The sequence below is a fragment of the Strix uralensis genome, chromosome 1 (genome assembly GCF_047716275.1).
Source record: "Strix uralensis isolate ZFMK-TIS-50842 chromosome 1, bStrUra1, whole genome shotgun sequence".
NCBI classification, from domain to species: domain Eukaryota; kingdom Metazoa; phylum Chordata; class Aves; order Strigiformes; family Strigidae; genus Strix; species Strix uralensis.
Window position 1 is genome coordinate 24,982,381 of NC_133972.1, and position 64,524 is coordinate 25,046,904.

Below are 64,524 nucleotides of genomic sequence, written 5' to 3' on the forward strand. Positions count from 1 at the left end.
CTGCAGCCTCTCGCCATTTGTCCCCCCCGCCCTGGGGAAGCAAGGAAGGACTTGCTGCTGTTGCTATGTCAAGTTTTTAGAAGCCTCACCCATCTCACAAGGCAACTGAGAGCCTCCAGCAAGCGAACAGAAACCATCTCCTGTGAGTGAATTCGGAGTCCCCAAGTGCAGTGGGCAGCTCCTGACCTGGTCTCTGTTTTCCTCTGGCATGATCCTGCCATTTTGTTTCTACCTACTAAAGCAACAGTCAAGTAAGTCCTTCATGCACAGCTGCAACTTTTTGCTGCTAAGATTATTTGTTCCATCAGTTGAAAACCGAGCAGCCTCTGCAGGGACCTCTCCTTCCTCACGGCGCACCCATCCCTCGCTGCTTTGGCCTGGCTCTGACACCTTTGCTCCCGACTGCGGCCATTTGTAGAGTTTTGCAATAGGCCCTTGTTTCTCTCTGCCAGACCAAGGCAAGGGAATGGAGCGAAGCTGCAGGGCAGCAGGTGTGGGTCTCCCGCTGCCTTTCGGCATCAGTGCTGCTCCCACAGCATGGGTTGGAGGGATCGGGAGGCTGCGCTGGCTGCGGTTGAAGGGCAAAGTCTGCGCGGCCTTACACCACTCTGCACGTCTTAAACTAGGCTCTGACAGCTGGAGATGCAGGGCTGACACCCAGACTAAACCAGGCTCAGAAAAGCATCCTGGCAGCACATGCCCAGAGCGGGACAGCATGGCCCGTCAGCGGGGTGCTCTCGGGGCAGCAGTGAGCGCGCACAGCTTGCGCCACCCAAACGCAAGTGTTGCACCTCAAGCAACCCCAGCCCCCAGCAGCAGGTGGATGCGCAGCGAGTTCCTGCAGTCAGTGTGGCAGGGGGGGCCTACGGGGGCACAGCAGGGCAGCAGCGTGTGTGTCCCCCAGCCACTGTCGCGGGTTCCCTCGCTGCCACTAACTGGGTTGGTGCCCGCTGCTGGGAAGGTCCCCCGTGGCCAGCGGCGGCCGTGCGCGACCTTCTCCAGCTGTGGCAGCTCCTCGCTCATCTGCGGCCAGGCTTCATCAGGCTGTCACGGTCCAGTCTCCATCTAGCCAAGTGTCTGCTCAACAGGGCTCCAGCAAAGCTAAAGCACTTGCAGGCAGCTTGTCCAAGTTCTTTAAAAAGCTGTTTATTATCACAGTGGGCAAGTGGAAAAAACATAACGCCGCATACAGAGAATGCCTTAGCAAATTACAAACAAGTCTTAAAAAAGTTAGTTGTCTCCAAATTCGAGTAAACAAGGCTCTCACTGTGAGCTGTAAATGTGTTTCTCCAATGCACTCTACAAATACTCCAGTAAGCCTACAACGAAAGAACTGCAGCCTGAAATGCTATGCCAACAAACAAGGAAACCCCAGCTGCTCCCACTGCAGCAACCAGTTTCCCCAGCATGATTCCCGAAGCTGTGGGGTGCTGTGTGAAGCAGACCCTCTGCCCTGGGTGAGCTGGAAGCAGGACACTCTGAAACATCCTTCAGTCCAGCCCAAATGAGAACTTGCAGCCTGAAATTGCCTCTGAAATGAGCAGCTATGACTGGCACAGTCACTGGTACCATAATTGGTGCCAAACTCTGTCCTATGTGGAGCTGGGCTTGCTCCTGCCACCACTCTGAGGCCGTGTTTGGCTGCTGCAGCCCCAGAGATGCTCCTGTCCCTGAAAAAACTGCCCTGGATGCCTGGCTTGTAACAGCCGGGCATCGAACAGGATTTGCAACACGGTTGAGGATGTTGTCACGCTACAAATAGCTCCAAATGCTGCTCTAAACCAAAAAGGGGCAGAAGTGTCTCCACTGGAAAGCTTGGAGGGAGCCATCAGGGACACTTTGTGCTGCTTTAGTCAATCAGTGAAATGAGGACAGGAACTGGAGTTTTTAACTGTATTTTCTACCTGGTAAATGAGCAAATAATTTGGCAACTAGAGCAAACTGCGAGCATACTTCCCTCCAACAGAGACAATTGACATCTCTGCTGAAGGCCCTTCTTGCACCACTGTCTCCTCCTCTCCATAAGGGCAGGCTGGCAAAACAGGAACATTTTGACAAGGTGCATGGGTGTCCAATTTGTTAAAGTCGCTGAGAAGTCTTTAAAGGCCTTGCTTTGGCAGATGTTTTTGCAATTGAAATCCAGCTCATCTGTAACTCTGCGCCCTTTTGCTTCAGTAAAAACATGGCTCAGGTGCAGAAATCATTCAAGTTAGCTGACTCTCCTCGGCACGGTCGTCTGTCTCCCTGTGAAAAATCAGCACTGATATCACAGACAGGGAGGAAAAGCCACTGAAAAATAACAAACACTAAGTTGTTTTTCTTTTTTTTTTTTTTTAAACTGATGGTTTTGTGGAAAGCTTTAGGAGTATTTTAAAATGGGTTAGTGAGCTGAAGTGAGTAGACTTGGGGACTGGGAAAGGTCTGCTACCATGTAGGAAACAGAGAAACTCTGACCTAAAAGCCAGCCTTTTTTTGATGTTTTGCTTTATGGGGCAGATTTGGGAAATGGGAAGGTGAGGGTTCATTGGTTTGGGATTTTAACTGGAGATTCTTCTTCCAGCCTACCAAGGTTTTGTGGGTTAGTCAGCAACTGCAGAATCATTTCTCAAAGTTTTGGGGGAGTAACATGGGAGAAGGAGGGAAAATGGATCATGCTTTTCCATTTTAGGTTCCTTGTGCACACTGTGGGGTAGACTTTGACTTTACCTTTACAAAGCATGCCTAATTTGCACACACACACAAAAAATCAAATACCCCACTCCTTTGCAAACTGGTTTCTTTTATGGGCATCTAAAGTTACACTCCCTAAACACTAAGTATTTTGGGGGAGATAATGTCTTCTTGCTGGTCCTTGTAATTGCTACCTGCCCCTTTCCTAGCACTTTCCACTAATTCAAGCATAGAATAAAAAGCTTTCCAAGCAAATCTCAGTCCTTCTCTGTGGTTACATGTTGCCAGGAGAAGGGATTTCTACTTGACGCAATTGATTTTCAATCATCCTTTCTCCCCACTGAAGCTAGGCAACTTAATATTGGTGTATTGCCACCAGCACAGTGTCTAGGCCAAGAGCCAAGGCAATGAGCAGCCTGCTAATTAATTTTTCACATTTATCTCCAGACCCCCTCCCCAGAACAAACACTGTGGAAACAGGAGGTGGCAGTTTCTATGCAGCCCTCAGGAAATTTGAAGAAAAAGTGTTTTACTGCCAGTTTTATGCTTTTACAATGATGGCAGTAAGGACTTCTGCTTGTATAAAAGAAAATGCGTTGGCTTCAATATGAAAAAAAAGATTATTGAAAGTAATCTGAGCCTGATGTATCCATTTCTCAAAAAAAAAAAAAAAAAAAAAGGCAGTGTCTACAATGCTGCCTGTAGCCAGAAGAAAGGTATTCACATTGAAAACACTGGTACCATGCAACTATCATAGACAGATTATGTTTCCAGTAAAGCTATGTATGTTCATTTTCAGTTACTGTGAGCTTGTGGAGTTTGTGCATCGTGCACCCTTTCTTGCGTGTATATGTATATGTGTGTGTGTATGTTTATGTATATAAATAAGTTAGAGATTATTTACATCAGTGTACAGAATAAATCTAAACACAGTTATCAAAATGCACACACATGCCAGTGGATTTGGTCTGTTAACACTTTGCATTTCATCTTCAAAGCACCATACAAACATTATTTACCCAGGCAACTTCCCACTCACCAAAAGGATTAAGAGTAACAGGCAGGGTAAGGGATGGAGCTGAGGGAGCGCAGCACGTTCGTAAGAAGGCAGCTAATCATGCATCTCTCTCCTGCCATGAGCAGTGCAGATTCACGCCTTTATGAGCTCTGCAGTCCAAGTGTAGGAGTAACCTTTGTAACACAAAGCTTGTCAAAATGGGAAAGTCCTCATTCAAAAGCAAATGATCCGTTCTTCATTTTCAAAAGCTTTGGCCTCTTCTTGGCTTATCAGGTTCCCGTTCAAACTGGAGGTGAAAAATAAAAGGGATGTGAAAGTAAGGTAGTGGCTGTTGCCCCTCTCCTACTTTTCCAAGGTTCTGGAGCAGAGATCACAGCTCTGCAATGCCGTGTGAGCTGCATGCTTCTCAGGGGCACACAGCGGGGAACCGGCCTCAGACAGGCAGGCCACAGCACTGCTGTTCCCACTGCACGTACAAGGAACAAGGCTACTTCTTCAGAAATAAAAACCGAACCTAAACTTCACTGAACTAAGATCAGTGTTGAATACCCAGCTGTTTGCATTTCACCAAGCAGCATATAGCTGACCACAGTTCTTATCATGCAGTGGGCTAGTTTAAAAGAAATTTAAATAGTCTTCAGGGCATTTTGTGTCTTCCATGAAAACATGGGAAGAAAACTCTATTAAGTACTCAGGCATTATTAATGTGAAATGATTTACGGCAAAATTTTCACGTCTGGCTACACAAAGTTAATCTACATGTATATTTACACCCCTGAAAATGAGCAGCCTGGTAAATGAAGCTTTCAGAAATGTTGACATCTATTAAACCATTTAGATTTATGAAATTATTGGGGTTAATGCACACCTCTGAAAATTCAGGCAAGAATCAAAAGACAGATTTTGGTCTGAAGAATCAGAATGATGCGAGTGGGAATTGATGCCTCATCTGTAAGACAAAGCTGACAGTGGCCTTTGAAAAAAGCATCCCTTCCACAACTCCAGGGAGCCCACTAGTCAGATAGTGAGTCACTGTCTTTCTAAACAAGAATCCATTGTCCTTTCACTAAAACAAATATATGTATTTAAAAATAAATTTCATGTTCAATAATAAAGCAGCGGTGCTAAAACCAGCACAGTTCTATTGACTCCTGAGCTCCCTGAGGTGAGGGAAGGAATGCGGTATTTGGCTTTGCGCCTTACAATGCTCACGTGTGATCTGTGATGCCTACCTAATCTAAAACAAGCAAATCTTACAAAAAGTTAATCTTGTAGCTTAGCACTTCCAGGGTGTTTGGAGTATCGCCCAAAGAAAAACCAAGCACAAATTCTATAAACCAAATTAGTAGTGCTAATTAAATGTAACCATCCCCTGCTTGTTGAAATTTAGCTCCTGAAAAGCATGAACATTTTCAAAAGTTTAAAAATAAATCAGGACAAGCAAAATTTGGTCTATAAATTTAGGCCCCAGTTCTGCAAACACACACATTCTGCAAATCAGTGGTACAGACAGATGTGAACTTAGAAAACTGTTTGGCATTCGTAACAGACAGGGAAGTGTTTCAATGACAGAGGCTTTTTACCTGTTTGAAACTCGCAGCTGGAACTACAACCCCTGCCTCACATAAACTTGCTCTGAATTTTTTAGGCTGGAAAGTAGTAATGCCAGAAGTGTTTTTAAAGGAGAAGAAAGTTTACAAAGTGAGCCTTTGAGGAAGAGATCGTTACCAGACTTCTTTAATAGCTGTGTTCTCCTTGAGAGCTTCGCTGATGTACTTCACCCCTTTGGCTGTAATTTGATTCTGGATAAGCCTAAAAAGCAAGCACTTCATGTCAAAATAACATGCAAACTAATTTACAGCACATGCACAACCTACGCTCAGCTTGACGTCAAGAAGCAAAGCTGTCTGTTTGCCACAAGAAGACAGTTGTGATTTCTATCTGTGAGGATGGTACACAGTACTGGTCAAATGCCCCGCATGCACTTTCAGAAACAGAGCCCAGAATATTAGTCTTTTCCTTTTAATCTTGCACATGGCTGCATTCTGGAGATACTGAGCTTAATTACATAACTGACAAATTTCTGCTAAGAACAGTTTACTACTGCTAGGGGATTGTGATATTTAGACTCTTTGAGACAGACTAACCTCTTGGCTCTGTTTTCTTATTAAGAACACTGTGAGACATTTTTAAGTGATGTACAGAAAATTCTGAGTACAGAACCTGTGCGGGCCTAGTGTTTTAGCAGTTAGAGGTTGCCAAATCCTCCTGTCTTGTTTATCAGACCAGCAAGATCTTTGAAAAATAAGACATTGAATTTGAGCAGGTGTGAGTCCCAGGGAAGCCACCTTAGCAGCTATAAAGTATGTCTCATCTGAGCTGAGGGAAAAAAATGATACAAAAGATCCTCAAGTAGCACAACAGATGAAGTAGTAGGTAATTCTTAATAACCACTGTAGACCATCCCCTTAGCTAAAAATGAATAAAGTCCCCTCAGCTGCATAAGTATAAAAATACTCATCAGCCTAGCCTAATTCAATAGTTACCTTTCAGTCTACATAGTGTGCCCCATAGCTGTAGCAATCCATGTGACTGGCTGCATGAATCCCACAGGGTTCAGGATGAGGCTGAAAACTGGAATGAATTGAATGACCTCTTAGGGAGGGAGGCAAGGAAGGAAGGAAGCAGGGAGGCATTCCCATTAAAGGACTTCCAGCACTTGGTAAATAAATCAAAATGCAAAGGGAGCCAGTAGATTCTTTCAGCTACTGGGTAAACACTTCAATTCTGTCTCAAGTTCAACCATCTATGCAGGGCACTACCTTTTGGAGGTATCCACTGGTATAACCAACAAATCAGGATATAAATTTGTCTGCTGGCAGAAACCCCTGGACAACACTGAGCCATGGTAAAGACATCCATCTAGATTACTATGACTGCTTTGGATGGGGAAAGTTTTATTATGAATTCAAACCAAACTGCTCAGTGAAGCATATCTGCAGCTGTGCACAAAGAAATCAAGCCCTCCCCCCTCTCTTTATTTTCAGGGTGATAGGCACCAGAGCTTCGACTGCTTTCAAAAGAGGCTACAAGTACTTGGCACCTCTGACAAGCGGCACGCTTCCTAAGGGGCGGGAACTAGAATTAATACAGGGAATGCTAGAGTGTGGTTAGCAAAGTCTTTGTAAAGCTTGTCAAGGGACTCCATTTATTATGTTATCTTGATCACTTGGAATGAATGGATGGCTATTTATGTTGCACAGCCCACACCTGCCCAAGCCCATCCATGGACAAATTCTTGTGAACCTCTGGATTAGAACAGCTAATGCTGTGTTTTCTTAGAAGTTTAACAAGTCTCTTTGTGATTCCTAGAAATAATCCCTAGTTTCCTGGGGATTTACGTCTTATAGATGAGTGTCTTGCATGAGTGAAAGTGCTAGCCCTAGAAGAAAACATCAGGCAAATGGGACATGTATTTAAGTGTCTGTCATGTAGGTTCTTGGTTGAAGAGTAAGTGTTGAGCTTGCTACTTTCATGGTACAATGATACAGTAAGAATCATAGTAAGGTTATTCTATTCTAGCTGTCTGCTTGTATTTTTTTTAAAACTTTTGAGTTTAGGCCAGTACTGTTCCCCTAAGGAGAGTTTAAATCAATTAGTATTTGAAAGTTACTAGGACACACAAGCAGCCTAAACTTTTCCCTGTACGAAAGCAGGTTCAAAGTGCTAGACAGCAGCTTTATTAACTTCCATTAGAACGGTCTACAACCAGTCAGCTGCATCCAGACCATGCACAGAAAGCTTACTTTGACCTACATAGACTTGGAAGGTGAAGCTTTAATGCAGTGACTGCCAAAGAGCCTGTGCCTCTGTGGAATGTAACTCACCATAAATGCACCAGTTTCTTGTTGACCTTCAGCATCTCTGCAAAACTCATTGCTGCCTCATCATCCAGGTCATTTTTAGTCAACCTAAGTGGGAGAGAAAATGTTCATTTAGGATGTTATCATTATTTTTCAGCCCCCTGTTTTTCCAGCTTGTCTGTGACTTAGCTTTAGACAGCCAAAGGGGGATGTGCTGTTCCTGCCCTGAGTGATTTATAAAGGCTGGACACAAAGAGATACTGAAGAGAAGTCCTGGAGGTAAAAGAGACAAGAGTATCAGATCTTTATTTCTCAGAGCAATGTTCTAATGATACTTTCTTATAATGTTTTAGTGTCTAAAAGGTGAATGAGGTGTAGTGGAAAAAGGTAGACACAACACTGAAGAGGTGCAAAAACTGAAGACAAAGAACTTGACTTCAGATGATGGAAGTGAGAGAAGATGGGGAAAGCAAGATGGAGGGAGCAGAGCAAAGCATGACACTGGGATACTGGAATATGTCCCTAAAGGACATGTGCTGCTGATCCATTACTCATGTTCACGTTCTTCCAAAGGGGTATATCTTATAGCTTGCTGGTTGTGAAACCATAGGGGATGAGGGGAGGGGCAGAAGGAGGAGGAAAGAGTACGAGGAGGTGATGGGATTGGAGGAAATAAAATTAGGCTGCAACTTTCTCTGGAGAAAGAAGAGGAGGAAAAGTAGTCCACGCTGTCAATTACCAGAATATTTTCACAGAGTCGTTGTGTTGCATAGCTTCAGCAATACTTTTGCCTCCCTCTGTCGTGATGCCATTGAATGCGAGACTGTGAAGTAAAGATACAAATGTGTAAGAAATAGCCAGCATCACTTGGGCCTCCCACTGCCAATTACTAGTGAATATCCTGGATGATCTGCTTCCCAGTTGTACAGTTCAGCATTTGAGTGTTTTGAAGGCTCACATACTTTGCAAACCATAAGTCCTTATGACTTTTACAAGTGAGAACAGTTCACAAGCTGCAGCCTGAGTGCAGGTCTGTCATACAAGCCGTAAGGTTTGCTGTTGGCGAGTTGTACTCTTGGGACTGACAGCAGAGTTGCACCCAGTGATTTTGAGAGTCAAGGCTTTTAACAAGGACAAAGAGTTGTGCTTCACAGTACACAGGTTTTTACATGCATTTGCCATCCCAAATCCCTGTACAAGCTGGCACTTTGTCCTTTAAGTCCTTCAGACACCTGAATACCTCATTCTTCTTCCAAACACAACACCTTCTGTTGTATATAGAGAGATGAGCTTGTAACTGCATGCTTTCCATTACAAACCACAAGCACTTCTTAGTCTGCCCTTCATTCTTTGAAAAGACATTGGCAAAATCATCCAGTTAAAGTTATGCTCCAGGCTTTGAGAGTTCAAAAAGCATTTACCCCCTCAAATGCCAGGCCAGAACCTAAAAATAATGCAAGGTCTGAAAAAAAGGTAGAAAGGGGGATCAAGTAGGGCAATGGCACAAATACGTGTTAGCACGAGTCCCTCCTAGCTTCAGATAAAACTAGATATTCTCAGCCCATTGTGACTGGGCCTAAAAATGGCAAATATGCCCAAGTAAACTGATGTTGTAGGGATTGTCTTCCCTTAGTCTTCACATAAAGCTACTACTGATGCTAACTATTAATCAAATCATGAAGCAAGATTAACCACTGGAAGGTAAGAAATGAACCCAAGTGCAAGTGCACTACAGAGCAGAAGATTCACCCTCCACAGGTGCCAGCAAAACTTAGCTTTAGCTAGCACAGTTACTACTCCTTATTTTTGCATGCACATTCATCAGCACATTTGTTCCAGTCTGAGAATCCCTCAGCTCTGATTCAGGTTCAAAATGTTTTCTTTCAAGTCTGATGCATCTGGATGGATTCTGCAATTATGAAAAGATGGCTATTTCAGATAGCTTTTAAGTTTAAATATATCTAGGTCACTGCACCTGTTCAGCTTTTAATTTTTAAGCCCTGCTATCTGCTCACAGAAAGGAGGACAAGGCACCAGCTCTGAAATCCCTTGATCTGAAGTGGCAGCAATAAGCTCTCCAGAGATCCCCAAACTCCCCGAGTACGTATTTCTAAAGAAACTAGTGCCATGTGCCACCTCGTGGTGAAACCAAAGAGCCTTGTCTGCTCCCTCATCGTGGAGGTCAGTGAAACTGGAAGACAAATCGAAAGGATCACAGTGAACCCAGTGCTCCAGCTGTGTGGAGGGACTCCAGAACAGCAGCAGCTGCCACAACATGCATCTTTAAATCCCTAGCCAGCATCTGAAAGTCTGGCAGGAGATGGGCTGTTTTACGCTGCTGGCTTCCCCCTGTGCTGTGCTCCCAACTTTACCCCTCTCCTAGGGCTTCCAGAAGGCTAGTTTCAGATGAATCACTGAACTCTGGTGAGAACTACATCTCATTAGCACTGAATGTGTGGTGTCCTAGCTCCACTGGAGTACAGGATGAGCCCGAATTTAAGAATGCCTCAGTCCCTACCCAAACAGTTTATTACCTAAAAATTACTTTGGTAAAAGCTGCTGTACCTTTACAACTGAAACTGTTAACACCGAGCTCACTGAGAGCCTGATTCTGTGACAGCTGGTGCATCGTTCTGCTAATGCTCCCGGATCAAAATGGCACCCACTGACCATGTGCTTTCACAAATGCCAGTAACTCTGTGCAGCATGAGGGGAGGAGGTGCAGATAGAGGGAAGGATGCCAGCCCTGCAATATCTTTAACTTGCTTAATGGCTGCACAGGGCTTTTTGATTCAATATGGCCTTTTGCTTGCACCAGGAGCCTGTTGGTTACACAGAGAAGGCTGCAATATCAGATGGCGTTCCAAGCGCTTGGAGGAAGAGTCATCGCTTCAAAGCACGATGGGAAAGCCAGCACTACGCTGAGCTGCCTGGCTCGGCTGGTGTTTTACCTTACGTTCGTTAACCTGGGGTGGTTCCTTAGTGCCTCTGCAAATGCCTTTGCTCCTTCGTCTCCAACTTGATTACCCCACATCCTGGTGAAGAGAGGAAACCAGGAGATTGTCAGTGTGCTGCCTTACTGCCCCTCAGCATTACAGTCTCCCTTTTTTTCTCTTCCCTCCCCTCTCCCTGATTACTTCACAGTCTTGTGAGAAACCTGGCAGGTACCCTCCCCGCTGAGACAGGCATGTTCCACTCCCTGCACACCACACCACCAGCCTCTGCTGACTCAACAGTACCCTAAGGCCACAGCATAGAAGCAGCTCTAGGAGACAGCCTGCTGCAGCAGGAATACTTTTGGGATCACCTTGCTGCGCTGGGCAAACCCTCTCCAGCCCCATACCCTTATGGGGTAAAGAAAGGATTCTTGTGGTCCAGTACAGTGAGCTGTGGTGAGAAATACACTAAGTCCTAAATCCTGTCATTTCCCTGCTCAGAATTTCCTCCCCATCCCCCTGCTGCGATTTTCCTGTTACCTGTTAGGCACAGACTGGCCTTTACACAGTGCAAAGTCCAGGTCTTGGGAAAGACACCCCAGACGCACAACTGTGTGGGGACCCACAGCCAAATGGGTGACTTTCTGAAGTGAACTGCTCTACAAGCTCCCCCAAGCAAAACGGCTGCAGTTCCTTCAGCATTATACCCAAGTGGTATCTCCTCTCTTGCCAGCTGCCAAGAGAAAGATCAAAATCTCCCAGGGACAGTATGACCCTGGGATCTTCCACCCATCTGTAAGGAATAGTATTTCCAATGGCAAAACAATCCTTGGTAACACAAAGGGTTAAGAGAAGGTAATGTGGTAAAAACTGGATCATGGCTTGATGACTCAGAGCCACACTCAGCTTGATGGGTAATTAGTTGGCAGCTCTTTTAAAATCAATTGAGCTTTGTGGTATCTGAACACATCCACTTCCAGTAAGTTCCCCAGAATTTCCTTGTCCTTCAGACCCAGTGCAGTTTGTTATGTAAATGTTGAATATATCTGTTTAAACATTTCTGTCCAAGCTATCCTAAATCCATTTGGAGGGATTATTTCCTCCACAGGAGAAAACCAGAGTCCTTCAGTGAAACTGCAGCAAGTACAGCACAGCAGACCCAGCTATATGACAACGGAAATGTGCACGCTGTTGACTGTGCTTGTGAAATGTTGTAGTACCACAAAATTAAAGGACAAAAATCTGATTGTTCAAATCGGATTTTCATATTTAAGGGTTATTCAGATATTCAGAATGGCCAAACAGAGTTTTAATTCCATGTATTCGAGTATTGGACTCTGAGGAAAATGTTCTCCTGTGGAGTGGAAAAAAAAAAAAAATCAAACCCTCAAGTCTAGCACCTCTCCTTAGAAAGAGGACAGACACTAAAGATTTAGAGTACATTCAGTCCTCTCTCCAATAATAGCAGACTCTTCAGTTAGGGAAGGACTAGAGAGAAGAATGATGGGAATTACTTTTTATTCTCCCAGTTCGCAACTTTATTAGGACTTGATGCAGAAGGTTTGACAGTTATAACAATGAGACTCAATAACTAGGTACACTGCCAACAGTCATAAAACCACCCAGACTTAAAAATGACCAAATATCTCTAGAACAGCTGTGCTGCCATACGGAAAGTGGCTATCTTTACATACTGTCCTCTCACTAGTTTGTCTCTCCTTTAAGGTTCTGTCAGAACAGGGAAAAAAAAACCCAAACCCAAAACAAACATTGTGTGAACTGGCAAACAACAAAGCAGCCCTCGTTTTCCCTCTGAGAGAAAAATGTAGCTCTGCTTCTGCACCAGTTTGTTCTAATGCCGATGATGGGGAGGTGGGGAAGGAATAGCAGAAGTAGAGAAGGTAAGAATGAAAAAAGGAATCCTAAGGGATTTACAGATGTCTTGCCAAGATCAAGCCCTGAGCTCTGCTCCTTAGCGCTGAACTTACCCAATTTCAAACATTGTCTTGCTCTTCTGGATGGCCTGGGCAAGGCACTTCCCTCCTTCACTAGTTATTTTGTTTGCTCCTATTCTGCACAAAATACATGAATCGATGAGGTACATCACTTACAACTGTACAGCTATTAGAACACCAGCTCAGAAAGCAATACAAGCAGTATTTAAGGCTAATTAAGTCTGGAGGCTAGCTACAGTTATCAAAGATTAACCTAGAGTAAAAAAATACTGCAGGTATTTGACCTTTGATTAAGACATCATTTTGTCTTTCACATATTTTGAATGTCAGCCCTCCAAATCAGAAGTATTACTTCTGATAAGGGTGTGGTGCTCAGTATGTCAGAAATGAGCTTTAGGAACTGATCCTCAAGGCAAGGACCCCTGCCTAGTTTTTAATATAGTTCATAATATCAGCAGTTGCTACAGAGTACATGAATTACATGCAGCATGTTTCACGATGCCACGGAGAATAGAATACTTCTTGATTGTGTGGCTCCAGAGGAGACTGCAGCTGATAAGCACGGATTGTAATAATTTCAAGTCTGTCTGTTCTGAGCACAGGCTATAGGCAGTGGCATGGGTGAGCACAGCAATGAGTGTCTCTGACTGGCACTCTACAGAAGACCTTTTCTTTTTTTGGCCTATGTGGTGATATCAGATGGCTGGAGTTCAAGGAAGAGATAAGTCTCAGTTGCATATACATTGGTGTAAAGAACAAATCAAAACTAAAAACTCCTCAGCTCACTACATTTACATAAAGTAAAGCTGGCTTTGACTGACTTCAGGCACATGAATAAACACTCGATGTCAAAATAATCCGTGGGGTTACTACACAGCCTGCAAGTAACCAGGCTCTTTTATGAAAGATAGATTAAATAAGCAAAGCACTGTGTCAAAGCAGTGAAAGAACCAAAGTGTTCTTGGATTTCAAAAGTCTGCAAATATTTCAAGTGGGAAGGATGTGGCTAGTGTGGGGTTTCAGAACAAGTTAGTGGTAGAACAAGGACTAGAACCCAAGAGTCCCTGGCTGCTCGTTGCTACATTCATACCAACCAGCTGACATTGCTGTAGTTACCTCTATTTTCTGCTATGGTCACAATTAAACCACTGGTTAATGATCTACCTTTATGTCAAACCAGTGTTATGCATGGTCAGACACTCTTATCTGGGGAAGTTCCAGGACTTAAAGGGAACAACTCATCAAGTGAATGTGGGGAATTACAGAGTTGAGGTATGACACCAGCACAGCCTGACTCCAATGGCCCATAAAAGACGAGATACAAAGAAGCTTGGTCCTAAACTGAAGTGAATTCGCCTACTGCAAGGGCCAGCAAGGTTCATGCACTACTTAAGCCTCACTCAGGTGCTCAGACTGGATTTAAGTAAAGAACAGGTCTCATGCTCTCCTTTTACTTACTACTATATTCCAGTAAATACTATGGATTCAAGAGTTTCACCTGCTGCTATTCACTGCTAGACTACTGTAGAAGAACATACAACTGCAACCTAAATTACATTTTATTTGAAAGATAATTCTTGTCTTTTTTCCAATCTCTCTCCTGTTTCAAGTTGCTTTACCTTAATTAGAATAATGTAGAAAGGAAAAAAAAAATCCCAACATACTTAACGTATTCAAGGCTTGAACACTCTTCAATTAGTTTTGCAACATATTTGGCTCCAACGTCAGTGATCTGATTGTTGTATAAGCTTAAAGAAAAACCACATTGGAAAAATAGGTTATTCCTGCTGTTACTTTAATATTTACAACCTGAATTTTTTATAAAGCAGACATAGCATCTGTCTTTTTTGTATGGCTTTGGACACATTCACATGTGCTTGTATTTCTATTTTGATATACAATTCATATGGTGAAAGGCTAGATATAAAATACAAGGAGACCAGACTGTAAATCATGGGAAAATATTTATATAATTTTTTAAATAAATGGTCTCCCCAAGCAAGCAAAGCTTCCCTTTATTCCTGTGTTAGTACAGAAATAATATTGCCAGAAGAGAAGTCACTAGAAGAACGTATTTTTGTCTTTTTTAAAAGTCATAAAATCTCCTTGCAAATATTACTGAAGATCAGATACCTGAACAGATGTACTTATATTACGGCACTGGAGGAAGGAGGCAACTCTTGGCATCCATGTTCACTTCTCAGAAAGTCATTTTTATGTAGCTACTTAGCCAAGAGCAGGAAGTCAGAGCTAACATGCCTTCCAGCTTCAACTTGATTAAGAACTAATGAAGGTCTTAAAAGAAATTGCTACCATGAACATGACACTTGAAACTCTGTGTTCCTGATACTGGTCTCTACCAAGCTGTATTTGCTCTGCATAGTTGAAATAAATCAGTTTACAGCAGAGAAAACAGCAGCTCTAGCTATAAAGCACACACTCTCTTCCTCGTGCTTTCTCCCCTCTACAGCTAGCAGAAGGCTTTAGGTATAACACTAGCAAGCCCACACAGTTCAGTAACCTGGCCGTGGTCCACACTGTGTTATGGAAGGACTTGATGTCGGCAGAGGCCATTCTGTGAGGCAGTGCAACGGGAGAGGAAGCTGTGGTCCCTTTCCCAGTGCACTGTTACAGGACGGCAGCTGAATCGTTTCTGACACAAAATGCTGCACTGCTTATATTCAGTAAATGAGGAGGTAACTGTGGTTTCCAGCCCACCTTTGCTGTGTCAGTAGTGTCAGCACTGCAGTTTTATTTTCTAATATCAGTATCTAGCGTTTTGCTCCCGGTTGGTACATACCCCAAGAAAGTCACAATTTGGTACTTCGAGAGTTCTTCATACAAGATCCTTACACCGTGATCTGTTACCTGATTTACACTGAGCCTGGAATGAAGGGAACAAAAAGAAAGTTTGAATCAATACAGATTACAAGTGTTCATCATCCATGAGTTAACGAACGACTGGAGGTCTGTGCATTTTCCTCTGATATTTTAACAGGTATATATATATTTTAACAGGTATATATACATTTTAACAAATATGCCATTTATTAAAAACCATTAAGGGAAATGTGAGCTCAGTTTCATATGACTCACTTCAAAATCAACAGAAAACAAAAAGCCCCCATCTCCACGGTAATGCTCTGGAACCTGTTCCCATAGAACTGAAAACAATAACATGTAGTAAGTCAGAAACCAGAGACAAACACCTCATTCTCCTCTTGCGTTTACTGTGATTGCAGGAAGAAATTCTGCTTGACACCCTAGCAAAAGGAAGCTTTCCAAACTACTCTTCTTGCAACCTTCTCTCTGAGTACCTAGCGAAAGCCAGGCATCTTGAAAGTCACAACACATTCAGGCTTCACTGAACAAAGGTTGTGAAAAGCCCTGGCCAGGAAACTGCAGTCCCATAGGTGTGCTAGATGTTTCTAATTTTATTGTCCCAACTAGACACAAAGCAAATCAATGCCAGTCATTCACAGAATAAAAATACTTCTTTTCACGGTTGTTTTGGGTATTTTGAGGTTTTTCTTAAACCTCTCAAGTTTTTTCACCTTGCCTAAACAGACAGGTTCCTGTGAAGCATTCCAATTCTGATGAATCACATTTTCTGGGTAAAGCTGTCCCTGCAAAAACATTTTGACCAGCTTTAGTTTCTACACAAACTCAGAAGCTGAACATTCACTGCCAAGAGTCCCTTACCACCAACAGCTTCCCCAGCTCTTGCTAGTTAGTAACTTGGTCACTTTGGAATGCACTAGCACATAGGAGAAATCAGAGCCAATTTCTACAGATCAGAACAATCTGCTTCTTTGAAAGGGATGGTTAAGCTGTTAGAAACAACATTTCCTGACCTGCAGAAATTGGTCATTAGAAAGTCCTAACATCAGAAGAGCCATCAAGACAAAAAAGCAACCTAACAGACTGGTTTGGTGCTGGGGATGGTGTTAAGATCGTACTGTGCACGGCATGATCATATGATAGGGACAAATAATGAAAGTCTGTCCTTCTCTTCATTTTGTCTTACATACTTATGCATTTTCCCCCCAAGTTTCCTTATTGCTTTCTCTTGGGAGGTCAGCTGATTTGCAACTAACTGGAAAAAAACAAGTGTCACCTGCTTTGATTTAGTCCTAGAGGAAAACAAGGCAGAGCACAGCCAACCATGAGGAATAAATCTATTTATAAAAAAAAAAAATCTCATAAGGCTGCAGGAGATTTAAAAAATATATATATTTGAAGTTCCTGGTTTCCTGCATCTAAATGTTTGGACAAATAAGGTATAGCTACATGGCACAACCTCAGAAGACTGGAGGTGGAACAATCTGGCCTGTGATGTTAGAGGTGGAGTTAGTTTCCCCTGATCACACTAAGCCATGTGTCCTCCCTCCACATCACCTCAGGGAAACACCACATCTAAAGACTTCAACTCCATCCTTTCATGGAGTACTACAGTGTCAGCTTTTGTTCTGTGAAAGCAAGACATCTCAGCAAGATGTAAAAGCAAGAAATTCAGAGCTTTTGATCAAGGGTTATCGTGAGTAGTAGATCCTCTCTTACCCCATATGACCGAGGGCAGAGATAGGCTCAGGCAATCTTCAGATAATGGAGGAAGCACTTGTTTCCTTTCTTTTCACTTAAGCACTTTCTCCTATAAAAATCCTCTTTTGAGACAAAACAATTTGAGATGGAGCTAACTAAACCTACAGGTTTAAACAGTCCTGGCTTCTAAGGACTTCTTATGACCCCTTCCATTTGGGTTGCCGAATTCACAGCTGGTCTCTGGTTCTGTGACTGGCTGAACAAAGATTTCAGAAGATCTGAAACTTTAATTTCCAGGAGCCATAAAAACCCTCATCTTTCTCCACTTTCGAGAACATTTCCTCCAGCTCAGCAGTTTGTGGAATAAACCAAGGATAAGCAAGGACCTGCCTGCACAGACTCCTACCTGATCACTGCAAGCTTGCTGAAACAAGGTAGCAGCTGTTTTACTCCATAGTCATTGATGTTGTTGTTGTCCAAATCCAGAGCGAGGCGCTTTTGAAAGTGATGCACGACAAAGGAAATAGCACTGCAGTCAGCAGAGTAGGCATTGCAGTATGTGAGCTTGATGTAATTGGCACGCATGCGTTTGGCAGCCAACTTCCCCACCTTCTCGCTCTGAGTCTCATAAAGGCACCTCAGCATCCAAATAAAGTTGGGCTGGACCTGGATCTGATTGTAGTTTGGAAGCCTGGATCGAGTGATGCCTTTCAGGTGGGATTTCATGCTCTCCCCAAGGTATGTGATGAGTGTCTTTCTCTTCCTCTTAATGACTGCAGGCGAAACTAAATGTCTGAAGAGCTTCTGCCTGGATCTAGAAAGCAGGCCACAAAGAAACAGGTTGGTAAAATGAAAGTGTTCATTATTTCGGAAAGGATCCTCCCCTGCTAGTTGTTTCTTCAACCAAGGAATACGAAAGCAAGTAGGCTGGGCAGTCTCAGTGGAAGAACATTCATTGAAAAACTGAAGTAACTCCTTGGCACTCACTTTCTCTTCAATAACCAGGAACAAAGCTGTGAAAAAAGACTGAAGGGTTAAGTGCAAGAACTCATAAGTGGTCTGATTGTCACAGCCACTGTAACCTTTAACTATCCTGAGAAAGCCCAATTGCAAATCCCCTTCAGAGATGTTCACTGATGAGACCTCCTCCTGCTCAAAGATAAAGAAAGAGTTCTCCATCCCTTTATATGCCATTTTACCCAAAGCTAGAAGAGTTTCCTTCCTTGATTTGAACATCTCTGCTTGGCTCCTGGTAGTGTTCTTCAGCAAACTTGTTTTCAGAGATCGGTTCAGATGGACTTCAATCATGAGCAAAAATACATCTGTCAATGTAACAGAACAGTCTGGAAGCTCGTGGCTGTCAAACATGGAATGGAAGTGTTCATAGCATTTAAAGATAATCCAGCAAAACAAAGGCACTGAACACAAACTGCAGAGATTGGGGTTAGCTTCCAACTGGTTCAATACCAGTGTTCGTTGCCCCTCATCTTTGAAAAACGTAGCAGTGTATTCTTTCAGGTTATTGCTGGAGAAACCACGGAGCAACACTTTCTTTCTAATGATGTTTCTCTGGATCTCGGTTCCTGTCCTCGCTGTAAGAATTTTCTTGGATCCCTTAAGAAGCTTTCCTTTGAGAAGGCTTACCAGCAGCACCAGGGGGTGGATGGGTTCATTGGGTGAACACATCTCAGGCACACTACTGAGATCAAAGTTGGAATAGATCTCATCGAAGCCATCAAATGTGAAAAGAACTGTATGAGGGAATTGCAAGATATAATGGAACACCTCTGTGGGGTCCTGGTCTGGGTAGCAATTATATTTGAAGAGCAGGTCTTTCAAACATATGGCTTCATCTTCCTTAAAGCAACTGAACATCCTACATCGGAAACGGAAGAAAAATTTGGCCCCTATGTCCAATTCTCTTCTAGCCCAAAGGCTTTGTATCTTTTGCAGCAAGATGGATTTTCCAATTCCTGCATCACCAAAGACATAAATAGTCTCTCCATCTTCATTAATTAGCCCAGCTGCATCATCAAAAAGGGCTTCTAACTGACACACTTCTCCTAGACTCTCATTGGTAAAACTGAGCAGCTGCATAGTACTGTTAGAGTAGATTTCTTCAAGCAGCATCTCTTCCCTCTGAGCATATGACATAACAAACTTGGAGTCCCGTCCCAGTTCATATCTGAGTTTCTGGCAGTACCTGCTAACTAAAAAGACAATGAACTATTATTAAAAAGTATATGTATACAATGACCCACTTCTCTGGGAACAGAGAGGGGCTAATAAGCAAAAGTAATTCTAACATAAAATTGGTTCTTTGGCAGATTACTTTTATTTCTGCTACCATGATCACTCTCTTGGGAAATTCAGGTGCTAATGAAAGGTGACTGTGAGCCACCATTTCCTGAAAGCCAGTACTGTCACTGCATTGGTTTAAGGGGCTGTTACCTTTCAGCTGAGACTCAAAGCCAAGACCCTGACACTTTGTTAAAGGCTGTTTTACTCTCTGCAAAGGCTTGTTGGGGTTATTGGTCACTGATTAATTTTGGCATCTGCCTTTTCACTATATTTATATTCTACCTGCGATTTTTATCAGGTAGGTGGTTCTTTCCTAACTTGTTTGTTATTTTTTATTATTGTAAATAGAAGGCATGCGTCTTAGAAAGCAGGTGCCAGGCACCTCAAAAGATCCTTTTTAAGATGACAAAAAAAGAGAGTCTCAGTTATTGTGCAATGTTGGCTTCTGGTTTTATTGCAACAGAAACTTTGCTTCAGATGGGGGCAAAGTAACTCTTGTATTTCTATAGTATGAAAAAGCCTCTCAAGAGGAAAACATTTATTTCTGCAATACTTTGACTTTTGGTATAACTCATCATCTAGGATGACAGAATAATTCAGGTTGGAAGGGACTTCAGAAGGTCTCTAGTCCCACCTCCTGCTCAGAACACGATCATTTATGAGATCAGATGAGGTTACTAGTTGGATCTTGAAAACCTCCAAGTATGGAGACTGCACAGCCTCTCTGGGCAACCTGCCTCATTGCTTGACTGTCCTCATCATGAAACACTGGCTATTCCATTGCCAAAACATCACAGTGTTGCTAAAAAATTGTAGTAGAGGCCTAGAAAATACTATAGATGGCACAAGGTGGTTATGCCATTACGCCACATAGCCACGAACAAACGCAGAAAGAGCTTGACTTTAGCAAAACAGGATGTAAAATATCAACATGACTGTTGTGTTATAGCATGCCTTTTAATTACTTGGCTACCACTGCTAGCAAGCACAGCATGTGCACAATTATCTTCCCTGCCTGTGCCTGCCTAGACTCTCTTATTCTCATGTCACCCCGTTAGAGCTTCTTACATAGCTGGGTAGTTCTAAAGGAGGGGATATAGATGCATGGCCTTACCTGGATCTGTATTTACCACAGGTTTACTACAAATATTCTCTGAAGGCTCGTAACCTATTTCATCCAGCCAAGGCTGAAGTTCATAGTAAGCATCAGCGACTTTCTGCAGGACACAGATGAAATATTCTGAAACTTCTTCTCCCTTGCTTTGAACCAAGTCTAGAATTTTGCGAACCTGAAGAAACACCACATGAAAGATCACTGATACTTAACATTTTATCACAGTTACACTTGTAGACTGCTTTAGGATCCTTTTTGGACTGGAACAGGGGACCAAAATCAAAACTGGTGCTTCAAAAACTTGAATCCAAAATCTAGCTCTGAATTTGAATCATCACAAAACTCACTTGCTGTTTGTATTTGGATGTTGCAAGAGAGTTGGCTCTGCAAATTAAGGTCTGAACTTGCAGCTAGATCATATGCTAACCAGAAACAAAATGGATAAATACCACTCCTCAAGGGGGAACCCAAAGGATTTCCTCAGCCTGGCTAGACAGTGTATTTTAAATCTCATGCTGGTTAAAATAAAAAAAGGGGTGATTTCTCAGTGCCCTAAATTCACCTTCTGGTTTGTAAATACTCCAGTCACATTCAGATTTACTTCAGGATCCAGCCAGATCCAGAGCAGGGTAGGCAGAATCTCTCTCTGGATCTTAATGTAGATCCAAAAACCTACAACTCTTCCTTTTAACACAGCAACTCAGTTCTGCAGGCTCTCTCTGTACAACGGACTAGCTGCCTGCAACCGCTACTAAAACTAATGGCTACCAGGCAGTGACTAGAGCAGTTCAAGACTAAGCGCTACCTCTAAAGGCAAGGCAGAGTCTGATGCCTGTGCAACCAGTACAGGGCAACCCCAGTACAAAACCCTCTGTGAGACAGAGCAATCATCTAGGGGCCCATTTTGAACGTCTGGATCTTCTTGCTAGAAATGAATGAAGTTCTAAACCAGCCAAAAGGTTTCTAGAGACTGTGGTCTCTTGTGAGCTTAAAGCAGGGTGAGGTACATGCAGCACAGCAAAAACATGGTGTTTTTTGACAATTTGTATGCTCTAAAAAGCAATTTTGTGCCTTCCAGAGAAGCTCCCACAGAGTCCACTTCACTTACACTATTGTGGCCTGCTCTGTGTTGCTGTTTGGATTCCTGATGCATGGCCTCCCCCTCAGCTTTGTTACAACAAGCATGTATATTATGCTGAACAATAAGAAATGGAGATGATCATACAGTGTGCATTTATTCCACTTTGACCCTACACACAGAGTGAGCACTGTGTTACCATTTCAACTTGCCAGCAAGAATGATTATTTTATGAAAATCTGCACTGTTAGTGAAGTCTCTGAATTTTTTATGGTTTGCCTGCCTCTAACTGTGACACTATTCTGAAGCTGCATGACTGGTTGGTCAGAGAAACAAATGTAGAGTTTGTTTTAAGTCATGATGCAAAAAGCAACTGTGTACACATGATAATTTTCTCCTATCAAAAGACTAGGAAATAATTTTTGCTACCGATGTCCAAAGATGAATCAAAACCCCAAATGTGCCAGGATATATCAATTTTCCATAGAAACATTTACAATGTACATAGGTCTTTAAAGAGAAGGGAAGGTGCGCACATGGACAACACACAATCATTAACTTCTAAAATAATATTTCATTTCTGTCTCTCCTCCTCTAAAGCAGGATGATCTGTCCCACAGCATCCTCAAGTAGATTTTCCTTACAATACTCTACACAATAATGAAGGCTTGCTGTAGCAAGCTGCACTCTAACAGCCACTGTGGTCACCTCCTTACCAGAGCACAAAGCTGCAGCTGGGGGAACAGAACAGCAATTATCACCCTGCTTGTTCTTACAGCTGCCAACGGGCATTACAAGCAGTGCCATCCATGCTGGAAAGAGATGTGCTGGGTAGGGAAACTCCAAAATAACAAAGACAGACAGTAGACATAAAATTGTCAGATAAGGCCATAAACCCCAGTGGTAAATTGAAAGTAATAAGAAGCTCATGCTGGCTAGTGAAATAAAAAGAATACCTTATCTGCTTGAGTTGGAAACTGGACAACAATGTCTGCATCTTCAGGGGAGAAGTAGTCATTCTCAATCAAGTTGTCAATCAAACACTGCGTGTTTCGGATTCTACGGACCAGAAGTTCTCGGTATACCTTCAGCAAAGCAATGAAGGATGGAGGACTTGCTCCTGGAGGCTTTTCCACAGAAATCTCCAAGTTAGCACAAAGTTGGCCTTCCATAGTTGAGATAGCAAGAAGCTGCTCCACCTAGCCTCATCTTTGACAAACTGTCCATTCGCAGTGAGAAGTCAGCTTGGAGTTAACTTTGGGGAAAGAGGCAATCTGTCCTTCACACTACCGAGCCTGTAAAAAGCAATTGTACAAAACCTCAATTTAAACCTTATCCTATGCAGATACATCCTTTAGTTATCCACCAAAGAATACTTCCAACCTCTGCATAGTATCACGGCCAACTTTATTAAAGCTTCTTCCTCAGGTACTTCCATTTATTCGTTCGGGTTTTAGGAAAAAAAAATATCTACAGCAGGCCGTCTCTCTTCTATACCAGTAGTTTACTGTAGCTTGCGTCAAACAACAACAATGGCATCTGCTTTATTAACTGCCTGTTCTTAGCACATAATTTAATATTTTTTATTAGCTTTTCATGTTTCAGTAGACAAAGCAGAGCATCTGTCTAAACATATCTGGACAAGGAAATAAGGGGAATAAAATTATATTTCATAGCAATTAATTTTGTAGGAGGAATTAATTTATAGTAGCAATTCACTTTGCTTTTTCTTTGTTACAACAGACCCTGCGTGAAGCGTTGCCAATATGATAACTGTCCCTGTAAGCAAGGTCTTGTGAACTATGAGTCAGTTTTAACTAAACCAGAAAAAAGCGTTTTGCTTTAGGGCACCAGGTTTGAAAGGCAGTAGTGAGACTGTGGGAAAACCACTGATCAGATGTTTCTGTTAAGAAAGCCAAGAGTAAAATGATGGTAACAGTGAAAATGCTGCTGAAGATTTCAGAGTTAATCCACCACTTAGGGGCACAGAGCACTTCACGCCTCCTAAAGCTATTGGTTCAGACAGTGTGTAAAACAGGGAAAATATCACTGCATTGGTTTAATTTGGTTAATCTTATCAAATTCGGGTTAGTAACCATAAAAGTTAAAAATACATTTTTTCAGAATCTGAAAAGTGACAATGCTACAGAAAGGACTGAAATAAGTGATTGTAAATATACAAGATCCTGTCTCTTATGATTCACACAAAAAAAATCTGGGCCTCTCCTTGAGCAGGAATTGCACAGAAAAACTAAATTCACAGACTCTTTCCCCATATGATGAACTAGGCCTGGAAGATGGCATCACAATTCATATTCACTACTGGATGAGGCATCCAACCCACCTCCACCTTCATAAAGGGAAGAGATTGCACGCAATACAGCTTGTAATGAAGATACCAATTTAAAGCCTGGGCAAACACTTAGGCTTGGATGCCTGACCTCAGCCCCTGTAGGTACACCTAGAGACACAAAGAGATCATTAGCTCAGACAGCTACGGGCTCAGGAAACCCTTTCATTGCTGTAGAGATGTTGTTTAGAAACTGTACTCTTCAGCATGAATGCTCTCTCCTTGTCTACAAATACATATGCTGTGTATGACCTCATTCTCTATACCAGCTCTTTTTAGATGGCCATTTATTCCCATTTTTCTTTAGAAGGCATAAAGCAGTAGGAATCAGGATCAGACTGCTCTCTGTTGTATTACTAAAGGGGTTTTTTTTGAATTGTAGTTAATATACCATATAGCAGGCATGGTTATATTGTAATTACAATTCAACAATAGATTCATTTAGGTATGAACCTTGTACACACGATTTCCCATGCAAAAAGCAGATTTTTTGCAAGATCACAACGAAATCACCTCCACATAGACAATGAGAATTTGCATGACCAACACAAATTACGGGCACCCTCCAGTAACAGGTAAAATGTACTGTTGCTTCAGCAGGTCATGGGATATTTTGAAGAATGTTCTTAGATTCTGATTCCAGTCATATTAATAAAAACAAAACACAAAGCCCTTCTTTAACAATTCTGTAAAGGTGCCAGCTCTGCTGCTACAAAATTCTCACAATTCCCCAAGGTGTTTACAGTGCTGGCAAACTTTCCAAATACTCTCCCCGCGCTCCCCTGACAAGCTGTAACTGAGCCCTGCCAGCTCACAGATTCTTCTAGGTGACCTGCTACTGGAACAACCTAATTGCTATGGGTTTTCCATACCAGAAGCTGCAGTCTGCATCAGTGTAGCTTTTCCCGCTTGATGCTGGAGAAACACACAGTTTACTTCATTTTAGTGATACTACCTACCTACACTTAAAACCACAGGGCAAACCAGCTTAGCTCCTCCAATTTCAGAGGACCAGTAGGTCCTAACTTACAGTCACTGACCTGCACAGATGCAGGTAACTGCATTAAGAGTTAAGCTCTCCAAAGGCTGAGACCAGGCAAATCCCCAGCACAACTGTTTTGGATCACAGCCAACTCCAAAACTGCAAAACTCTTTCAACCAAAAGGAATGTAACCAAGTGATCTGACTTTCTTACCACATGAGTAAGTGAGTGCATCTACTCAGACAAATCAACCTTTCATTACACCATTCACATGACCCACCAGATGAAGTGGCTGATTTCTGAGTCACTCAGCTTCCTAGAAGCCACAGTGGCACATCTCTTTGTTCAGGAAAGCTCATTCCATAAATGAACTCTATCATGGTGACCAAACAATGTTGAAAATATCATTTACTTTGAAGCTTTTGCAAGCTTTTAGTTAAAGAGATAGAGTCACCTTAAAACACATGCAATAGAAATATTAATCCTTTTCTTTCAAGATACTGCATCTACCCAACATTCCCTGGTCGCTTTGGTTATTCTAGGACCACATTATCCTAATGTATTTTCTTTCTTCCTACTTTGTGAAAAGAACTGAGACAAACATCCAGGAAACCGTAATAACGAACCAAAGTGCTGTCGTGTACAAAACAAATAGTATTTTCTTCAAACAAAAGCGTATTTTCTTCACTCTTTCAGATCCACCTACAAAGAGGATCAAAAAAGAAAGAAGAAATACAGCAAAAGGACAAGAACATGGAAAATATGGGAAGATTGGAAGGTCTCAAAGACACCTGCCCTGCATCTAAGTCCAAGTCAGTACAGAACGTGACTGCTAGTGGAAGGGATGTGCATGCATATGGTGCAGGAGAAGGCATGTTGCCTTTCACACAGGGTGATCTGCAAGAGAGTGGAGAAACAAAAGAGCAATCAAAAAAGAATATAAAGTGAAGCTAAGCATCAGGGGAGAAAAGAAGAAAGAGCAAAAATGCCAAGCTGGGAAGTCAGAGCTGGCGATACGAAATCTGTGCATGATGATATTTTTGAATATATCAGTGAATATATTCATTTTATGAAAATATCAGTGATATTTTCAGTGACAGTATTAACTTTAAGGCAAAAAAATCACCACCACCAGTACTGGAGAAAACAGTAATTTTCATCAGTCTCTTTTAATAAGAAAAAATGGAAATTTCCACCATCCATAGACTAAGAAAATGCCACATCAGATGAGCAGCTGAACACCTTAAACAGTGCTGGAACAGAAAGACTTCCTGACACATTTAGTTAAGAGCAAGGCAGGTATGTGCACGTTTGTAGCAAAGTGTATCATCTATATTGAAGAAACTTCAGGTCCCACTCACACTAAAATTTTCTACAGTAGCAGTTCTAGTGCAACTGCACCTAAAAGTCCTGATCAGCATGAGAAATGTGCTTGTTCTCTTAGAGAAACACACTGCCACACTGCCCATAAGATTCTGACATACACAACTGATTCTGCTTTGCTAGGGCGTTTTTTTGTTGGTTTGTTGTCGGGCTTTTTTTAAACACGAGGCCACTGTGTTGACATCATGAGGTCTCCAACTTACCTGCAAGTCCAACACCTCTCTTTCTGGAAAGAGTCACAGCTTCCATAGTGCTTTAATATGAGTCTTCTCAAGGGATCTCAAAGGTACAAAATACTAAGTCTCTTGTTAAAGGATCTGTTAGTTTTACAATGCTAGGTTACACATCTGGTACGTCTAAAGGTAAATGCTTATGCAGCTTATAAATAAGCGTTGAAAGCACTTCCTTGCTTGAGTGCATATTGTGTTCTTTGCCTTATCTTGGGCACTCCAGATGCTGGATTCAACTCCAGTGCAATTCTTGCGACTGATGTGGCATCAGTCAGTGGGGCACTGGTAGAAAAGACCAAGACATACATTACCGTGAGACACCTCAGTGCACTGACCAAGGTCTAAAACCATCCAGTGTTGAGAACTACTGCCTCATTTCTGGAACGGTTCCATTTCTGAAAGGGCTAATGAATAAAACTATTTTTCTGAAGGCCAACTTGAGACTTTTACAATCCTTTGTAAAACATCACCAAGATATGATAAAGAGAGACCACCTGTTCTAACAGCAACAGCCTGTGAATACATCTATTTAGAGAAATGAACATTAGCATTGAAGTTTATACAGAGAAAGGTATGTATATGGGCAAAAGGGGAAAGACTTTTCAAGCCTGATACAGTAGCTGAAACAGCAGAACACCTAAATAGGAATGGAGAAAGATCGCAGAGATGATACCTGGGCAAAGCAGGAGTCTAGTATGGGAGACAACAGGAGAGATGCTTATAGGGAAATGCTTCCTATCTGGAAACAGAATGGGCTTCTTGTTCCTGAAAGGAAAAATAAAAACCAATGATTTATTCAAGAAGCTGCCAACGATGTTGGCGAGAAAATTCAGTTAGCCATTTTGAGGACAGCAGCTTCAGTCAAGTGAGGAAGACAGAAAACAGACTACCAGGAATTAAAAAGAACCAGAGAGCAGAGCACTCACCCACACGTTGCAAAGGCAAAGAAGAGAAGACAGGCCTTGGCCAAATGAAGTGTCAACAGGGACTCAAGGGATGTGAGAAGCAACAGCAAGTCTGGCAAGAGATGCGTATCATATGCCTGCATAACTGAGAATAACAAAGAGGAAGCAAGATGGGGATCAGTCCAGGGATAAGGAGGGAAATGAAAAAGGGAAATTAAATTTGTCATAGTAAGAGTTACGGTAAAAGTATCAGTGCTTACAGCAAGGTTTTGTATAACCCATGTCAATAAGCTGCAGTGGCGCTGATGGCCTCCTGCATGAAGACACTGGCACTTTTATCTAGTGGTTCTTCTGACTTCCCTCTATTCCCAGCATTGAGCAACCATATATACATTTATATCTTTCCTGGCCCTGCCCTTCTCACATCCTCTTTTCACTAAGATCTCCCTGCTCTTCTAACAAAACTGCTATGCCTGTTCAACTTCCAGCACTGCAAGCCCTCTGGCAGTGAAAAATAGGCTGGTTTATCACAACAATGTCTTATTAAATATAAATGCTGTAGATAAAGGGGCTGAAGGATCTTAAAGAATAGCTCAAAAACATTTCCATTTTTGTGTGAACTAGGGAATTCACTCCTCATTGAGCTGGCTGCTCTCAAGGAGGCTCCATAGGATGAAGCAATAAAGGCAATACAAGGAGCAAATTACTTAACATTGTCCCTTAAAGCAGCTGATTTAAGACCAAACTAGACTATTTCTGAAGAGCTGAAAACTCAGTCAATGCTACTTCTTCTGTAGTCTTGCTATTTTGACAAAAACTGTTCCTCTAAATTGCCTGTGAAAAAAAGTCCTATGCCACATAACTATCCACAGCCAGTAGCTGGAATATTTTCAGGATTTTCACAGCACCTAGAAGCCAGCTCTGGCAGGACAACAGGGAAGCACACACACGCCCCTCAGCGCCAGCCCAGGGCTAGTGGAGTTCCTGCTCGCATAGCCTTCAGACCGCAGTATTCAAAATGCAATTAGTCTTCAAGAGGTGGCTCCATTTCACATGAAAATCTGTGCCCTTTGTGTCTCCAAGTCTGATTTGTTTCCCGAGAAAAGCTATTTTATAGGCCCAGCCACCCCCCTGCAGAGTCATCTACAGCAAGAGGAGAACTGGAGATTTTGACATGCTTTTATAATATAATAATATTATTCTATAATAGAATAATATTTTAATATTTTTAATTATTTTAATATAATATTAATTTATAATAATGGCAATCTAGACTCAGTCAGGCCAGTCTAAACTCAACTTTTTGCTATCACTGGGGGACACAGAAAAGAGACTAATTTTCCACATCTTATTTCATGTGTGCTACAACAAATGAATAAGACAATGTATTTCCACACAGCAGCTCTCACTTTTAAAAGAGCTGCAACTATTTTACATAGTTCAAAACTGGTAAAAAATGTGTAGAGATTAAAAGCAAATGGGCACATACACTACACAGAAAGTCTGCATGTTTTGATGAGAAGTGATGCAATGTATTCCCCAGAGGTACTAAAAAATAGCCTTTTATTTTTATAGCAGAAATGGTGCATTGTAGAGTCCCTGTACTGACCTTAAAAGATACTCTGTATCCACCAGTTAAAACACGCTCATCATACCCCGGCTTACAATCTCTGTGTAACAATCATCATAGATTCTACAAATATCAATAAACGCCCTGGGAGCCCGATGTTAACATCACGCTAGTGTAATTCCATTACAACTTGTGATTTTGCATTGCTCTGGGGTCACTGAGATCAGCATCTCTCAGTGGTTCCCATGTCCTCTCTCCTCTTTGACTGTAGCATAACTTTTGCAGCCACCCCTAGTTGTTTGGAGAGCAACAGATATAAGAGAACACAGAAGAAAATATTTCTGCCTCCATCTGGTAAACTGACAAGCTTTTGTTAAAAAGCACAGGCTTTTACAGAAATATTCATACACCTCATAGGTTTTGCTGCTACATTTCCTAACAGCTTACTTTTAAAGAAACAGAACTTTATGTACAATGTTTGGATGAATTAACAAGCCCTTTTCAAAATGATTTTATGTGGCTTCCTGATAATTCCTTTCTGGTGGGAAAAGTTCAATAAATAAGAAGGAACCACTGCTAAAAAGCAACGAAATTTTCTTCAATCAGAGAAATCTTGAGGATTTTTTTTTTAAGAGATGGAGGAGGAAGGGAACAACTCACCAGTATATCTAAAAAATGGAACTGCATTTCTACTCTTATTTTACGATTTTCACATTCAACCTGCAGTGAATTCTGCAATTAAAGTTTGCAATTGATGGAATCGCATATTCACAGCTCTCCTAATGCTATCCCCCAAGCTTTGTTCTGGTCATTCAGACAACCTAATTAGTCACAGCCACGCACCCGCCCACCGCTGGGCTCTGCCTGCCCCTCCACCGCCCCAGCAAAACGGGGTCCGCGGGGGGAACTGCCCAGGCATCACGGTGACAGAGTTAACTGCCGGTGCCAGCAGCACCACGGTCCCGCCACGCCGTGCCACGGCCTCCCCACGGCCACGGGGCACCAACTCTGCCCAGGCAAACCGCTCCCGCCTCCCCCTCGTCCAGCTTCTTTCGCGTTAAGCGAGCGAAGCGCCGAGGCCTCAACGACTCCCGCCTGAGTCAGCGCACGGATACGGATCTTCAGGCAGGTTTACGGCGAGTACATGGCGCTTTTTTTTGTTGTTTTGTTTTATCCGTCGCTCAGGGGAAAGGCGAGGCGGGCGCGAGCTCCACGGCAGGTAAGCGATGCCTCCCGCCCGGCTGCGGGGCGCTCCCTCCCACCTCCTCCTCCTTTCAGGACCCCGCCACCCTCGGCCTTCAGGAAAATTACATCACCGGCCAGCATCTGTAACAGTATTTATTCCTGGCAGCGTTGCTGGGTTCGGTATGACGGCGCCGCTCCCCTGGCCGAGGCGCTGCGGGGCCACTGCTGCCTGGCCGGGCCGGCCCCGCTCCCCGCCTCACACCGCCTGCCCACGGCGACCTCCTCCCCTGAGGAAGAAGCACGAACAAGTCCCAAAGTTTTCAATTCAGGAGCGCCAGAAGTGTACCAAGAGGCGGGAGCCGCCGGGGCGCTGCCTTCCCCCTTCCACCTCGCAGCCTTTTCACAGGGTAACAAACTCTGATTTATAAAAAGCAGAAACTTTGATTTACACGCTCCAACCCGGCGCCAGCCGCTGACCTGCTGCCGAACGCCTCCGCTTCCCGCCTGCCCCGAGCCCCCGTCCCTCCGCGCCGCCCACCCCTCACGACATGGCGGCCGCCCCCCCTCCCCGCAACAGGCGCATAAGCTGCCGCCGGTCGCGACCGGCTAGCGAGGCGGGCAGCGCCCCGGCGACCCTCCTCCGCCCCTGGCCCTTCCCCTGCACTCACCGCGGCGGCGAAGGGACGGAGGCGAGGGGAGGAGCGGGGCGGCGGCCGACCCACGGGTGCTCCACCCCACCCCCGGCCCGCCGGGAAGGAGCTCCCGCCCCACACGCGGGCTCTCATCCCCGGCGGGAAGCGGCTCCCCCCCACGCAGGCATGGCGGGAGGCCTCTTATTCACGACCACCACCTTTGTCTCCCCACACCGGCACGGCGGAAAGCCTCCCCCCTGCCGGGAGAGGTGCCGGAGGTCCCGCCGCAGGGGAGGAGGCCTTTCCCCGACCCTCAGAGTTCCCACCCTTTTCTTCAACAGGAGGCATCAAGTACTTTCCCTCACCTCCCCCCCCAGGAGGCTGTCATGATATTTTGTGTTTTCTTCTTGCAAGAGTAAAATAACCATTTAAAAGTTCAAAAGCCCAAAGGAGCATGGTAAGGGTAAAGCAGAAGTAGTGCTGATGTTGAGGAGCATGTTCATGCATAGTTTTGCACTCCATACTGAAATCATACCCATTAAAAAACATAAAAAGCTAATGGAAGTTCCAGTTACCTTTCCACCTTGTGCTTACATAAGCAAAATATATTCTCGAAGCATGCATTGAACAGATGGGAGAGGTTTGGTAATCACAATTTTATTTACTTAGTTTCAGACTAGGCAGTGCTAATACAGAAAGTACCATGTTTTACTGTAGTCACTGTGCCCTACTCTGGAAATGGGCATATGACATCAAGACAGCACCTATACATCCCTGGCAGAAGTTTACAGAACAAATTTATGCACAGAAGATGTGGTAAATCTGTTACTTTGTCATTTGTTTATCTAAGCAGTCACACAGTGACACCAATTATATCTTGCATCCCTCTGTACATCAAGAAAAAAAAACACTGTACAGAAGATAACTCAAAGTTCAGTTGTTTGAAATATTCCAGGTTGTCCGTTTTTCCTTGTCCCCCCCAGACTAACTACAGGGGTTGCCAAATACCATGAAGATAAGTATTCCAAACCTCACAAGAGCTTCCAGTTTTGCAGGAGATTGTCAAAGCTGGGGGGGGGGGGGGCGGGGAAGAGGCCAAGTCTGTTCTTCTGGGGTTTGACAGAAACAAGACCATGAAACAAATCCACTCACAGGAGACTTCCTGATTTCACTGGACATGGCCAAGATAAGCAACAAGCCAGTCAAAAAGGTCATTTAAAAAAAACTTGGAATTATCTAACTAAAACGAATTCTTTAAAATCTGTTGGTTATACCTAACCAGTTCACCTATGACAGTTACTAGACATAGAAAGGAGGAGGCCATTATGCTTTGAATGAGATCCTTTGCTGAATGTTGTCTTCAGGCCTAGGTTGCCTTTTGGACTAACACTTAAAAACATGGAGATAGTTAAAAAATTATTACTTTTCTTTCTTTGTTAATTACATAAACAAACAGGAACTCCATTGCTTCAGATAGGTTGGGCTTTAAACCATTAAGAGAAGCAGCAGAGGAAAAAGTTGAGTCTTAGAGTTTTGTCTCTACTTTGCATCTAACAAATCTCTGAAATTCTTGATAATTGTGTATACAACCTTGAAGAACAAAGGGCCTGATCCTAGAGCCCTTATTCCTCAGAAGGCAACAGATGCCAGTACTCATCAAGATGGCCTTTTTCTTTTAAAAAGGTCAGTAAACAGAACGCGAAGCACAAGTTTGCATGCAGCACTGCATGACAATTACAGAAAGATAATTTCTAAATCTGCAAAAACTTCAGCATGTACTCAAGCTATACATCCAAAGCGAAGGAGTTACCAATGTCAGTGTGTCTTCAGAATGCACATTATGTCTAATGGCTTACTGTAGGTACACAGCAAACTCAAATTTTCTTGATAAAGAAACAAACTGCTGATCAGCACAGTGAGGAGAGGTATCCAGATCAAGGTGAATGGCCAAGCAAGTGCAGAGGTATTCTATGCAGAATTTATTTTCTTTGCTTTAACAGCAGCTTCAATCTCTTCCATGATCGGCACCGGCCCTGCATAGTTATTAGTTTCAATAGCTTCTAATTTCTTCTGATAGTCAGCTGGCAAGCCATTCTGTTTTGCACCCATGCAGATAACCTAGAATCAAAAGGGAGAAAGAAAAAAAGCCTTCATTAATGGCGTTAGGAGGGACAGACCCCTCCAAACATCTACTTGTGCAGGAAAAACCACTTAAGGTAACAAAAGAATTAATCCCAAATAATGCTATTTGTACCTGTGGTGGTTTAGCCCCCGCCGGGGTCTGAGACCATGCGGCCGCTGCCCCTCCCCCACAAAGGGAGTGAAATACAAAGCCCCAACACTGAAATAAGGAAAGGTTTAATACAACAATGCAATAGCAACACAACAAACAACAACAATAACAGTAATAGTGATAGCAATGAACAGAGCAAAATAGCTACCAAATACAGCAGTTTGAAGCACGATGTACAAAACCATGAGTGCACCGCGCTCCGCGCCAGGAAATGTGACCTGCCAGGATGTGACGTCCGCATGGTATCTGAATAACCCGGCTAGAGCTCCCCCCCACTGCTGGGGAAACTTAACCCTATCCTGGTTAAACCAGGACAGTACCTAAAGATAGCCAAAGGCTTCAGGAAGACCACTGAAAAACCTTAACAGCGTCAACAAAATTACTCTGAAAAGACTTGTAACTACTAAGGCATACCCCTAAGATTCTGAAATGTAGCCAACTTGCATGAGACTGTACAATTAAGCTGTTATTCAGATATTCCCTTCTTTCTTCCAGTGAGGATGACTTTATGACTTTATCCAGCTTTACTATCACATCTGAGTGAGAAGCTGTGTATATTATTGAAATTATTTTTCAAAACGAAGCTGTTCAAGTGGAAAGCACAACTGTGAGTACCTGGACAGGTTATAGGAGTAACAGATGTTTAGTTAAAAATCATGGATTCCTTAGAGTCTGTTACTGCAGCTTTTCTACATACAAAATAAGTATTGGTGCAAGAGAAAAGAAGTGACAGTGAGAGGAAGAGAAGAGGCTGTAGGAGCCAAGGCTTTAAAGGGCCACAGCAAGCTCCCATACAGAAATGGATAGATAGGCAGATTTTAAAAGCTGACACTATTATAAATATTCTTTCATGCATTCAACATCTAGCAAATTCAAGGATGAGGAATCTAGAAGGAATGAACTTTGCCACAAAAAGTGCACAACAGCAGATGGATGTAGATCACTGTGTGACAATGTACTAAATTTTTAGCCCTCCTGCCTGGTTAACTGAAATAAAAGCTGGGGGCAGGGGGGGAAGATGAGGACTAACAACTGACCCTGACAACAGCAGGAAGGAATGTTTAGCTAGATAAAGTTGCCAGTATTGGAGGTTTGCTCTTACAGCATACTAGTGAGAGCTTGCACACAGCAACAGACTGTGTATTAACTCCCTGAAAAGCCCTGAAGATCCGTCTTGACAGGAAGTGGGTTGGCAGGGAGGAGGTTTGCGAAGCAGCAGAGCCTGCCTTCTAAGCGAGCTTTCTCTTCAGAAGTCCTGCAGCAGCTGGCCTTAGCTATGCTCCTAGAAGCTGATTCATAGGAGCAAGTTCCTCAGTTAAGAGAAGGCAGCACACCTTGGGATTTAACAAGCTCGAGACCTGTTTCTTTGCTTTCGGTAGAAAAAGGCAACATGTTACAGTGATGCCTATCTGCAACTGCCAATAGCTGCACAATTCCAGACATGCAGTCATGCCACCCGAGGCTAGGCCTGCATCAGATCTCACAAGCTAAGCAGGTCAGGCCTGCTGCATAACTGGATCATGTGTCTCTATAGAGTCAGTGCGTTGCAGAAGTGTTGAAACACTTCTGCCTCACCAGCCATCAAGTGGGAACCCTGCAGTGCTCTGCAATGTTGCTGGAAGTCCTGTGATATACTGATGATGCATCTGGTAAAAGGAGGCAGGTGGACTCCTGTATTAAATGATAGTAAGATACTTCATAAGACAACAGGGATAATCCGTGTCCTTGAGACTACAAGCAAGGTGCTGTATTCTCCCCACAGAAGCTTCCCTTTGTCCTTCTAGTGGAGTACGTTAATTTTTCAAACAGAGGATTGCTGTATATATCTAAACAACATCCTTCAGAAATCCTGGTGACAGTCAGAACTAATTCACAAGTTAAAGGCTTCACGTAAGGCATAACTAAGCCAAAAAAATAAAACTGATTTACTAGGCCTTTAAGAGCCAGCAATCTTCTGCAAGCATCTCTATTACCTTGCACACAGATTGAGTTATACCTTTACATTAGAGCTACCCATGCCTTCCGCCTGCTGTAAATAAAGTACTTATTAAATAGGACAGAAGTACTGCACTATATATTTCTGTTCATTCTCTCCAAAGTTACAGTGATGCAACACCTACCTTTTTATACTGAGGAGAAGGGGAACCACAGACACAGTCCTTCATCTGGTAGCTTCGACAGGTCAGTACCTCTCCTGCTTGAGTGTGGACATTAACTTCTATTGGGACATAAATGCCATCTTCAACTCCTTCTTGCCTGTAAAGGGCATATATTCCTTTCATGCCAAATAACTGATGCATCTTTCAAACAAACTGTGCAATTAAACATATGCATTTATTGTAACAGAATTCAAGCCAGGACACTGGTCTGCGCTGTTAACAAAAACAAATAAAGCAAAACATATTCTAGTACTTTTTGTGCAACTCCCAAGTTTCTAAGGAAGCAGCGGCATTCACTTTTATCGTTTCAGCTCTGTAAGAAAGAGTAATCTACAAGAGAAACACAACCAAGATTATCAGAATTAATGAGCTAGGCACATATCATTCATTACCTTTTGCTCAGATAACAAAATAATTACAAAGTTTTATCTTGCCCATTGTGTTACACTTGAATAAGGGGAAACTCGCACAACTCTTGCAATACACATTCCCATGAGTAATGCAAGACACCCTTTAATTTGCGCAAGACATGTACAGCAACAATGAGCTAGATCAGGGCAAACCCCATTTTATTATTTTTTTATTAGCAAAATCATGCTGTCTTCGGAAAACAAAACCAAACCCAAAAGCAAAGCTACTCGTTGTCTTTAATCATTAGCATTTAGCCACCAACAAAAGTCTGAGGAATTAGTAAGAAGTAAACAAGAAACTTAAGCAATACAAGATAGACTTTCTAGCACAATTAACTTCAGATGTGTTTTAGATACAAGCGATAACATGGGTTTTAATGCTGCTTGTCAAAATACCCTTTTGACAACTTACCTTTCTTTCAAAGACTTACTATCATTCCAAGTTATTTAACATACATAACTTAGTTACTCATATAACATGGCCTGTGTTAAGTACAAGTAGAGACTAGAAGCTAACTGCAGATTCAAGGCCAACAGACAGCAAAATAAGTCACATGGGCACGTGACAGCAAGAAAAATGTTACAGTTAAGTAACATCCACTGCTAGGATATATATGGAAAAGTCACGATTTAGTCTAACTTATAGATTTGTTAAGTACAGAGGACAAAAAAAAAAATCTGACCATGAGACAGCACCAAAATGCATTTGAAGCCAAAAAGTTCAGACATCTAAGCATGAGATTCCCCTCCCATATTTTTGTTTTCTATATATTACATTGTTTTACTAGGATTTCACCTAATGACATGCAGTGTCAATGACACATTCCCTCCTCTGCTTCTGGATAACAAAGCACAGGCTTGTCTATCCAGACTGGGGGCGGGGGGGGGGGCAGGAAGCGAAAGGGAGGGGAGGAAATAGTTAAATTACTTTTTTTTTTTTGGTAGATAGAAATTCCAGGAAATAAGCTGGTTGAGAACTTGTATCTGCTTGTGCACAGCCAAAAAATCCCAAGATCTTCAGGATGTGCAGGAACACATGCAAGCTCTTTCGAGCTGGTTAGGTTGGTTGTTTCTTAAAAGAACTTTATCGACTATCATTATGAAAGCCAAGAACACATCCCATTTCCTTCCATTTCTCATCCACCTTCATGGCATCAGTGGGGCAGCTGAGAAAAAGCAATCTTTAATGCTAGTGTCCGTCCTGCAGTTTTTGGTGATGGTATAGCATTCAAGTCTCTAGCATCTTAGGGAGCAGTAAAGTTTATCCCCTGTGAAACAAATGTCAAGGATCTGCAATTCTACAGTATGTAAACAACATTTCTAGAAGTTAAAATACAAAATGCTGTCCCCATAGGGGGAACACAGTGTTACTATCAAAGCAGATGCTGCCAGACAGCATCTTTATACTTCTGAAGTTTATGCTTTAGGAAAGCATGGTAAATCAGGAGATTTCAGTAAGGGTCAGCAGAAAGGGGACCAGGAGGGTAAGTGCTAGTGTAAGCAACAGAGGGGGAACCAAGGAGGTAATAAAGCAGGGACATGTGAAGCTCTCCCCAACCAGAAGCATACCAGCTAGATGCCCTCCTGCTTGGGACTAACACTCCCAACCAGGACTTTGAGAATGCTGAGAGAGCCCATTCCCATGGTGTGCTAACAGAACTTGGGCAACAGTTTCTGTTGTGTTTCAGGTTCACTGTAGGCAATGAAAAGCAAGTTGAAACTTCAGGTTTCATGGCCAAGGTTATAAGGACATGTCTACACAGCACAGTGCAGCCATAACCAAAATGCAACAGTACCAGAGACAGAAGAACTGTATTAATGTAATGCTTTCAATGGGTTTAATATGCCCTGCTTCCTTAGCCTCACTAGCCCGGATTTCTGCTGGAATTAACTGACAGCAATGAACTGCTCTGAAGAAATGATCCTTGTGTACCAGAAGCATTGTGCTGTGCCAGTGCATCCTGAAAGCTGTGATAAACACATGACACCAGCCAAAGTTTTGGAGACTAAGTCCTGCCTTAGACCCCACAAGAAGTTATGCTACTCCTTGATTTGTTTACCCAGGTGGTCCTCCAGACTTCAGCCAGGGAACTACTTGCTCAGGTTGCCTTAAACTTGTCTTAATTATCAGGCACAGGCAGAAGACTCTCCACCATGCACTGTGATGGTGCAGGCAGCCTCTACCATTCAAAGGGAAAACCAAAACCATCTCAGCTCCCTGCTTGGATCTACCTCAAGTTCAGAAAAGTCTGAATCCTTAGAAGACATGCAAAATAACCTCCTCAAAAGGTCCCTTTGCCTATATTAAAGATCTCTTTCTCTTCTGCAAAGTCTTGTCCTCATCCCTTCTTTTTCCACTACAATTGAAGTCTCCAGATGCAGAGAGACAGAAACTGATGTCAGTCGCAAAGGAAACTCTCCCTAATGCAATGGGAAAAGTGTCAGAGGACAGAGTTCAGAGTGATTTAAGAGACAGGACATTAAGAGGACAGGGATTAAGAAAAAAAGGAGCCTGATCAATATATCAGCTCCAAATCAAGGTCCACACCTTATTAAAATACTCTTAAGTAGCTTTCGCTTGAAAACAAAGCCATTTTAATTACAAATGTGTTAGAAGTAATGCATGTACTGTGAGGTGAAATTCACATATTAAAATCCAAAGCATCTTCTCGATTCCAACACCAAAGCTTCCACACAGTTCTTTACCAAAAATTAACTACTACTTTTCAATTGCTCTCTAAAATAGTACAAGACAGCAAAAGTTAAGTCACCTACTTATCCAGTGAACTTAAATTGCTAGTGTTCATTTTCCACACTATTCCCCATACTTCGTCTCCAGGGCTCTGAACAATGGTAGCTGCACCTCCATGCCAGACAGAACTTGTCCTGCCTTGATGATGGCCAAACTCGAGCTTAAAATCCTGCAAATGAAACCAATGCAGAGAATCAATTTCCACTTAAGATAAGGGCTGTTGGCTATTCTTGACATGAAAGGGGCAGCTAAAGGAGAGTCTACAAGTAGTCAGTTGGAGTCACAGGAGGAGGAATGGACAGGAGGGATCTGATCCAGCTGCCATCTGACAGGAAGCTGAAGTTAGCCTTTTCCACCCCCTTATGAGAAACAGCAGTCTAGGGACAAAGGGAAGAAAAGTCTGGCAGAGAACAGTATTGATAAAAGTCTTGGTCTGTGGAGACCTGGACCAACATCCAACCTAGTAGTCTGGCCTAAACATTAGCTAACAATTTCTAGCAGTGAGAAGAAAGTGGAAGTAGCCCTTTTTCAAGACACATACCCAATTCTGCAGGGAACACAGAGGTGCTGAAGAAATGTCAGCTTGACTTCTGTGCAAGTTGGCAGTGACAGGATTGCTTCCTTTTAGACAATCTGAAGAGCCCTCGGCTGAGGTGGGCCATGAAGGAGGGAACTGGCTACTGCTGCCTTCTTGTTCCTCAAAAGACATGCCTACCTGGCGCCCATTCCTTTGCAGCTTTTGGTGCTGTTTTAAAACTTAAATGCTACCATGCAGGGTCCAGGAAAATAAGGGTAAAGAAGCCTACAAGATGGTGAGCCTTGGGTCTTGTCCTCATGCACTAACAGAACTCCCCAATTATAAAATACCATCCTATGTATTTTCCAGTGTTTTGTGCCTTCCCAGCACTCAACTGGAACATTCTTGGGTATTTTTAACACAATGCATATGCCTCCTTGAGTGAGCTTCTTCAGGTTTTTGCAAGTTGAAACATTCTTTTAGAAATCAACTAACTCTTTTTCTTACAGGTAATAATCAAATATTACTACATAGGCAAAAGAGAATAATAGGTTCTTGCATTTTTCCAGTGTAATTTCCCATCTGACTCCATACACTCCATTTCCTCTCCTACTTGTTAGCCAATCTGTGGATCCTTCCCTAGCAGAGAGAAGGGAAACAAAAAACAAACAACTTTAGGGAAGACTATCTGCTTAACCGTAACAACAAAATCTGTCAAAGCCAAAAAGGATTAAAAACAACAACAAAAAATAAAACTCAAACCTATACAACCCCACAACTTTGCTTATTTCTTATGATCACCCTCTTTAAGCTATCACTTTGATTTAAAACATGTGTGTACATCTTAATATTCACTTTCTGAGACACATTACCTTCTTGTAACATGTCCTAACAGATATGGGGAAAAGGTTGCAAAAGTTGAGCAGTTGGAAGCTTGCACAAAGAAGAACAGCACCAATCAGAACACTGATTTTTTTTTTTTTTTTTTTGTAAGTGATAATCAGCAGCCTGGCAAGCAGGAAACCCTCTGTTAAACCATGCAGGCAACCGCAACAGGCACTGCAGGGAAGAGGGAACAAACACACTAGATACTTTCTCGGGTCAAGAGCTTGGTCTTTGGCCCTTCTTCTAAGTACCGGTGTAATACCCTTTCTGTGCTTGTTACACATCCCATTTCTTACAGCTTTTGGCTGAAGATTAACAAAGCTGTAAAAAATAAAAACAGAGGGCAGTGAATTTACTATTCTAGTTTAGCATCCAAAGTACTCTGTTTACAGGGTATTTTTCCTTTTTTTTAAGCCAAGGTGGTACTACCATAGAGCAATTAACAGAAATCAGCTCCAACCTTTGCATGCTTCCTCACTCCCAAGCATCAGTGATTTTCCAGCTTAAAGGGAGTGAAGCTGGCTGGTGCTAGCAGGGAGCACAGCAGTTAGAGGTTGTCCTGAGAAGCTGGCACCTCACTGCCAGCTCTCGAACAGCCAATCTGCAGCGTGGCAAGAGATGCTTACTGCGTAACCCAAAAATCTACCTGAAACCTAGGAGAGCTGAAGCATAAGGCTTTCTTTTATTCAAAGAGAAGTGCACAATACTGCTGCTTTCCTCCTCACCTCCAAGGTCTGATCCTGCAAGGTGTGAGGCTCTCAGCACATTCAGCTCCTCACTGGTACGTATAAGCACCTCACACTTTACAGGAGCAGGCCTCAGTTGCCAGGTTGATAGTCCCAAGAGCCACCAAGTATCTGACTACAGGGAGTTTATCCATGACAAGTTTTTGGAACTTCATACACTCCAATGTAGTTCATTTCCTGCCAGTTACCCCAAGAGAACCTTCAAGTCATCCTTAAGTGATATCAGTCAACACTCTGCTCCTCCAAGGATCCTTCCAGTTGTACAGATCTGTGCATCAACAGCTTAATGACCACAAGCTCCTACTTCCAGGCCTACATTAAAGTCAAGCTGATATACTGACATTTAATGACCCCAGGCAGGGGGAGAACCACCAGGGTGTAGGAAGGTGTCAGCTGCAGTTGTGCAGTACAGGGTGAAAGACTGACACACAACACGGGGAGGGCTTCTCACTAGTACCCCGCGTGGCAGAGGGGAAGGGGGAATTTTTTATTCCTTTAAAACTGCCCGAAGCTTGTCCCACAAACCCAGCTGAGCACCTGCTTCTTGCTCGCCCAGGTTCATAGCCCTTGTTACGCTATACGCGTGGGGTCTTGGCTGGCAGCCTTACAGACTTGGCTAAGCCCAGCAAGATAAACCCCCCCCGAGGCGGGACCGACGCCAGCATTTCGGCTGAGGGCAGCCCGAAGCGCCAGGCGCACGCTGTGACGTGAGGGGCGATGGGACCCCCCCGCCTGAACGGTGCTGCGCCCGGTACCGGGAGGAGGGACGGGGCGGCCGCAGCGCCGGACCCCAGACAGCAGAGCCAGGCCGAGGCACTGCTCCACCGGGGCACGCGGACTTACACAGACCCCCGCTGCCCACCCGCCGCACCGCCCCCACGCACCTGCAGGCGCGCCACGGCGCAGAGCACCGCCGAGGGGCTGCTCAGCAGCAGCCGCTCCCGCAGCAGGTTACTGCCGTACGCGTAGTACAAGAAGCAGCCGCCCCGCGGCTCCGTGCCGGTACCGCCGCTGCCCGGCTCCATCACCCCGCGCCCGACCCGGCCCCGCCGTGCCGCGCCGCCGCTTTAACGCCCCCTCCCGCCGGCGGCTGCCTGGGCGGGGCCTCCGAGCGGAGCCGCCTCCCATTGGCCACTGCCTGCGCGCCGCGCCCCGCCCCCCCGCCGCTACTTCCGCCGCCACGTGGGAGCCAGCGTGCCGCGGTGCCGTGACGCTGCAGCGGCGGGGAGTGACGTCAGCAGGCACGCAGGGAGTGACGTCAGCGAGGTGCGTGCCTCTCGGCCGCCTAGGGAACGGCACCCTGGCGGGGAGTGGGGGGCACGCTGCGGCGCCTGCAGCCCCCGGTACCGGAACGGGGGGGGTTACAGTCCTCCGGGTAGATTCGGGCTGATGCGTTTCACTTGTGAGCCCCCGGCCGCCTCCCAGAGAAACGTAAGCGGTGACGAATTTTAGATCTATTCCGTGAGAAGGAAAATGGTGCAACTTTCCTCAGCTGGGAGCGCTCGGAGCAGAGTAGGTTGGGAATATACAGGAGTAAAAGTCGGGAAGGTGTGGGCAGGCGGAACTGCAGACCCACAGAGGCGCCTCCTTGTTTTCCCTGACATAGGCGATGCATGGATGAGACAGGAGGAGGCCATATTGCTGGCATAAGCCGCCGAAGCAATGTATACATATATGTATACACATATAATGAAGCAAAACAGCCACAGAAAGCTGTAATTAGCAATAGTGTAACAATTAGTGACGAGGCACCATTCATTAATGCTGTTGCAGTAGCCCTCAGCCCACGGCGGCTTCCCGAGCAGGAGCAGCTCGTGCAGGATTCGGAGCGGGATCGCTGGCAGTGCAGTGCCCAGCCTCTCTGGGCACGTCCTCGCCCGGAGCATGCAGAGGGGAGAGCAGCAGGTGGGAGAGTTGGCACAGAAGGGAAAGCAGCAAGCGGGAGAGCTGAAGCAGCTCCTTCCGTTAATGACATGTGCAGCACTCCGAGTCCCTCCTTTAGTTTTTCCTACACGGGCATAGGCAAAAACACGTGAAGTGATAAATGTGGTTCTGATCCTTCACAACTAGCAGATTTCTATTTTTTTTTTCTTACATAGGAATAAATATTTTAGGGTGTGAGGGAACTGTTGTGTTCACTTGTTACATGAGTCATAGGATTATACAGCTAATTCCTCAGTTTTACTCCTTACAACAGTGAATAGCTGAACATCTCTTTTGAAAATCTGCTTCCCGTATATGCTTTTAGTCCCCTTTCCCTAAGGAAATACAAACTCTGCAAGGAGAAGTGTGTCTCTCTCCTCTTCCAGCAGCTTCTGGACCGTTGGCTAATTTCAACAAGAGGTGACAGAAAGCAAGAGCTTTCAGAGATAACCAACTTTCTGCCACTTTCAAGGAAACAGGCAGAGATGGTGGGGATCCCACAGGAAAGGCTTCTGGAGGACTCCCGGCTTTGACTAAGGCTCACAGCTTTGTGTACCCCAAAATCAGCCAGTACCCAAAAACCAGGGCAGGTTTTCCAGGCACTGGGGCATGCTGAACTGCCCATTTGGGTTTGCTGTGAGCTGTCCCTTGTTAGCTGAGCTTGCCTTTTCTTTTTAAACAGAAAAAAATCTTACGTAGAAATTGGAATGAAGCACGTAGCAATTGTTACTTTTTAATCTCAAAACGACCTTCCTAAAAAAACTCCAACCAGCCTTTCATAACACTTTTTACATTATTGAAACTTTCGACATTCTGCACAAAAAATGCCATTTTTTCTTAACACTCAGAGTTTCAACAACAATTGTGATGATTTTTCGTTCACGAAGCATGTATAGTTTGAACAGGGGGAAACAGTTTTCTCCTAAAACTTGTGTCCTTTTTCATGGTATTCAAATCAAGACTTAAATGTTACAAAGTCAGATGATTAACAAATGAGAAGACAAGAGTCCCTGATCCATGGCTGGGTCTGTGCACATGAAAGCCTTCGTTAGCAAAGGCAGATAGCAAAATTACAGTCAAATTTCTGGAAGGACTGTCAGTTTAAAGTACTGCTATTTGCGTTTCTAAGTATTTAATCCCTCAAAAAAAAAATTCAAATTAAAATCTGTTGAGGTTCTCAATTTTTATAGTCTCTGCTGAATACCAAGCCTATTCTATGACCAAGGAGCAGTAGCCAGTATTTCCAGGAGCTTGTTTTTGGTGTGCGTGGTGTAAGCTGGACTTGCTTATTCTATATATAGCATGATGCTAATTCAGATGTTATTGGGGTAAAACCTAGATTTATGGTGTTTAGATTAATTTTTCATTGAACTGAGTCAATTGGTTTGCACTTCTGAAGCCCGTTTCTTCCCCAGCACGGCTCATGGCAATTTAGAAGCAGCACATTGAGCCTCTCAACTATTCATGAGGGTGATAGACATGAGAGTTAAATTGGAAGGGCCAGCACTGCCAGTGTGGGTCAGTGTCACAGGAACCTTTGACTTTAAACTATCTGGAAAATATAAACCTCTATTCCCAACAGCTTTTATTAAGCCTTTTTTTATTAAAGCCTTTATTAAACTGTTATTGATAGAGCACCCAAATGTGCATTGCATGCTCTAAGCCAGTGGGCAATGAGATGGCCAATATCTACTGCAGAGCACTGAGCAGCTCATAGAAATGAGGCCTCTTGAATCTGCAGAGCCCACAAAGCATACTTCAAAGAGGGAATGTTACCTCTGAAACCTGCTGTCAGGAAAAAAAGAGGTTTTCATTGCTGAAAAGGTGCAAAGGCCAGTGTTCGTGCTAGGAATCAGCCTCTGAATTGTCTGTAGCTTCTCACCATAGCACCGTGAGGTGGCACAGCTTAGATCACTCTTTGTTTTCATGCGCTCAGGCCTGAGATGGAACAAAAATACTTCTGCCATGAGCCAGAAAAGGGACAGAAAGCCCCGGGCAGGTCTGCTGAGGCATGCTGCAGGTATGACCCTTGGAGGGGCCCCAGCCTGGGTCTCCCTGGTGCCATCAGCGCAGTGTGGCCAGTCTGATGGTGAGGCAGCACAGGAGGGAAGTGAGTTTGGTCTGGAGGGAAAGCTTTGTAAGTCTTTCCGTTGATGTACGTACAAATCATGGCCAAATGGCTGTATCTGCGTAGGAAATGGCTTGGCCACATACTTGATCACTATAGGCAGACCTTGCTTTGGAACCAAGTTTCCAACTGAAAAAGAGGCAGGAGGGTGGGAGGACCTTTCCTGTAGCAATTTGAGTAGAAACCTGCAGGGCTTTGGTGATGTTACTAGATTTCACACTTCCGCTGGTTCATGACTCTTTCAGGTGAAAATTAATTCTCCTGGAGAGGAGGATATTAAATGAAACCCTGGGTTTTTTTGAAGTTAAATCAGTTCTGGAGTTGAGAGCTATCTCCAGAGCAGCTGACATGACCTATGTCAACCTGTTTGAGGCCCCAAACAATTTGGAGGCATTGTTTCCCCTTGGATGTAACTACAAAACCCGCGCAGAGTAAGCAGTCAGGTGTACGCCTCCTGTTCGGGAGCTTCCCAAACATGGGGGAAAGCTCTGGATATCCACAGCTATTTGTGCATTGTCCGCAGAGGAGATCAACAAGGTTATTTATGCAAAGAAAACAGGAATTTGTTTCCGTCAGGTTTTTATCCCTAGATGCAATATATTCCTGAGTATCCTGCTTAGGCTTTTAGGGAAAAAAAAAAAAAGGAAATTAGGAAAAAATCAAGAATTAGGAAAAAATAAGATGTGCTGGGGTAAGTTAAACCTGCTGAAATGTCTGCCAGTCACTCAGTGTGCCTCCCCATCACTCCTTCTCCATCCCATAGTTATCACAGCATGAGCTTTAATTGATATTGAAGAAAAAAAAGAGAACCTGGAGGAATAATAAGGGCAACTGATGCAAATGAACCATGTGTGCAGTCCTCCCCACAGCTTTCCTCTCCTCCCTGAGGAGCCCTAGTAGGATGTGCTCTGCAATTAGTATTTCATTGAAATTATACCTTTTTTGCTGCAAGATGGTTACAGCTGGTGGTAGCTTCTTAATACAGTGTGCAAGGTCTGGGGGTCTGCAGAGATTTTATGTTCATGCAAATGAATGCAAATGATTTTACAAGGTGTCATGGTGTTGCTGTGCTTGTTCCTTCCCTACAAAACAGGGACCACGATGTCCTGCAGAAACCCAGCTTCCTTCCCTGCCTTGCCTGATGGAATAGCTGCTGACCCACGGGGCTCGTAACCCCACTGACCAGGACGAATATTTATTGTTCATTTTGCAATTCTGTTTTTACATGTTTCTGCAAATAGTATGTGCCATCATTTAGGAGAGATGAACTATTAAAGTTACTGTGTCTGTGCATGTATCCACCTGCCTCTTTTTTGGCTCTGGCCAATGCCAAAGTGAGTTTTGGCCCTTCCTGAGGCAGCCCTGAGCTCTCCTGGGCTGCTGCACACTCAGTGTGGTCCTGAGATGTCACTGCATGATCTGTGCCATTTGGGGTGGAGGAGGGGGCGAAGGGAAAGGACAGCCACGTGAATCCCCCCTCCAGATCAGATACTGGAAGGAGGAGGGTGTGTATCTATGTCTTGCTTTTAGGGTATGTATCTATGTCTTGCTTTTGCTTGTACCTCCTGGAGCCCTGGTCTGTACAGACAGACTGAACTTCTTGCAGCCTGAGCTCCTTCTAACTCTTGGAGGGACAAAACACATGCGATCTGTTTTTAAAAAAATGCTAAGAATTTGATGTGCATGAAATCTGGAGACATAAAAAGTGGGAGAGAGCTTTTGCAAACAGATCCCGGAGCACGCAGTCCTGGCATGCAGCTGGCTTTAGTCACTTTGGCTTGTGAGGGCATCTGCTCTGCTCACAGACCTACAGGTACTTGTGGGTGTGACTTCAGCAACTGGTTTGAAAAATCTTTCCAAATACTGCATCAGTTTTCAAAGGAAGAATTCTGGGTTGTACTGCACAGACTGTACCTGGGTGCAATTTTTTAGCTTGTATATGAATGTACAGTGGGAACAACTTAATGCTGAATTTCTGCTCATCTTTGTGTAAGTATGTTCAAAGTGTGGCTTCTTTCCTATGACCTAGTGTTTTACTTCCCTCATGGTAAAGCTCTTCTGATTGATAGCAATTCTCTAGTGATACAAAGCAAATGGTTACAGGAGATTTTGTCAAACTAGTTTCCCTCGTTACTGAAATCTCTTAGTTTGCGGTGTCAGGAGGATTTTGTCAGTGTGACTGATGTTTCTGTGGCCTGTTGTCTCAGGGTGCATTTGCATCTCGCACTGCAGAAGTGATTGCTCCTTTCAGAGGACCAGTTCTCACTGCCCTTCGTCTCTGGCAGGCACTTGTGTGTCACCAAGCAGGTTGTCTCTCGAGGCTGTCAAGTACTTGAGAAATTTTTTTTTTCCCCGTGAAAGTTATGACTGTGAAATGCAGACTGGCAGGTGAAAGGGCTGTATCCTGCTGTCTTTAGGCAGCTCTGCTATTTAGTGTCCATTTTACAATTTATGATTTTTTATTATATTTATTATTATTATTTACAGTTTAATGTTAATTTGCTTTCTTCCCATCCTTTTACCTTCTGTAGGCTGGGAGCACTATTGTTTTCTTCCTCCTTTTGTTCTCTTTTAGCACAGGAAAGCTATCGAATAAATTCAGTTCCAGATGGTATTTTCCAGTCCTGTATTAACCCTATGGCTTTACATTTGAACTCTGCAGTGTATTTTACACAAGAGGTAGGTTGGTACTTCTTTTGCACTGCCGAGTCTGTAACCATTTCTGTGCTGCTAACCTTCAGCCTGCAGAAGACTTCGCATAGCTCCAGCCACCCTGCAGGAATGTGCCTCGTAGCCACATGCTTTCCCAGAAGCAGCACCCCTTCTTGAGCTCTCGAGGGCAGCTATGGCCTGGGAGATGTTGGGATGGAGAAAGGCAGTAGCATTTCCCTGTTTGCATGAGCAGAGCTAGAACTGTTGCAGAAGCATGTGCCGTGGATGCCAAAACAGGCCCTGGCTGTACTGCTCCTCCTAGTTCTGCACAGACCTCGCGGAACACGGGATGAATCCCCTGTGAGTGTTTCTACGCAGAAGTGTTATAGCAGTTACTGGTAAATTCAATTCAGTCCTTCCAGCAGGCTACTGGTCTGTGTGGATGTTTTTGTTCTGGAATAAAAGTGTCACTTTTTTTTCACTTGTATTAAACTCGTTTCAGCATGACATAAGCTAAACCAGAAAAATCCTTGTGTGTCAGAAAAAGAGGTCGATCCTCAGCATTGCACTGGTGTGACAAAAGCAGTTTGCGCTCACACTGGGGCTTACCATTGCTCTGCTCTTCTGTGTAAGCAGATCTTTGAACCAGCAACTAGACCTGGTCCAGCTCAACTGCACAGTATTTGACCACGGTTAGGGGGTTGGCAGTGTTTTCCTCACTCCCACCATATGATGCAAAACCTGGAGAGGAAGAGAGCAGGCTAAGGGCAAGCTCTGTATCTCTGGAGAAGATCAGGCAAGAATATTAATGCTCCTCTGCCATCTAGGGGCACACCTCAAGGAGAAACAAGAAAGAGTAAATCCTTTGTCCCTTAAAGCTGGTTTTCTCTCCATCTTGTGCGCCTACACTGCTGGCTTTGAATGACTGTATTCTTAGCACTTGTTCCCAGTGATGGAGCGCTCTGCCTACCATCTCTCTCTCCTCATTTACCTCTTTCTTCCACAGCCTCTGCCATTTCATCAGGGATGCAACCCTTGGAGCAGGACAAGAGAAAAACTTGATGGTTGGAAGGGTGCTGGCACTTCTTTACTTTCTTCACCAGATGAACCTTCCAGGATACATCGGAGATGCATCATATGCTATCACATTTCTGTTACCTCAAGGGTCTCTTGGGTAAAAAAAACAGAAGCCATCCTCAGGCTGTACCTGCAGATCCTACTCTTCATTAAAATTGACTGCAGTGCTCACATAAAGTCACCCCTTCTTTGGTTGCTGCCTGTGCTGGTGCAATGCCAAACAAGTGGATATACCTCTCTGAGTGCAGTTGTGGTGCTTGGGAAGATGAGCCTGGCACAGAAGAAAGCCAGCCCCAGTGGCTCTTGCTTTACGGCAGTTTCTGTGTAATTGCTCCATCTTCACTCTCATAATTTCTTTGCAGAACAACTAGGGAGAGCTGGATTTTGTTTCATGCAGCCCCAGACTTTGTAGTCTGTTTTCCTAAGGAAGCGCAGCTTGTGTGCCCACGCCACTGTGTGTGCATCCTTCACTGCCCATGCTAGTGACTGCTGAACATGCTGGGCAACTCCTACCAAGCCTGCAGAGAGGTGCCGATCTCTGAGACCGTATGTTCCTGTGAATTTTAGGAAAGGGGGCAGCTGTGCAAAAGAAAAGTCTCAAACAGGGAAAGGCAGCAGTTTGACTACAGCTGCTCTTAGAGAGCAAAGACCCTGCCCAGGAGAGAGACAGTGGCCCAGCTGCAGAAAAACTTCCAGTAGGAGTTAATGTTTGTCAGAAGTAAGGGGATGGACAAGCCTTCGGTCTCTGATCTCTAATGAAGCACTCCAGCCATTCAGAAATCACTCAGCAGCAGCAAGATCTGAATTCAATGAAAACAGGCTGTCTCAGGTTCAGTGCTTTGTTTTTCTGTTCATCTCTCATCTGCACCAAAAATTGCAGCTTGCCAGCCAAGTCAGTGATGTGAGGAGCACCCCTGGCAGAAGTTCTGCCTCAGAGCACATGTATTATTCACAGGGTTTGCAGAGTGCAGCATGTTACAGAGGTTGTGTCCTGCCGAGGCACAGAATGTCTCAGAGGCAGACAGAGGGAGAATAACAACATTTTCTTCTAAGGCACATGTGGCCCTAAGCATCTCTAGGGATGCACATTTAGTAGCTGATTGGAAACAGGCTTATTTTATCTCTGCCCGCATAGGAAGACCTTTTTTTTTTTTTTCTTTAAGCAGTCGGGGAAAAAAATAATACATGTTTTCAGCAAGCTAGGACAGGTCCTCATTCCTCCCTTCCCACTCGCAGGAGCATAATGAGTGGGTAGGGAGGCTCGTGCAGTGGGCGTGCTGCAACCACAGATTGTGAATTGGTGCTACTTGCATGACGAGGGGCATCGAAAAATAGTGAGTTACAGGAAAAATTGCAGCCAGCAGTTGTCACTGATCTATTAATCAGAACTGCCCCGCTGTCATTTCCACTCTACCGAACAGTCAAAAAAATGGTAAGAAGAAATCAGTGCGAGGGGGATGTGACCACCAGGTGCCACTGTGGCTCCGTGGGGAATAGGGGGTGGCTGTAAGGCCGGGCATAATTAACAGGAAAAGCCAGAGCAGGCAGCCATCACTCATTTTGTCCATCTCCGGATTTTTGTACAGGGTATAGCTGGGACAGCAGCCTCTCCCCACACTCCTGTAAGAGGGACACTGGAAAAACCCCGATGCTGGAAAACCATGGGTACCACTCACCCCGGACTAAGTTTCAGTTTGCCTGCAGTGTTTTTGTGCAGGGAGGGAGGGATGTAGATGGAAGGCTGCTGCTTGAGAAGGCTGTGGCCACTTTCACCATCTCATTCTGCCTTACATGGGAAAAGTTGGTGCTTCCTCGAGCCCACGTCCCCTCCAGGAGGGATGAACACCCCGTGGTGTTACTTAGCACTGAACAGAGATTTTTGTAGTTGCTTTAAACACAATAGTTAGCCCTTCAGTTTTGGCCATGGAATTCAAGCCTAAGGTTTCCACAACGTAGCCTCTCTGATTTTGCTCATCTGGGCACAGTTTCCTGTGTCCTAGGGAAGAGGGTCCTGGCATTTCCTGGTCCTCATTCTCACTTTTGAATGAAATCAATCCCTCCTGGAGCCACAGCCACTGCCAGACTCTCTGGGGCCAAGTACACTTTGGTTTTCATGGACAGAAGCAGGCTTTCCTGCCTGCTTGCCACTGGCTGGCTGACTGGCGTTACCAGTGGTCCCAGGGGGTGGCTCGTGATGGGGTAACTGCTCACATTTTTCAAGATGAGGGGGGGGTGGGAAGGCACAGTTTGCGCTTCCACTCTTGGTTTTCTGATTTTGGTGATCTGGGCTGATGTTTGAATGCAGCGGTGTTTGAGAAGCAAAGGGCTTCTAGACCTCTTTAAGGTCAGGTGGGCACCATGCATACTTCTCATGTGACCCTAAATCACATCAATAAACTCAATTTTTTCTCTGCTTCTGCTTGCCTTGCTTTCCCTTTTGGCAACCTTCCATTCTGTCCTGTCCACTCATCAGACTTGATTTTTGATGTAGCCTGTAACATCCCACTTGAGTTCTCTAATCAGATCTCTTTCCACTTGAGTTCCCTGTGGACTAAACAAACCTGACATTGCCAGCCTCTGCTTCAATTGAAGGCCCTTCTTGTCTACCAGTTTATTCTTTATGCTGTTTACCTTTTCTTTTCCTAGATCATGAATAAAGATGTTAAATACAAGGTCACTGGGGGCTGCTGATTTCCAAACCCTAGAGCTAGTGATGTTTCAAGACCAATTCCATTATGTGATTATGTTTCACTTACTGGGTTTTCTCAGGGAAATAATTTGTCACAGAACAGCAGGCTCCAGCTTCCTGTAACCCTCTTAAATCAATCCCATCACATTGCAGAAGCCTTATTTTAATATCTTCCATTGTAATTGTTTAATTGTTTGCTTGAAGAGGCCTTCCTGGTGTATTTAGGAGCACTTGGGTTTTTCAACAGATTACTATTTTAAAACACAAGAGCTAAAAACAACCCCACAACAAAACAACAAAGAACCCCCCAAACAAATCCAGATTTCCTGGAAAAATGATGAACTGAAAAATGTGTTGAAAAATGTCAGCCTTGTGTTGATGCTGGCCAGATCTTCAAGTGGTGGGTTCTTCAAGTGGTGAGTGAGGTACCTCATATAGGGCTGATAGGGATTTACAGTGTTTGACAGCTGTATTTTGTGGGATTTAGGATTGTTGGATAAGGACTTTATCCTGGCTCTGGCAGGTTTTGGTTAGCTAGAACACTTCACTCCTCAGTGAACACTTTTTTTGTATCTAGTGTCAGAATCCTTCCCCAGGCCAGCCTAATGGCATGTTTCAGTACAGAGAACAGTAATCTATAGATTTGTCTGCACCTGCAGACAGCCCTACCTGTTCTGCAGAACAAGTTCTTCCTGCAGTGCTAAACACATCAGGGAGTTTAAAATGCAAAGCTATTGCTAGAACAGTCACAATGGCAGATCAAAATTTGCACCTTGTTTTCCCCATTTCCCTCCTTTGTTGACAGAAGTCTGATGGTGCAAACAAGAAAGAAAATGCCCCTCTAGTCCAGCTTGCCTCCTTGGAAAGGCTCGCTGCTAATTTCTGGGTCAGGAACCAGGTGATTTTCTATAGCATCAGCCCTGGATCTCCTGCTCCTTAACAGGCTTCTGACCTTATCTTCCACCCCTGCTCCGTGTGCTAACAAGTTGGGTGAGCCAGCCCTGGTGTGTGCCATCAGTATGCTGGTTTTTCACATGGTGTGGTCCCTCAGCGTGTTGAGAGAAAGGCAGTAATGGACAGAACTGCTAATGGCCCGACTGTCTCAGGGCTGGGGGAAATGCAATATATCATCACTGGAGAGACACAGCTGGGGTGTGCTTTCTAGTTCTCATGTTATATGAAGGTAATACAGGGTTGTTAAAAGTATCTTTTTTTGTCCAGGCAAAAATCCAGCTGGGATCACGTCTCAGGGAAAAAAAACTGTGACTGTAACTCCAGAAAGGACCAACAAGCACTGTCTGCAAAAAAAAAACCCTGATGCATTTAAATCACCAGCTGTGCATCCAATGATGCCTTGGTCTACCTGGCTGAATGTCTTTCCTAAAGCAGAGTTTTCCCTCAGTCTATTCTGAACTAACTGCAGTCATTGTTCTTTGCTCTCTTGAGGGCTATACCTATTCCTAGAGCTAATTTAAATTAGCTGTCCCAACTAATTAAAGCATCTTAATTAATGGAAAAATACTGAGTCTTTATCAGGCACTCCTTGGCTGGAACACAGACTAAGATACTAGAGCTGAGCAGAAAAAAGATGCTTTCTCTTACACTTTAAATAGCTGGCTAATATGAAAATGTGGTTATAACCAAACTTCCATGAGGATGAAGTTTTTCCCAACAGGTATAACCCAAATCTGTATTGTTACTCCACTTCACTCAAACTCCCACTGAAGTCAGAGTGGTGTTACCTGAGGAAAGGCTGGTTTTGTGGGGATGGCTCACAGAGGAAGCACAAGCAGGGATATAAGGAGGGGAGAGTGTGAAAGCAGTATTATTCACTTCCCTGTGAGAGGAGTGAGAGGGTGATGCACTGAAAGTGGCTGCCATCCTTCCCCTCTGCCCTCCCACAGACCCAGTTGGGTCAAGGATGGCAAGGGTGGGGACAGGGGCAAGCCATGGTCCTCCCCTGCTCGGATGCCTGCTCTGGGCACAGGGTGTGAAGGCCAGTGGTGCCACCCGAATAATCCCACGTGAGCCCTGCAGTTTCATGGGCCAGGCAGTTGAAGCCAGAAGCTGATTTTACACCAGGACTTGCTAACTTGCTTTCTCATGGAGACAATATTCTTGTCTTGCTGTTTGCAGATTCACCAGCTGAACACAAGAATTTTATTTGGTCACCGAGCTTCCTTCTCTTCAGGTTTCCTGGGAGTTTCTCTGTTCCTGAATGTCTGGTACTTGCTGCTTTTCTGCTGCCCGGGAACATCAGGCTCCCAACAGAGGTGGGTCTGAGCAGCGATGGATGCAAACATTGGAGCCCCCAGGAGCTCCTTCTGAGCACAAACAGCAAGAAAGTGAAATTTTTTGTAAGCACTCACCAGTCTGATGACAACAGTGGTACAGTTCTTAAGAGGGCACATTAAAACAAGCAAAGTAATTACTATCCAGTTTAATTAGCTCAGAATCTAATCACCCTTGCAATTGAGGAAGAAGACCAGAGTCTGTCTGTTTCTAATGAAGCAGTACAAAATTTCTCAGTGCCTGTCCTGGAACACCAAGTAGGTGAATCTATGTACCTTTTATCTCTCAAACAAGTGACTCAACCATCCTTTTAATGCCCTATTCCATCAGTGATTGTAGTGATCCCGTGGATCATTTAAAACAATTGGTACTAAACAAGAGTGATCATGAAGCCTCCTAAATCCTAGTTTGTGCAATACTTTCCCCAGCACTCATTTTTTTCTGCCACAGATAAAGTGTTCTTGACTGAACAGGACAGGAGAAACCCATTTTTGTTCCTGCAGTGTTTGCAGGAGAGTGCCTCAATCCATTCTGGTTTGGAGAGGGAGAGAGATGAGAAACATTCCCCTTGTGAATGCTTTGCTGTGCAAACATCATTGAGATTAATAATTTTTGGTCCATTAAATCAACAAAGCAGATAATTTCTCGCATTCTTCTTCAAGTAATTTTGAGCTTCTTTACGCCTGATTCAGACCAGATTCCTCTCTTCCAGCTTACCTTAATTTTTCTTTCCTATATTGGCTTTTGCTAGGGCTGAGAATTTATCTGATAGCCAGCTGGTGCCCCACTCAGATGCATTAGGAAAGGAGAGTGAGGAATTTTCTGAATGGCTGAACACACTGTGTTTTGCAGTATTAGAGACAAGGCCCTGGAAGGTAGGATCACAACTGCACTAAGGTTTTCTACGTCCAGCTACTCTTATGTATAGATAGGCTAGAAGAGTGCATTGAATGAAATTTAGGGACATAAGAATATAGGTGAGTTAGAATGCAGATCTGCAGAGTGTAATGGAGGTAGCTAGAGCTGCTCTGAATTAAAAAGAACCACCAGCTGATGAGGGTCATTAATGTAAAGGTCAGAAAGTTGTATGTAGAAGCAGAGTGGACTTTAGCAAAATCTTAAGAAAAGTTAGTATAATGAAGAATGTAATCAAGTCAAGGATGGTTTAATCCAAGAGAGCTGTGTGTGATACGCTGCTTGTTGGTATCTGCTTCTCAGTATTGGCCATCATTCAAGGTGTCTTGACTTACTGGTAAGTATGTGCCACTTCTGGGGCTGCATAAAAGAACCTTATCCAAGACTGCACTCCATGCCATATGGGTCTTTTAGCGAGCTGATTTCTTTCTCTCACAGAAACCTTCACTGTGGTCATGTAGCCATTCATGTTACATTATAGGTGGCTACATATCCAAGCTCTGCCTAATGTTGCTTCTGACTCTTACCATTTGACTTTTCAAAGCATTAGACGTAAAGGAGGAAGAAAGCCCTCAAGTAATACCACATTGCATGGACTGTACGTGTAATTCACACACATTATATCATAAAGTCAAGAGCATGCCTTGCCTTGGGAGGGCTTCCTGGCAGGGAGATCAAAAGAGACTTTCCTCTGAGTCACAGTAACTATGGGGTGGCCATTGCTCGCAGCAGTAGAAAGCAGGGCTTTCTACTAATGTTACAACTTGGGCCTCTGGGACTGTCAGGAGTTGTTATGAACATGTTCAGCTCTAACTGCAAAACATTGCTCAAGAATCAGGAAAGTATGAGGGTGCCATTGCACCATCTTCTGCTATAGCTTAACGCTGATTCTGTAGTGGTATTGTTTGGCCATTTGTGATAAAAGTCTAACAAAACTAAGCAAAAGTTTAACAAAACTAAGTAGTTATTATAACTAACTTGTGCTCCAGTAAGGGAAGAATGAATGGCCACAACAAAACAGAGAGCATGTAAAAGTAATGCTAAGCGGCCACCAAACCAAGGAGGTACCTCTGCCCACACACACACATTGAGCAAAAAAAATTGGGACACTGGTGATTCACTTTAAACCTTCCCTCTTAAGACTGGCACCATTGACCGTAGGACCCAGGAGGGCATGGAAAGGGTGAGCATTAACAATAGACATATATATAAAAATATGTGTGTGTGTATATATATGTATGTATGCATATATATGTATGAGATGTATGAGCTATTCTTTCACATTTCCAAGAACAGAGATTGTGTGAAGGTCGAAGGGACTATGGCGGATTAAAGGCAATGGAGCAATGAACTCCCTCAACCCTTCCACCCCAAAGGGCGCCCCCACAGGGTGTATGCTCTCAAGAGTGGCTTGCCTTGCCTCCCTCTGTGACACACAGGTGTTGAGAGGTGCCTTGTCTCAAGACCAAGTCAAATAGGCAGAGACACACGTACCTGGTCAGTCTGGGTGAAGGAAGGAGGAATAGGCAATCTTCTCTTCTCTGGATGAATTGTTAGAAGTTCCTTTTACTATGCTGGATTATTTAAAACCTGTTCAATTTTGCAGTAGGTTCCCTGGGATGAATATTTTAAGTGCTCCTGTAGTGAGCATAACAAAATTTGAGAGAGGTCATTGCTGCCTTGTTGGATATTGATTTCTGGCCGATGAGGAAGCATTTTACCTGGCTTACAAAGTGTTCTTCTCTAAGATCTTTAAAATAGGACTGAGGAACCATTATGATATAAACTAATCAGCTGGACATCAAATTCAGAGATGATCCTGAAATTGCTTTGACATTGATTCTTTGTTATCTTTTCCTGTGGACCATATTGCTTAATTCTGTTACCATCAAACTGGTGTCAGAAGGAAACTTCAGTGAGCAGTAGCAATACAGAAAATGTATTTTTTTTCTACAGAATATTTTGGTCTTTTCAGTATTTTAACAGTAGGGTCTGTGTGATCAGATAAATTGCAGCTTTTGTATATTTTTACTGATTCTCAATGGAACAATGTTATTACTTATGATTGCTAAGCCAGTCAGACATGAAAGAATGGATGTTGCAAGTATATTGTGATACTACTCTCAACATTGTAAAAAAAAGACATCAAATTAAAAGACATCAGGCAGTTGATCTACTCCCTGAAAGTCCCACTGAACCTGTCCATTCAAAAAGAGGGCAAAACAGGGATGTTTCTTCCCCCTTTTAACTTTATTCCTATTTGTTTAGTACTTTTGAGAGCCTAGGATGAGAGAAGTAATCCGCAGCATGCGCAGTGTGGGCCTTAGCCAAACCCCATAGAAATCAATTGGAAAATATCTTTCTGGGGAGGTGGACTAAGCTTGGTATTAATCAGAAGCTGCCAAACCTTAAGTGATTGTCTCTGTGCTAATGCAACGTTGTCTCCCATCACAGCCCCTGTCCTGATTTAAATCTCCTTTTTCTTCCTGGAAGGGGTAGGTTTGTTTTATATTTTAAAGTGCCACTGGTATGAGGTTAGCAGAGGCTCCCAAGAGTTTGTGGGGAAATGTTCTGGGATGCTTTTTGTATCTGAATACAGTCTTCTGCTAAGAGAAGGTCGCAGCACTGATAGGAGTGCACAAATACAGTTGAGACATTTCAAAAATGTCCAGATAAAGCATTGCAAAAATAAACATATGCAAAGAGGGCTGATCCGCTGATCCACTGATCCACCATTCTTTGCTAGACCTGAACATTGCTGCTGTGCTCTGACAGTTCAGCAGGCAGCAGGGAGCTCTCCTGAGGTGAGGTCCAAGGATTACACAAGGTTCTAGGTGGAACACATGCAAGGGAAAATTGGCTCTTTCCTGGAGGGGCACAGGATTTCTCAGAATCAATCTATGATCCATGTGGGGGCAGATCCTGTGCTGGTCTGAAGTAACTGAGACCTCTGTTTCTTAATATCAATTGAGAATTTTGCCTAGAAGTCCAATGCAGAATTCATTTCCAGGAGGCATTGCTAGGAGCTCCATGATAGCTAACGGCTGCAATTCTCTATTGAGCCCTCTCATTGCAAGGAAAGTTACTTCTTTTTTTCTTCAGTCTGTCTTCTAGTTGTGTTTTCTAACTTTTCCTCTCTGCCCTCTGTAGCTTCCTTTGCCCTGCTTTTCCAGCAGGTTCAAAAAAAGGATCTTTAAATAGGATCAGTTCCTCTGTTGTGCAAGCTGACCACTGCAAAGTAGGATCTGCTTCTTTTTTCAAGCTTTTGCATATATTATTCCCAGTCGTCTTGGTACTTGCTGGCATATGTCATCGGCAGCGCTTCCTCGGTTTGTTTTCCTGACTGCCATGAGAATGCAGGTTAATTCCACATAAGTGAACAGGCACACTGGGGGACCCCACTGCCAAGTGCCAGATAGATGGATGTGGAGGCAGAGATACAGTGACTGGGATCTAAAAAGCACAGGGAGTGAGAACTAGAGTGGGGAAAAAAGCATGGATGCTTCTTTTTTCCCATGTTCAGCAAGTGGGAAATACAGAGATGCACACAAAGCAGGGACTGGTCTGGTAAAATTCTGCTCAAATGTCAGTGATGGTTTCCCCATGTTTCTCAGTATTAGTGCATCTGAGAGTACATTTCACCAGGGGATTTAGAGTCCACCAGTGATTCAGTGCAAGACGTGGCAAATCTTTCATGTTGGGAGCATATCAAGGAAATATGTTGTTTTAAATTGACCACAACAACTTAGTCTAAATAACCAGCAAGGAAACTACTTGGAAAGAAGCAAAATCTTTGTGTTTCTCAGCTTGGCTCACCGTCCTACCTGTGTTTGCACTTCCCACCTCTTGCCTTGAATGCATTCATCTTTTTTCTCCCCCCATTTCAATCCCCAGCCTGGCAAGTCAAAATGTAGGCAGTGTTGTGGATAGCTTGACTGTATTTTAAGCACAGGAAGAGCTGTGGCTACCATTTTAAAACTTTTCTTCTGCTTTCCAAAGACTATGAAATAACAGGTCTCCCGGGTGTTCACAGAGGCACAGCTCTGTCCTGGCTGCATGTAGTCTTCTACTGAAGATCTAGATATAAAACAAATGCATTCACAAAAAGTCTCTGGAAATAAATGCTTGCAAGGCATTTGTTAGGAAACAAAATCTTGTTCACTTATTTAATTAAAAATAGGTGTTTTCTCCTCTTTGCTCAGACCATGTTATCTTGCTTTTCAGGGTGGGACTAGCTGGCAAAATCAGTCTAACCCAAGAGCCTAGACGACAAGCCCTGGGAAGGAAATGAGGTTTTGCCATGGCTATTTCCTTACCACCTGTATCCAGAGGGAATGTACTGTGGTGCCAACCTTTACTGTCCTTGCTCAGTCGGTGGTTAAGGGTAGAAGTCCAGACCCAGCAGAGAATATAGATATCTGCCACGCATTTGTCTCCTGGTGAAGTGCACAGCCATCAGTTAGTCCCCATGGCTCTCTAGATTGTGCATGGAGGCAGAGAAGTGCCTCCAAACAGGATTCATGACATCCTCCTCAGAAATGTCAGCCACAGATAACGCAGGAGAAAATACTGAGGAGTAAATCTTAATTCCTATTTGTCTCTGGGAGGGAAGAGCCTTACTTGGTGTCACGGAGAAGCACCTTGTTCCACCCAGGATGAGTAGCTTGTCCTTCTTTCCTGCAAGTGGGTGTCAAGTTCTTTTAGGGAACTGGCAGAGGAAAATTACCCTTTGAAGCTAAGCAAATGGCAGGTGTTTTATCCTTTTTGCCCATAATAAGGTCTGTTAAAATCTCTCTTCCATGACATGAGAGACCCGGATGCAGTTCATGCTTCCTCCAGTAGGGATTCATATACACACTTTCCATTTCCTAACAATGTTGGGACCAACAGGCAATAAACTATTGAGGGGAGGGCTAGGGGAGTATTTTGGGGCTCTCCTGTTGAACTGAGCCCATTTTTGCACCTTCACCATTGTGTCTGTGGACTGATTTAATGTCATTTGGTGCTGAAATAAGCTGAAATCGATATTTTTGTTTTGGAATGAAAATTTTGATCAAAAATACCTATTCCATTGCCAAATTTTCATCTTCTAGCAGCAGACTGATTTTTAAAAACACTTTTAAGGGGAGGAGGTTTTTAAAGGTCTCTGCAGAAAGTGGATTCCTAGTCAATAGCTAAATTTTCAAATTATGGAGCGCCCCAGCATGTTATTTATGTTATGAGTGAAGTGAGGAATACATGAGACACTTCCTTTGTGTCTCATTTCCAGCCTCAGAAGGAGAAAATGTATCTTGAAACAACTTTAGCTATCACTAAAGGAAAACAGTTATATGAATTTGTTGCATGAACTAATCAGTTCACAGTGTTAGCGTCAATGTATGAAAACATTCTGCAAAGAATGAGTGAATTTTAATTTTGCCTGTGAAGTTTAGCTTTGTAAAATTTATGAGTGCAGAATTCAATTAAAGTTGGTGGAGTTGAGCCAATAGAGAATTTGACCTCAGAAGAATCTCTCTCACAGTCTCAGTAGACCAGTTTGTTAGTGGGCTGTCAGTTCCTAGAAGTCAACTGCATTTGCTCTGGAAAACATGAATAACTGTAAACAACTCTAGCAGAAGCTTTAAAAAATATTATTTTCTTTCATGCCTGGATTTTCTGTTTCATTGTGGGGCGAATGTACCCAGCTCTGAATTAGGCAAAATTGCCCTTCTGACTTGGAAAGTGTATTGGGATGTCTCCAGGTAAAAGGGATGAGATGGTTTTTACTTGGAAGACGAGGGAAAAGGGATGAAATAACTGAGTACAACAAACTTGTGTCAGTTTTATCTTAGAAATATGAGGTGCTTAATGAAAGCTGCCTCTCATACCATGTTTCCATGCCCTTGGCAGCAGTACAGAAGTCATATGTTCACACAGAACAATTCTTTGGTGACCTCTCTGATGTGCGGAGCACAAACACACTTTTCTTTGCCCTGGGCATGCTGTACTTCTTCTATTCCCACTTGTTTCTTCAATAAACATACATATTGTGTCAGCTACAGAGAACTGCCACTGGCCTCATTTCTGAAAGCTGCCTCTGTGTCTGTCTCAATATATCTCACTGAGGAGCCTGGCAATTCAGGAGAGCAATTTTCATTCGAGTGGTCCCTTAATTTCCTTAATCTATCACCTTTGGCGATTAGTGATAGGAATGTGGACAACCCCAGCAGGCAGACATGACAGAAGTAGGTGCAATGTATGTTAATTTTTGACCCTTTCCAGGTAACAGCAGCAAGCCCCTTTTTGAAAGACACCAGAATGGAATCACTGCAGTTTTGCTTGAATGTTTGAGCTTCCTCTCTATATTTTTTTTGCTTCTGATTAGGATAAGATAGCACTAACAGTTACTTCTCCTGCTGGATTTTTCTTATGACTGTATGCAGGAATGGATGCAGTTCCCTCACAGGGTCAGGGCTGTTCTGAAAGTCTGTGTGGAGTCATGCAAACGTATGTACGTTAATGCAAAAGTGAACCTCATGTTTCTAAGAGTGTATAGGCTGGTCTTTAACTCTTGTTGGTTGTTCTGACCATGAAAGCCTCTAATTCACATAGTTTTCTCATGTGCTTCATTGTCCAAAAGCTTTGCAAAGCTATACCTAGTGCATATTAAAGGTCTGCTAGAAACATGCAGGAGTGGCAAAAAGGACCTGCAGGAGATGGCCTGTGGGTCACAGATCAGGCCAAAGGCAAGTGTTGACAGTCAGACTCCTCAAAAGACATGCAGTTTCAGATTCATGTCTGCGTCAGAAAGCTCTGCCAAGGTTTGGCTGTAAACATGGTAAGGGTAAATAAGCTGATTATGAGACAGTTAAAAGCCATCACGCTCCCATTCAGCTCTTCTTTTGACTGTTGTATACACTCCATGAAAAGACATTTCACCCACAATGAAGACCATATATACCCACTGAGATTTTGTCTCTGATGCTGTCAGAGTCCAATATGCTCTGACTAGGCTCCTTCACATACTCCACAAGGATGGTTTAATGTTTAATATCAAATTGACTTCTTCGTTATATTTGGCTTTACACGGGATTTTGATTTAGAAGAGTGATAGTAGCAGTGTACTGAAGGCACAACACAAGCGTGGTATTGCACTAGTAATACACATGGAATCACAATACAAACGTGATCCCCGGTCTCTGCGTGCCCCACTGTCACTATGCCGGCTGTCCCCAGCTGCCCAGCCTGTTTGGTGCTGCATTTTGCTGCACGCACAGCCTGGCCTTCACGTCGGTGATGTGCTGCACAAATCCCTTGGCTGCAGGATAAATTTTGCAGTTGTTTGTAGTGGAGAAGCATTCAGGTAGCTTCCTCTTGGCATGGGTGATTAGGCCTCCTGCGTGTCCATGCCATTATCTAGGTGTGCAGCAGTGAGTTCTCATCTGAACATCCTTCCTGTTTGGCAGTGGAAATGATGAATTTTTCTTGTAAGAAAATCCAATAGTAACTCCAATGACCAAAATGGGGGAATATCTCCTCCTCAGAAACTGTCTGCCCAACATGCTACGTGTGGGTTGGAGGCCCATTTGACCTGTGGTTCCCACCAGCTAACGGGATGTAGGATTATCTATACCGTTCTCTCCTTACAGAGTTAGCTATAATAAATAGTATTTTAAATACTATACTTTACAGAGTCCGTGTGCCTTTTTAACTGTTATCATAATGGACCTGCACCTCCTGGTGCAAAGCAGGATGAAAGGATGGGTGCCTGCAAATTTAATAATTGCTATTGTTACCATTATTACTGCCCAGGCTTTTCTAGTCCTATTTGGGCTTACACATGCAGACTTAGGAATTTAAAGCAGTAACATTAGAGCATTTCATGTTTTCATTTTTCATCATTGTGTTAAAACTAATAACCTAATAATTAAGCAGTAAGCAAGCATAAACACACCCTAAAAAAACCCCAACACTTATAACACTGGAAAGATATACCTCAGTTTATAAAAGAATTAAGCATGTCTCAGAGAATTAAAAAAAGAAATTTTTGGACAAGGTTCCTCTGTGCAAGTCTGGAACTTACTGAGAGAGCCAAGCCGATTAAACCAGACTGCTTCTGGCATTCGAGTTGCTGTTGAACTTTTAAGAAACAGACAGGCACCTTGTGGATTTGCCTGCTGCCCATGCACAGGCTCAAAAAGCCATCAAATACATTCAGGGACAGAGAGGTCCATCAGGGGCCATTAGAGCAGATGTGACATCTGGCTCAAGAAGTCTCTAAGGCCTGAGATGGCAGCAGCTGAGAGGGTATTTCAGAGGAATTACCTGTGTGTGGTAGCCCAGTCCTGACAGCCTTCTTATAGACATCTGCTCCTACTGATATTTAGAGACAAGACACATCCACCTTCTGTCTGATCCCGTATGTCTGTTAGTTCTTTTGTATTAGTCTTGGGAAAGCAGGGTTGAATTATTGAGTTGAAGAAAGAGAAGCAAAGTGAAAAATACAGTCTTAAAGTGTGCATAGGCATATTCCCAAAATACAGTTAAACTTGCTCAGCAGATAGTCAAAGTGAAAATGCCTGTCTGGTAGCCTCTGACATTTAAAACTTCGCATATACAGGTTTTTATATAAAGCTGTATATATACAGTACAAGCTGAAGCTAATTTGTTCTTGGCAAATAGCTTTGGAACCATAGATAAGTGGTTTGTTTTTAGGTGGGTGATAATCGTTTGCACTGATGTGAAGCAATCCCAGGAAGGTCAGCTTTTGCGCTCATGGATCTTAATCAAAGTCAGCTGGACTATGAGCCTGTGTGGCTTCATGGAGCCCCAGTTCAGGTTTATGATGCATGATAGCTTTTGTCACAGTTCTGCCCTGTACCCTGGCCAAATGAGGGCTCCACTCTTCTTGGCACCATGTTTCTTCAGAGCTAATCCTTTCCTCAGAGAGCTCACAGTACAGACCATGACTGGGGGGAGATCAGACAACAGTGCCCTGTCTGTTGTCACAGAGCAGCTGACTAGGGTTTAGGCCCAGTGCATTGATTCCCTGTCCATTATCCAGTGCTCCTAAAGTTTGTAGACCACTAAACGTGGCTCCCATGACTAAAATGAACCAATGACACTTAGGACCTCTAGCTTTAGGTCACCTGATACTGAGCAGTCATTCAAAAACTTTAAAAATAGTCATTCAATGGAAATGTTAGGTTCACGGCACATTATTGTTTCCTTCTGCCTCTCCTTGATGCTCCATATTCCCATACCTCTTATTTCCCCAGGAAGTAAGTATTCTGCTATCTGTCTTCCCCCTATTAACATCTGCTTTACTCCAAATAATTTTTTTTTTTTTCTTCAGAAACAGATTACCAGATACCTATCTGCTTAAAAGCCAAGCAAATGTTCTAAACTTGACTCTGGTTTTGAAGTCCGCTTTTTCAGGCCAGAAGAAGGTCTGGGGGGATCAAAGCTTGCCTACTTTTTCCGACTGGTCCATCTTTATACAAGGTTAGTACAAGATACTGCCTCCATCCACAGACTTGTCCTCCCCATGTACTTAGACCATCACAGCTGCAAGGGCACTTGTCTCTTCATACTTACTCAGGATACAACAAAAATATTTATTCTCACCATGCTGACGCACATCGTGTCCCATTTGTCTCTCAGTAGATGTCCACAGTAGATCGGCACATATATGCTTTTTTAAGTAGAGGATTTTTTTTGTCCTGAATTTATTTAAAGGAATCTGCCACCACTGGTAGATGGAAACATTTTGGAGAGAGGCCTTCCTTATATGTGTGAGTCATTTGAGAAGGAAAACCATTTCACCAGAACAGCATGACCATTGGGAAGAGCTGAACAAGACTGAGCGAGGAGCAAAGCAAGACAGGTAAGAAGGAGCAGGATGACTGTCATGCTGAGGGGCCAAAAGGTGGCTTTGGCTTTGGAGGAGGAAAGTTGAAACAGAATACTGTTAGGATACCTGACCTGGGGAGACAGAGGAAGAAATGAATACCTAGGCAGAGACACTGGCTTTCAAAGTATTCATATGAAATTATCACCCTTATTATTTTCTGCTCATGCTTCTGTTATGGCCAAGCAAGTAACTGCAGTGTTTGTGTCTGAGAATGACAGAGCTATTGGGCACAGCTGGTCCATATATCAGCTGCCTTAAATGTGTCTGGCTTTACTGTGCATGTACAGTGAATCCTGTGGTTGACAGAGCCTATCGCTTAGGACTGACATTACAGACTCCAGCTTCGGGCAGGATCTCTGTCACTTAGAGTTTATATTGTCTTTGGCACTCATACTTACACCTGGGGCTGACTCAAGGCACAAACCTGCCCAACTTAAGCCAGAGATGCTGCCTTGACAGGGTTCATAAACTCATCAGCCA

At 43.6% G+C, this 64,524-nt stretch overlaps 2 protein-coding genes and 1 long non-coding RNA gene across 7 annotated transcripts; 1 reads left to right on the top strand and 2 right to left on the bottom strand.

Annotated features, from left to right (window-relative positions):
* Positions 1-1,130: 1,130 nt before the first annotated feature.
* NOD1 (nucleotide binding oligomerization domain containing 1) lies at positions 1,131-27,530 on the bottom strand. 3 transcript variants are annotated; one of them, XM_074860411.1, is made up of 12 exons: positions 27,096-27,527; positions 22,434-22,772; positions 20,400-20,574; positions 17,391-19,194; positions 15,243-15,326; positions 14,107-14,190; positions 12,476-12,559; positions 10,503-10,586; positions 8,291-8,374; positions 7,576-7,659; positions 5,417-5,500; positions 1,131-3,974 (listed from the first exon to the last, which is right to left on the bottom strand). In XM_074860411.1, the coding sequence occupies exons 2-12, from the start codon at positions 22,647-22,649 to the stop codon at positions 3,902-3,904; spliced, it is 2,856 nt and encodes a 951-aa protein (XP_074716512.1). In that variant the 5' UTR covers positions 22,650-22,772; positions 27,096-27,527; the 3' UTR covers positions 1,131-3,901. The 3 variants fall into 3 exon arrangements, 2 of the variants coding, with proteins under 2 accessions (XP_074716512.1, XP_074716525.1); XR_012627771.1 differs by lacking the exon at positions 1,131-3,974 and having other exon boundaries at positions 5,441-5,500; positions 7,576-7,824; positions 27,096-27,530; XM_074860424.1 differs by lacking the exons at positions 10,503-10,586; positions 12,476-12,559 and having other exon boundaries at positions 27,096-27,530.
* Positions 27,531-31,355: 3,825 nt separating this feature from the next.
* GGCT (gamma-glutamylcyclotransferase) lies at positions 31,356-41,534 on the bottom strand. Of its 3 annotated transcripts, none has more exons than XM_074860435.1 (5): positions 41,361-41,534; positions 38,352-38,497; positions 35,128-35,263; positions 32,969-33,055; positions 31,356-32,832 (listed from the first exon to the last, which is right to left on the bottom strand). In XM_074860435.1, exons 1-5 carry the CDS (start codon positions 41,499-41,501, stop codon positions 32,683-32,685), a joined length of 660 nt encoding a protein of 219 aa, XP_074716536.1. In that variant the 5' UTR covers positions 41,502-41,534; the 3' UTR covers positions 31,356-32,682. The 3 variants fall into 3 exon arrangements, with proteins under 3 accessions (XP_074716536.1, XP_074716545.1, XP_074716554.1); XM_074860453.1 differs by having other exon boundaries at positions 32,672-32,862; XM_074860444.1 differs by lacking the exon at positions 32,969-33,055.
* A 142-nt stretch (positions 41,535-41,676) lies between these two features.
* LOC141953238 (uncharacterized) lies at positions 41,677-45,818 on the top strand. The gene is made up of 2 exons (XR_012631894.1): positions 41,677-41,907; positions 45,621-45,818. It is a non-coding gene; the product is annotated as an uncharacterized LOC141953238 (long non-coding RNA).
* Positions 45,819-64,524: the final 18,706 nt, after the last annotated feature.

Bases quoted from the DNA above. Each gene is read 5' to 3' on its own strand.
- NOD1 (XM_074860411.1), bottom strand. From the start codon at position 22,649: ATGGAAGGCCAACTTTGTGCTAACTTGGAGATTTCTGTGGAAAAGCCT. The intron at 15,327-17,390 runs GTAGGAGTCTGT...CCTTCATTCCAG, and splicing joins AGCAAGCTTGCAGTGATCAG to GCTCAGTGTAAATCAGGTAA. The intron at 12,560-14,106 runs GTATGTTGGGAT...TATTTTGTGCAG, and splicing joins TCAAGCCTTGAATACGTTAA to AATAGGAGCAAACAAAATAA.
- GGCT (XM_074860435.1), bottom strand. From the start codon at position 41,501: ATGGAGCCGGGCAGCGGCGGTACCGGCACGGAGCCGCGGGGCGGCTGC. The intron at 38,498-41,360 runs GTGCGTGGGGGC...TTTCATTTGCAG, and splicing joins GCGCCGTGGCGCGCCTGCAG to GATTTTAAGCTCGAGTTTGG. The intron at 33,056-35,127 runs GTAGGTGTTGCA...TCCTTATTTCAG, and splicing joins CTTCTCCTCAGTATAAAAAG to TGTTGGGGCTTTGTATTTCA.